General features: G+C 42.6%; 4 protein-coding genes across 4 annotated transcripts; 2 read left to right on the forward strand and 2 right to left on the reverse strand.

Annotated features, from left to right (window-relative positions):
• The first annotated feature begins 5,510 nt into the window (after positions 1-5,510).
• On the forward strand, positions 5,511-7,578 carry LOC311147706 (NADH dehydrogenase [ubiquinone] 1 beta subcomplex subunit 11, mitochondrial-like). The gene is made up of 3 exons (XM_084184460.1): positions 5,511-5,778; positions 6,043-6,173; positions 7,355-7,578. The coding sequence occupies exons 1-3, from the start codon at positions 5,599-5,601 to the stop codon at positions 7,482-7,484; spliced, it is 441 nt and encodes a 146-aa protein (XP_084040586.1). The 5' UTR covers positions 5,511-5,598; the 3' UTR covers positions 7,485-7,578.
• An 18,836-nt stretch (positions 7,579-26,414) lies between these two features.
• LOC311148298 (rho-related GTP-binding protein RhoA-C-like) lies at positions 26,415-34,439 on the forward strand. Its single transcript, XM_084185213.1, has 5 exons — positions 26,415-26,530; positions 31,837-31,992; positions 32,210-32,330; positions 32,442-32,572; positions 32,902-34,439. The coding sequence occupies exons 2-5, from the start codon at positions 31,837-31,839 to the stop codon at positions 33,073-33,075; spliced, it is 582 nt and encodes a 193-aa protein (XP_084041339.1). The 5' UTR covers positions 26,415-26,530; the 3' UTR covers positions 33,076-34,439.
• Positions 34,440-34,481: 42 nt separating this feature from the next.
• On the reverse strand, positions 34,482-38,913 carry tpk2 (thiamin pyrophosphokinase 2). Its single transcript, XM_084185212.1, has 8 exons — positions 38,698-38,913; positions 38,186-38,427; positions 38,023-38,086; positions 37,806-37,936; positions 37,580-37,698; positions 37,315-37,447; positions 37,118-37,214; positions 34,482-34,675 (listed from the first exon to the last, which is right to left on the reverse strand). Exons 1-8 carry the CDS (start codon positions 38,759-38,761, stop codon positions 34,629-34,631), a joined length of 897 nt encoding a protein of 298 aa, XP_084041338.1. The 5' UTR covers positions 38,762-38,913; the 3' UTR covers positions 34,482-34,628.
• Positions 38,914-40,980: 2,067 nt separating this feature from the next.
• On the reverse strand, positions 40,981-51,292 carry LOC311147646 (troponin C, slow skeletal and cardiac muscles-like; the record flags this gene model as incomplete). Its single annotated transcript, XM_084184375.1, has 7 exons — positions 40,981-41,012; positions 45,204-45,340; positions 45,529-45,643; positions 45,988-46,004; positions 46,153-46,237; positions 49,473-49,503; positions 51,269-51,292. 7 exons carry the CDS (start codon positions 51,290-51,292, stop codon positions 40,981-40,983), a joined length of 441 nt encoding a protein of 146 aa, XP_084040501.1.
• Positions 51,293-51,863: the final 571 nt, after the last annotated feature.

Below are 51,863 nucleotides of genomic sequence, written 5' to 3' on the forward strand. Positions count from 1 at the left end.
ATCCACAGAGAGAGAGGAGGGGGGGGGGGGGGGGGGGAGGATTCAGGAGGGAGGAAAATGTGGCAAAGAGCTTCCTAGGGTTAGAGGCAGATGCTTGGAATTTAGAGTGGTAGAAGGTGGCCTTAGCAGCAGAAACAGATGAAGAAAATGTAGAGAGGAGGGAGTGAAAAGATGCCAGGTCGGCAGGGAGTTTAGTTTTCTTCCATTTCCGCTCCGCTGCCCGGAGCTCTGTTCTGTGAGCTCGCAATGAGTCATCAAGCCACGGAGCTGGAGGGGAGGACCGAGCCGGCCGGGAGGATAGGGGACACAGAGAGTCAAAGGATGCAGAAAGGGAGGAGAGGAGGGTTGAGGAGGCAGAATCAGGAGATTGGAGGGAGAAGGATTGAGCAGAGGGAAGAGATGATAGGATGGAAGAGGAGAGAGTAGTGGGAGAGAGAGAGCGAAGGTTGCGGCGGCGCATTACCATCTGTGTAGGGGCAGAGTGAGTAGTGTGGGAGGAGAGTGAGAGAGAAAAGGAAACAAAGTAGTGGTCGGAGACATGGAGGGGAGTTGCAGTGAGATTAGTAGAGGAGCAGCATCTAGTGAAGATGAGGTCAAGCGTATTGCCTGCCTTGTGAGTAGGGGGGGACGGTGAGAGGGTGAGGTCAAAAGAGGAGAGGAGTGGAAAGAAGGAGGCAGAGAGAAATGAGTCAAATGTGGACATAGGGAGGTTGAAATCCCCCAAAACTGTGAGGGGTGAGCCATCCTCAGGGAAGGAACTTATCAAGGCGTCAAGCTCATTGATGAACTCTCCAAGGGAACCTGGAGGGCGATAGATGACAAGGATATTAAGCTTAAATGGGCTAGTGACTGTGACAGCATGGAATTCAAATGAGGAGATAGACAGATGGGTTAGGGGAAAAATTGAGAATGTCCACTTGGGAGAGATGAGGATTCCTGTACCACCACCCCTCTGACCAGATGCTCTCGGGGTATGCGAGAACACATGGTCAGACGAGGAGAGAGCAGTAGGAGTAGCAGTGTTTTCAGTGGTGATCCATGTTTCCGTCAGCGCCAGGAAGTCGAGGGACTGGAGGTTGGCATAGGCTGGGATGAAGTCAGCTTTGTTGGCAGCAGAACGGCAGTTCCAGAGGCTGCCTGCGACCTGGAACTCCACGTGGGTGGTGCGTGCAGGGACCACCAGGTTAGAGAGGCAGCAGCCACGCGGTGTGGTGCGTTTGTGTAGCCTGTGCAGAGAAGAGAGAACAGGGATAGGCAGAGGCATAGTTGACAGGCTGTAGCAAATGGCTACAAAAATGCAGAGGAGATCGGAATGAAATGGGCTAAGCATCTGGGAGCGGAGAGAGCAGGGCCTCCCTCACCAAAAACTTCTACCACAGAAACTAAAATTGTTTCACTGAACCACCCGAACAAAAACTCTCCCAACTTCCGCCTTTAGAAATCAGAATTGTTGTGAACCACAGCGGTTCAATGTTTAAAGGAATAGACTCAACCCACTTTATTCAGCTAGCCAACTATGACACCATAGCCAACTAGCAAGCTAGCATCCAATAACAATAACACACCGTTTAGCACCAACACTTGGTCACAACAAACCACCAATAATGTGATAACACACTAAACAGATCATTCGTGTCTGTGTCAAGTTCCTTTCATGACGCAGCAATGATTAGACGTTGGCTAGCTAGGACAAGTATATTGTAGTTAGCTACTACAGTACAGCTAGCTGGTCGTGTTGGGGAGCTAGCAATGGCCACTGTGTTGACTTTGTTTGAAGAACGGCTAGCTAGCTAGCTTCGTGCTACAGCCGGCACGGCCGAGGACACTGCCAAGACACAGTAACTACCCACAACAACCCACGAAGCCTAGCTATGACGCCGTAGCTAACTTGCAAGCTAGCATCCATTAACACACAATTTAGCATCAATACTTGGTTACAACAAACTGCCAAGAGTGTGTTAGCACACTAAACAGATAATTCAAGTCCGTGTCTAGTTCCTTTCATAACGCATAACGCAGCAAAAAATTAAACGTTGGCTAGGACTACATTAACATTGGAAACAGCTCTCCAGCGTTGCTAATCATTACCAGTAGCTACCCGCTAGCTAGCTAGCCTCGTGCTTCGATACTAACCTACAATTACCTACGGAAACCTACAATAACAACAATACTAACCTATAATAAATACAATACCTAACTACAGCTAACTACCTACCTACGATCTAATACATGGTTAAGCAAAAAATTAAACGTTGGCTAGGACTACATTAACATTGGAACCAGCTCTCCAGCGTTGCTAATCGTTACCAGTAGCTACCCGCTAGCTAGCTAGCCTCGTGCTTCGATACTAACCTACAATTACCTACGGAAACCTACAATAACAACAATACTAACCTATAATAAATACAATACCTAACTACAGCTAACTACCTACCTACGATCTAATACATGGTTAAGCAAAAAATTAAACGTTGGCTAGGACTACATTAACATTGGAAACAGCTCTCCAGCGTTGCTAATCGTTACCAGTAGCTACCCGCTAGCTAGCTAGCCTCGTGCTTCGATACTAACCTACAATTACCTACGGAAACCTACAATAACAACAATACTAACCTATAATAAATACAATACCTAACTACAGCTAACTACCTACCTACGATCTAATACATGGTTAAGCTTTACTCAACACCATATGAGAAGCTTACCTCCTGCTTACCTCCAGCTAGAGAAAAACACGACCTCTCCCGACCTCTCCCGACACGTGTGTGTGTATGTATGTATGTATATATATGTGTGTGTATGGATATATGTATGTATGTGTGTGTATGTATGTGTATGTGTATACCTTTTTAAAACATTTTGTCAAAAAAAAAAGGTTTTTTATCAATTAGTATATTTTAGTTTAACCACAATATTTGTTGCATTATTTGTTCTGTCGTTTCTGGAGGATTAAATTGAAATTGCAACCAACTTTCTATGGCTTGTTTTAGAAATAGTGATATTTGGGAGATTATTTCCTTTTCAAATAACTTAAAGTGAGAGGTTGTAATCTGAATAAAGGGAAAAAGGCCTTTCTTGAACATTGGGTGAGATAATCTTACTAATTTGCTAGAGAACCAGTTCGGATTTAAGTATAGCTTTTGGATGACTGAAGCCTTTAGTGATAGGTCTAATGCTTTCATATTTAATAATTTCTGTCCTCCGAATTCATATTTATTATATAAATAGGCCCGTTTAATTTTGTCTGGCTTGCCATTCCAAATAAAATTGAATATTTTTTTCTCATATAATTTAAAAAACTGTTCGCTAGGCGTAGGCAAGACCATAAGCAAATAGGTAAACTGGGATAATACTAAAGAGTTAATCAGGGTAATTTTTCCACAAATTGACAGGTATATACCTTTCCATGGTAGCAAGATCTTATAAAAATAAATAATATGCCATTTAGCAGACGCTTTTATCCAAAGCGACTTACAGTCATGCGTGCATACATTTTGTTTTGTGTATGGGGTGGTACCAGGGATCGAACCCACTACCCTGGCGTTACAAGCACCGTGCTCTACCAGCTGAGCTACAGAGGACCTAATCTATTTTTGCTAACTTTCTATTAAAATGTATTGGAGTGAGATCATTTATTTCATTTGGGATATGTATTCCGAGTATATCCACATCACCATCAGACCATTTGTTTGGTAAACTACATGGTAATGTAAAAATTGTATTTTTTAGTGATCCAATACATAATATAGTACATTTATCATAATTTGGTTGTAATCCAGAGAGGTTAGAAAATGTATCTAGATCCTCTATGAGGCTGTGGAGGAATTCAAGTTGTGGATTTAAAAGAAAACATGAATCATCAGCGTACAATGACACGTTTGTTTTTAAGCCCTGGATTTATAATCCCTTGATATTATTGTTGGATCTGATTTTAATAGCTAACATCTCGATGGCAATAATAAATAGATATGCCGATAGTGGACAACCTTGTTTCACTCCTCTTAGGGAGAGGTTGTTGCTCCGGCACCACACTGCCAGGTCACTGACCTCCTCCCTGCAGGCTGACTCATCGTCGCCGGTGATCAGGCCTACCACCGTTGTGTCGTCAGCGAACTTGATAATGGTGTTGGAGTCGTGCATGGCCATACAGTCATGGGTGAACAGGGAGTACAGGAGGGGACTAAGCACACACCTCTGTGGGGCCTCTGTGTTAAGGGTCAGCGTGGTGGAGGTGTTGTTGCCTACTCTCACAACCTGGGGTCGGCCCGTCAGGAAGTCCAAGATCCAGTTGCAGAGGGAGGTGTTCAGACCCAGAGTCCTAAGCTTGGTGACGAGCTTGGAGGGGATAATGGTGTTGAACGCTTAGCTGTAGTCAATGAACAGCATTCCCACATAGGTATTCCTCTTATCTAGGTGGGTGAGGGCAGTATGGAGAGCAATTGAAATTGCGTCGTCTTTGGATCTGTTGGGGCGGTATGCAAGTTGGAATGGGTCTAGGGTGGCTGGGATGGTGGAGTTACTGTCTGCCATAACCAGCCTCTCAAAGCACTTGAGTGCTACAGGGCGGTAATCATTGAGGCATGAAGCCTTAGAGTTCTTAGGAACAGGAATGATTGTGGTCATCTTAAAACATGTGGGGATTACAGACTGGGACAAGGAGAGGTAAAAAATGACCGTGAATATGCCTGCCAGCTGTTCTGCGTATACTCTGAGAATGCGCCCTGGAATACCGTCGGGGCCCGCAGCCTCTCGGTCAGTGATGGCCCTCACACCCGGCTCGATGTTGTTGTCAATACTGTATGCAATGTCTGTGGGTGAATTATGAAACAATTACTGTAAGCAGATGTGCAACAAAATTGTAATTTAGATTTGTTTTTGCCGTTACTTGATCTATTTTAAATGTACTGTAAGAATATGTTGCAGATTACACTTTAATTGGTGCCTATGGAAACAAATAGAAATGTAATGAACAATGTTTTCAATATCCAACCTAATCCTCCGCAATACTTTTTATCAATGCTTAAATTAATTTCCCTTGCCAAATGCAAGTAGGGTATGGGCTTGTTATTTAATGAGGGGCAATTTTGGTAATTTCTTAGGCCGGGTGAAAAACATGTATTGTATGAGTGATTGCTCTTGTAAATCGCTCTGGATAAAATAATCTGCTAAATGACACATTTAAAATGTAAATGTAATAACAGGTGGTCATTACCAGGTTATGATGAGGTCTTAACTTTGACCAGCACAAAATATAGCACATAATATAGTGGTCACAATTATGACCAACTGGTCTTATTCTGGTCAGTAAAAATACGTTGTAAAAAAAAACGTTTTCAATTTTTCAACCAGTTTGTGACCAAAATAAGATGTCATAGAAAGACGTAATACTGACGTCTTTCTAACCAGGTTTTGCCCACTGGGCTGTGTTCGTGGTAGGTGACAGCAGCAGGACAGCAGACTGCAATCCTCCCTTTTCCCACCCGTTCTGTAGGTGGCGACAATACCCTATCTTGAAATTATCTGATGCGGTCCCGCAAGTTGAAGAAGAAAATGCGAAACAATTCCGGTTCCGTGGACTTGAAGTGTTGACCTGACAAAATGCTCGCCCGGTTGTCACGGTTTAGGCCTGCCTTGACCCGTTTTCGCCCTAACCTGGCGTGCGGGACTCGGTTCGTATCTCAATCCTCGGGTGCTGCTGGTTCGGCCACAGTGTCGGATTTGCAGCCCTCGCATGCCAAAGAAGGCCATGGACAAGCAGAGGTCAGCGCGTTCGAAAAGGTGAGTTGGTCCTGAATCGAAACGGAAATACCATTCTCTAGTTCTCATCTGTTATTATTTACATTTTTCACATCCATTGTAGTTTTTGACATAACGATACACATTCCTTCAGTCAAACATAGTGGCTAGCTACATTACTATCTGCACTCAGGGATAGTACTAGCTAGAAACGTTAGCTAGCTACTGTAGCTAGCTAGGTAACACATTGTTTACAATGCAGTGTATCATGAAACCATAACAACAATCTCTCTCAAATCTCGACAGAATCGAGATTATCATGGGTTCTCTCAGGACCCTGTCGTTGACGAGTGGAACATGAGGATGGCCTTCTTCTTTGGCATCTCTATGGCTATTGTAGTTGGGGGTACCTTCATCCACTATTTGCCAGACCATGGGTATGTTTAAGCCACACTGCACATCCCTCTTTGTTACTTGCTCTGTCACTTGCTGGAGCAGGTGCACAAAGAGTTTGAAAAGCCCAGCTACAAAACATACAAAGCACATGCTCTTTCCATGATAGACTGACCAGGTGAATTCAAATGAAAGCTATGATCCCTTATTGATGTCACATGTTAAATCCACTTCAATCAGTGTAGATGAAGGGGAGGAGACAGGTTAAATAATGATTTTGAAGCCAACCAAACTACACTGATGAAGAATGTCTTGAAACATCTCTATCAAGCTTGTCAACCAGATACTACTTTAAGGCAACCAAACTATCGGAAACCAGTCTTTTTCAGTTAAAGGCAGCGACGTGAGGAGACTCATTTTGTCTTTTGTTTTTGGAAAACTATTTTGGGATAATGGTGCAAAAGGTTGTGTCATCATCCCCTTCATTTGACGAAGACGACTGATTCAATATTTTATTAATCAAATGTTTTTTTGTGTAAAAAAATAGTAATGTTTATATATCACATTACACATTTAGTAATGACAGAATGCATTTTAAACTTCACGCACAATAACACTTTTGTATGACTTAAAAAAAGTATTGTAGCGATAGGAGTGGGGGATAAAAAGGTGCTTGTACATTGATAATAGAGCTCTGCTACCCAACCCAGACGGGCCCGACATTATACATTGGGTTAGGGCCTGTTTTTTAATCAATTACTAGGGTACTGGCAGGGCTCGCGTATCACTAAATTGATCACTAACATTTTGAAGCTGAGCCATTTACTTGTGCTCTGCTATGCAGTACAGTCATATCTGACTAAGATCATAACATGGTGTCAGAAGTGCTTCAACCTCATCAAATATAAGACAGGAGAGACTATTTCACAGAAAATAAATGTTCCTTGATTTGGAAGGCGGACGAGCAATATACACCGTCGTAGTACGGATGAAGCCTGAGCTGGAATGTGAAGCTGGTTAGCTTTAGAAAACCCTGAGTAGAATGTAGCTTGCTTCGTAGGATACCCCTCTGGACTCCACAAATTCACTTATGTTGTCTCCATCTTTGAACCTCTAAACAAGCATCCAACAGACACACACACACATCTTACGTGCTTGATTTAGTTGATCATCACAAACATAATAATTGATCATTAATCTTTTTGGCCTGTCTTTTTCTCACCAGTATGAGACAGTGGGCCAGGAGGGAAGCAGAAAGGTTGATCACACAGAGAGAGGCTGCAGGTCTTCCTCTTATGGAGGAGAACTACTATGACCCAAGCAAGATTGTGCTACCAGGAGCCGGAGAAGAGTAGGATGTACTATAAGGAGCTGCACATTGATCATTTGTTTTTTCTGACTGTACATTTCTCTTCAGTATAATGTTATAAAAAATATACTACTCTACTACACCATTGCTTGATCATTCTTTTGTAGCCAGTGGTCAAACGGAATAGCCCTTAGTAGCAACTGTGACTGTATCAGTGATCATGAAATGGTACAAGAGTGTCAAACTACTGGAGTCAATACTCTGTGAGCCCCTTGTAGTTGCCCCGAGCCATGCCATCACATCTCCAATGGATGATACCACAGCTGTGAAAGTGTGACATTGTTATCATGCACCACCCCCGCAAATAATATTAGAGTAGCAGACAATCTCCAGGAAGTCTATGGCATACATCGACAACAGAGGCTGCGTTTAGACGGGCAGCCCAATTCTGATATTTTTGTTCACTTTTGACCAATCAAATGAGCTCTGAAAAATATCTGATGTGATTGGTCAAAATACCAATTAGTGGAAAAAATATCCAAATTGGGCTGCCTGTATAAACGCAACTTTTGAGTGATGGCATGGATGCACAAGTGCACACAGTAGTAGTGCTGGTGATTGACAAACTTGAATGTGGCCTAATGACCATTCTGAAAGAAGATAAGGATTTAAGTACCTACCGGTAACACCTTATCACAATGCGTGCAGGAATAGGCTTCAGTTAAAGATGAACTGAAACGCTAAAACAAACCATGACATCTCATTATGAAACATAGTTCCGCCCGATACCCAAATAGTGGCCCGGGTGCTAAATCCGGTCCCAAATAGTGGCCCGGGTGCTAAATCCGGTCCACAACATTTAATGTGGCTGGGTGAAATTTAATTTAGAGCAGGGCTGTTCAATTCCAGTCCTGGGGGGCCTTTATGTGGCATCATTTTGAGTGCGGACCCCATCACAACTTTTTGCTTATCTGAATTCATGGGTTTTGCGCACCAACCAAACTTCTGGGAGAGCACGATGGTCCCCTTTTGATCAGTCCTAGAGGGCCGAAACAACATTTCTGGTTTTGTTTCTACCTGGTAGTTAAATTGCACTCACCTGGTTTCCCAGGTCTGAATTACCATCATATTGAACCATATTATAGCCATTTCCCTTAATGATGCCATCTCTACAAATCATAAGCAAAGATTGTCTATTATATTTACAAGATATTCGAGTGGCAGCTCTAATGGAAATACATGTCCTCAAAGATGGAAGGCAGGCGGAGGAGGTGAGATCAGGAGGGACAATTCTAGCTAATGAGAGGGCAGATGTGTGTGTGAACAACAGTCCATAGAGATACGTAGAGGACTCATCTTTGTATCTGTGCCATTATAAATTGAATTTTATTTGTCACATGCTTTGTAAACAACAGATGTAGACTAACAGTGAAATGCTTACTTACAGGTCCTTTTCCAACTATGTTAAAGATTTACAAAATTGAAATAGTGACACAGGGAATAAATACACAGTGAATAACAATAACAAGTAAAAATAACACGGCTATATACAGGGAGTACCAGTACAGAGTCGATGTGCAGGGGTACGAGGTAATTGAGGTAGCTACCGTGGGGAAAAAAAGTATTTAGTCAGCCACCAATTGTGCAAGTTCTCCCACTTAAAAAGATGAGAGAGGCCTGTAATTTTCATCATAGGTACACGTCAACTATGACAGACAAAATGAGATTTAATTTTTAATGAATTTATTTGCAAATTATGGTGGAAAATAAGTGTTTGGTCAATAACAAACGTTTCTCAATACTTTGTTATATACCCTTTGTTGGCAATGACACAGGTCAAACTTTTTAAGTCTTCAAAAGGTTTTCACACACTGTTGCTGGTATTTTGGGCCATTCCTCCATGCAGATCTCCTCTAGAGCAGCGATGTTTTGGGGCTGTCGCTGGGCAACACAGACTTTCAACTCCCTCCAAAGATTTTCTATGGGGTTGAGATCTGGAGACTGGCTAGGCCACTCCAGGACCTTGAAATGCTTCTTACGAAGCCACTCCTTTGTTGCCCGGGCGGTGTGTTTGGGAACATTGTCATGCTGAAAGACCCAGCCACGTTTCATCTTCAATGCCCTTGCTGATGGAAGGAGGTTTTCACTCAAAATCTCACGATACATGGCCCCATTCATTCTTTCCTTTACACGGATCAGTCGTCCTGGTCCCTTTGCAGAAAAACAGCCCCAAAGCATGAGGTTTCCACCCCCATGCTTCACAGTAGGTATGGTGTTCTTTGGATGCAACTCAGCATTCTTTGTCCTCCAAAAACGACGAGTTGAGTTTTTATGATTTTGGATGATCCAGAAGAGGATTGGGAGAATGGCATATGGTCAGATGAAACCAAAATATAACTTTTTGGAGGACAAAGAATGCTGAGTAGGTAACAACACATCTGCCACACTGATCCTCAACACGGGGGCCCCTCAGGGGTGCGTGCTCAGTCCCCTCCTGTACTCTCTGTTCACCCATGACTGCATGGCCAGGCACGACTCCAACACCATCATTAAGTTTGCCGACGACACAACAGTGGTAGGCCTGATCACCGACAACGATGAGACAGCCTATAGGGAGGAGGTCAGAGATCTGGCCGTGTGGTGCCAGGACAACAACCTCTCCCTCAACGTGACCAAGACAAAGGAGATGATTGTGGACTACAGGAAAAAAAAGAGGACTGAGCACGCCCCCATTCTCATCGACGGGGCTGTAGTGGAACAGGTTGAGAGCTTCAAGTTCCTTGGTGTCCACATCACCAACTAACTATCATGGTCCAAACACACCAAGACAGTCGTGAAGAGGGCACGACAAAGCCTATTCCCCCTCAGGAGACTAAAAAGATTTGGCATGGGTCCTCAGATCCTCAAAAAATTCTACAGCTGCACCATCGAGAGCATCCTGACTGGTTTCATCACCGCCTGGTATGGCAACTGCTTGGCCTCTGACCGCAAGGCACTACAGAGGGTAGTGCGTACGGCCCAGTACATCACTGGGGCAAAGCTCCCTGCCATCCAGGACCTCTATACCAGGCGGTGTCAGAGGAAGGCCCTCAAAATTGTCAAAGACTCCAGCCACCCTAGTCATAGACTGTTCTCTCTGCTACCGCACGGCAAGCGGTACCGGAGTGCCAAGTCTAGGTCCAAAAGACTTATCAACAGCTTCTACCCCCAAGCCATAAGACTCCTGAACAGCTAATCATGGCTACCCGGACTATTTGCACTGCCCCCCCACCCCATCCTTTTTACGCTGCTGCTACTCTGTTAAGTATTTATGCATAGTCACTTTAACTCTACCCACATGTACATATTACCTCAACTACCTCAACTAGCCGGTGCCCCCGCACATTGACTCTGCAACGGTACCCCCCTGTATATATAGCCTCCCTACTGTCACTTTATTTTACTGTATATATAGCCTCCCTACTGTCACTTTATTTTACTTCTGCTCTTTTTTTCTCAACACTTTTTTTGTTGTTGTTTATTCTTACTTTTTTTGTTTAAAATAAATGCACTGTTGGTTAAGGGCTGTAAGTAAGCATTTCACTGCAATGTCTGCACCTGTTGTATTCGGCGCATGTGACCAATAAAATGTGATTTGATTTGATTTGATTTGGATTTGGTATCACTCCTATCAAATCCCATTGAGAGCATACGTCATTGATAGAAAACCTTGAATTGCTGCATCTCGTTGTGTTGTTTGTTGTCCTCCGGTAGGTAGCTAAATTAGCCACGGATGGAGATAGGGATTTGGACTTGTGGTGTTACTTAATTATCTTTACTGGCCAATGATTATAACGGCGATTTTAATCCAACCATTAATTCATACATTGTTGTGCCCCTGACCTGAGGATGGAAGTTCAATGTTAACTAGCTAACGTTGGCCATGAATGGAAGTTAGGCTAGTGAACAAGCATTTTAGCCAGGTAGCCTAGGACAACAAAAAAAATAAGAGTGTACTGTATGACAGAGTGATAGACCGTTTCGTCAACATGAAAGAGAAGAGGATGGCATTGGCGTTTCTCTACATGCACGAACACACACACAACGCATTTGGCTTCCCCAGTGATTTTACCCACGCACCGCTCCTGCGTCTGTGACAGCATGGGCAGTGCAATTGAGGTTATCTCCATTTTAAAGTAATACATTTTCTTCTTCATTGGCTGATTGTTCCCAACTCAGGAATACCCACCCATTTGACTACTTTAAAATGGTGGAAGTCCTCAATGTCCATGCTAAAATGGGTTTTATAAACTGGGTGGGTCGAGCCCTGAATGCTGATTGGGTAGCAGCTGTGGTATATCAGACCGTACACAACGGTTATGACAAAACATTTATTTTTACTGCTCTAATTACATTGGTTACCAGTTTATAATAGCAATAAGGCACCTCAGGGGTTTGTGGTATATGGCCAATAAACCACGGCTAAGGGCTGTATCCAGGCACTCCACATTGCATCATGCGTAAGAATAGGCCTTAGCAGTGGTATATTGGCCATATACCACACCCCCTCGGGCCTTATTACTTAAATATCCATGATGAGTCCTATATCTCTATGAAAACAGGAACAACTCCAATATAAACTTGTTTTTTTCAAAATTGCCGAAATGCCATGTGCGTCAATTTATATCAGTGCATTCGTAACAACCTAACCATTACGAAACGAATATTCGATCAAATAAGCCCCACGTAGAAAATTAGCAATTACATTTTTTGTTGACCAAATTCGACACTCATCCTCCATACAAAAATGTCTCACTTTGTGTGTTTCTTTTCGTGAACAGATTTTGGGCAGAGTAAAACATCTCACGTCGCCTCTTCCTCTCTGGCATAAGAAAGCAAGCAAGCATTAACATTTATATTACAATCCCTCAATGTTACAAGGCCAATTATTGATTTACTGCTATATACAATTTTGGGTTTGACCCACCCAACATTCTTGACTTAGTATTGCAGAAACTGCTTCTCCAATAGAAATCCCTGATCACACTTGCAGGCAATGTCATGGTGACATTGGCTAGCTAAGCTCATGCATAGAAACACATCATTGTGTCTAATGGTCGTCTCGCGCTGACCTACGCATGTGCAGGCCGTCAAATCAAAGGCATTCCTTCGATATAAAGTAGTTTTTGACGAAAATGAAAACTTGTCAGTTTGTCACTTTCACAAGGTTGGAGTAATTTAACAACTAAGGAACGATTTTTCACTTCTCTCATTGACCATGTTTACATGCGCACAGTAGGTCATATCCCGCTTAAGGTCTTATTCCGGATAAGCTGTTTACATTACCTTTGATATCCCGTTCACAAGTATCCCTGTATCCGCGAATAAACAGAATATTCCTAATTGAAGTTCATATGGGTTAAAAGGAATAGTAAATATAATATGGACACTGACTGTAGGCCTATACAGGGTTCCCCAACTGGTTGCCCGCGGGCAATTTTATTTGGCCCCCCAAGTTTTCTGACACCAAAAATGTTTTACTAAGTTTTTTTAAATGTTTTTTTTATTTATTGTTGTACATTAAGACTGTAAAAACACCAGCAAATCAGCTCCAATTAATTTTAATTTTGGAAATCTGTTCCAAAGTATTCTGACGCATAATAGAGAGATACAGTATGTGATCGTATACAAATGTATCTGTTTCGGCTACTTGCGGTTGTGTTGGAATATTTTATGTTGCCGCTTTTCTATTTACCAATTTCTGTGTTCATGCAAGTGACTGATTGAACGAATCCTCACTATCAGTGTCTGCAATTTGGCAGTATGCCCAGAACCTTGTTTAGAGAAAGGGATATCTCAGTTTCAAGGTCTCAGCTTAGAGAGAAGAAGCCTCGTGAGGTATTGGTCTGTCACATGCATGACCCAGTATTGGTCAGTCACATGAGTGAAGCAAACGTTAATTATGAATAAGCTAAATCATGCAAATATGACTTGTCAGTTTATAACTAACGGGACTGCCCCGTGAGAGCTTCTGACAGACGTTCACTATGGTGCATTAAGTTTGTTGGACCTTCTCCAGTGCGCTGACAATAAATCATGTTTCATTTAAGATTGGCTTCGAGTGTCCCTATGTTAGAATTTCCACTACAATTTGGCATCACGTTCAAGTTGATTGATTCTGCCTGTGGAGCTTTCCAGTGGGGGTCTGTGAGAAAAACTGGTGGCACATTTTATGAAGCGTGAGGGAAATTCCTGTCTGACCAACAGACGACGAGACCCGCCCAGGACAGACCCTTACTGTGAGCTGCCCAGGAGGAGACACATAATTTGCGAACAATTGAGTGACGGCAACTGATTTCAATAAGTCAATTTAAATTAATCTGTATTTAAAAAAATTATAATGATAAAAAATCTAATAAAAGCGAGTAGCGCATAAAAAGGTACCCATAGTCTTATAGAGAGAAGACTATTCACTAGTTTTATGAGAAGACTAGAGTGAGGGCGTAACGGTACCATGGAATGCCCCGCTGACAGCTGTCTGTAGGCATTTCTAAGAAACATCTACGTGGTCTGCAGCCACTACAAAATAACAGGTAGTGAATATGGGGTGTTATTTATATGTATAGCAAGTAGGGGCAAGAGAACCGTTGAAGATACATATGATGCATAGCAAGTAACGACAAGAGAATCGTTGAAGATGCACAGGAGGTAATAAGGGAGATTACAGATTGTGTTTGGAAATAGTACTAAGTGAATGTGGATGTGAAAGTTGTGTGATTGTGAGATATGACATATTAAGCTGATTGAAATTTGGATAGTAAATGGATTGAAATTATTACTATTAAGATTGGAATTTAGATAATAAGATTGACATTTGGATATTAAGCTGATAGAAATGTGGATAACAACATTGAAATATGGATAAAAAGCTGATTGAAAATTGAATAATAAGATTGAAAATGAGCTATAAATGACTGAGTGATTGAGAGCTGTTAGGGGACTAGCTCCAGTGTGAATATGGAGTGACTGTGAGCTGTGTTTTCCAGTTCTGTGTGCTGATTTATACCATTATCTACGTTATGTACAGGTAGAGGATAACATGTCTCAGAGGATGTCTCGATTAGTAACGAGGATAACATGTTTAGATTACATGTCTCGTCAATAACGAGGATAACATATCTCTGAGGGTAACGTTACTCATTTTTTGTGATTACACAAGGATAACATGTCTCATCAGTGGAGTTTGATGTATAACGTTATTATGTGTGTGGCGATATGAATGAAGAGTATTATTCCCGAATATGCTGTTAAATAGAACTACTGTAAATATCTAAACCCCTGTATGAATAGAACACTAGTCTGAAGGAGGAATTTGTGATGTAACACAAATATATAATGGGTTACTAGATAAAGTAACATAATATTGAGTATAATGGGTTATGATGATGATCTGATGAAGTAACAATAGAAAAATAATAATAAATATACAACTTGCACACCCACACGTAGACGTACGTAAGTGGTGTAAAAAGTATTCTTTAATTTTTCCCTTTTTCTCCCCAATTTCGTGGTATCCAATTGGTAGTTACAGTCTTGTCCCATCGTAAGGACACGGTAGAGGCGAAGGTCGTCCTCCGAAACACAACCCAACCGAGCCGCACTGCTTCTTGACACAGTGCCCACTTAACCCGGAAGCAAGCCACACCAATGTGTCGGAGGAAACACTGTACACCTGGCGACCGAGTCAGCGTGCACTGCGCCCGGCCCGCCACAGGAGTCGCTAGTGCGCGATGGGACAAGAACATCCCTGCCGGCCAAACCCTCCCCTACCCTGGACTAATTGTGCGCCGCCCCATGGGTCTCCCGGTCGCGGCCGGCTGCGATAGAGCCTGGACTCGAACCAGGATCTCTAGTGGCACAGCTAGCACTGCGATGCAGTGCCTTAGACCACTGCGCCACTCGGGAGGCCCTTGTGTAAAAAGTATTCTGAGAAATGTTCAGAGTGGTCCCTTTATGGATCATTTGAGGTATGATAAGGTTCAAGCATTGTACGGGACTTCACTTACCCCTAACCAATACAACTATAAATAGAACCAATTATTTTCTGCTAACTAAAAGTAAGGCTACAATTTATTGTACTCCCGATGGAGTTTTTGTTGATATCCCAAATGATGACGTTCTAAACCAATTCGTGAGTAGGCAAAATGGAGACTGCATCTGTTTCCCTGCCTATGCTGTCTCAGGTTCCAGACTTATTATGGACGGAGCGCACCATCTACTGGGGACTGAGACAGTGCCAACCCAGTTAATACATATTGATCCCTCCAAAGCATTACACATTAATCTTAAAATAATAGACATTTAATAAATATTGAAGCAGAAAGTGAATATCCAACAGAGATTGGTAATAAAAATATAGAGTAATTTTTTGAAGGTATACTCAAATGAAAACAATGCCTTCCAATATGGAGAAAGTTATGTTTGTTTTGTTTTAAACCTTGCAATAGGGGGAAAAGCAGAATGTTGTTTGAGAGTAATCTGTGTGTTTAAGCAGTAGTGATTGAGGTATTCCTATTGGGAAGGGAGTCCAAGTTGAGGGAAACAGATATGGAGACTAGTGAAAGTAACAAAGTGAATGGTAATTGGCTTTCAGATAGCAATCCAATAATGCAATATCTTAGTAATTTGAAGAAGTAAGACAGAGGGATTGAGCATTGCGACTTCAATTAGAGGCCGCTCACTCTTCAAGGCCTGGTCCACTGCTCTCGTGTTTAAGTCATCTGTTGTTTGTGATTTAAGTTAAGCTTCCTGTGGAACAATAGATAGCCGCCAGTACACACTGAACTCAAACAGGCTGTAAGAGAGACAGTGGGAAATTTGGGACAGAGGTGAATAATTGAATAAGACACGTTTTTGACAATTTATTTCTCAATTCTATAGTTTGGGTAGCACCAGGGATTTAAGTAAGAAGGTAATGTCATCTAAAACAATAATCTGTTTCCATTACGTGGAACTGTGTCCAGAATGAAGTAGATCCAATTAAATGTTTTAGTACCAAATATTGAGCTGATAAGCCAGCACCAACTTTTTGAAGGTCCTAGCAGATTTGTTAAACAGGTTTTATATTTTGACTAAGTTTATGTCCCTGGAACAGTTTGTACAGAATTGTATTTCAATGCAACAGGTCAAACTGACAATGTTTACTTTAGAAGGTGCCTATTCAGCTTGACAAGACACTATCATCTGATGTGTCTGAAGTATAATTCTGTATACAGCTGATGGAATGTCCGCTACCAAGGTTTTTTTTTCATGTTTATCAATGATTCTGTATCTCCTCCTTTGAAAGGCTTCCTACGGCAAGTGCATTGGGAGAGCAGTTAAAGGTACCCGGATCCAGATGTTAAGGGAGCTCCCAAATTAAGTAAGGCCTGGCCATTTTGATTGTTTTTACCCTATGATTTTTACTAAATACACGCCAGCACCCACACACAACCCACCTGTTAATGAATATTTGTTAGTGGTGTTAATACTGATTCATGGTGTGGGGTCTTTTTATTTGGTTTTAGTGGGTTTTTCACGGGCTATAAAGGATGCAACTTAAAGGGTACACAAATGACATTTTTGGAAGTCTCTATTGTCAGAGTTCTAGTTGCACACATGTAAATTCTCTTGATAAGAAATATACTGAAAAACCCAATGTAAACCTAATACACAAATAATGTCTGAGGTACAGGAAAACAAACACACACTTAATAGGGCTGACTGACCTTTGACCTGACTTCCTGGTGAGGCCTGATCACCTTCACTAGAAAGACTGGAGACATTCGGTAAGACTTAAATGGGCTATGTAAACACTAATAATTAGAAGAAGTTTATAATTTATCAATAGTCCTATGTGTGATTCGGACCACGAGAAGGACAGAGAGAGAGCGCTGCCCCTGAATGAGGGACACCTGTCTCTAGTCTATTTTACCATTACCTTATGGGATAAAATTATTTCCTCATGGAGTTATCAAGAGTTGTAATTCTAATTTGATTTGTTTATGTAACCATACCAAACATAACATATCATACTAAATGTGCGTCTCAGATTTACATACAGAATAATACGAAATGCTCTGAGACCAGGTTGATATCCCAGGCATCTTATCCTGGTTCCACATAACCAGGATACAAGCTTTTTCGGGTTATTGTAAATGGGATATGACGTTTATATGCGTCAACTCAAAAACAGAATACTTTAGTATCCCGAACAGCAGTAGTGCGTGGGTAAAATCACTGGGGAAGCCAAGCCAGGAAAAAAAAGCCATATTACAACCTGTGTTGTGATAATTGCTCTATAACCTGTTAGTTCATATGCCTTGCGACCGTGATGTATAGGCTTAAGGCCGAGACAATAAGACACAGTGGCAAAATAAATTCAACCAAACCTTTGTTTCATCACAAAACCGGAGAGCAACCTCTGTCCAGTGAAGTCCACAAAGCATATTGCATGTAACAAACAGTTACATGACCTACAGCATGTTCAAGCAAGTTAATGTTTCCGACATTTTCGGACTACTAAACAACTATTGATTTAGAACCACGGAGAGTAACCGCAAGTCGCAAAGAAAACAGGAGCTGCCTCCGCTATTCCAGCACCAGTTCAACATCATCAAATCACCTATGCTTAGTCTAACACAGTGACAACTGAAAGATACAAAAAAACAATTCAGTCCAATCAATGTAAGTGTGACAGGTTAAAGGACATATTCATAGCCTGTTATACACTAAAAAGTATTAGTAAGTTCATGGTATGTAAGGATCTTAAAATATCTAAGGTTAAAAAGATAATGCATCCAGTACTAGTTCATAGAGATTGATAAAATGCATAAATGTGTTAAAATCCGTCAAGTGTAAAAGGGTAAATTATTGTAAGAGGAAGGTGTAAACGTTATATTGACAACTTTATTTTGTGGTGCCTAATTTAAGGGTAAAAGTGTTAATCTGTGATCTACTAAATGCTCTTAATCTATGAGCCTGAGATCGATTGCTCTGGTCTCCACCCAACTTTCTGGGGAAATCGCGGTCTTTTTCTCATTACACAAAATTTGTCAGTGAGGAAACATAACTGCGTCACGTTCGTGATTATTTCTCCCCTTTTTCAGGGGCGTAACATTTTGGAGGCTCCGCTGAGATTGCTGCTCAGATGTCCGGCTTCCACATCCTGGTCGCTGAATTCCGAGCCAGCTAAATCCCTACATAACAACCCAGGCAGGCTGCAGTGAGGAAAGTGTTGCTGTTCGAGGGGAGCTGGAAGTTGGGGGTTAAGTACGTGTCAACTGAGGCCGTTGAGAGACCATCAGAGACAGTAAGGACCATCTAATTCAGAGTCAACTCCTGCACAGTAAAGGTTCCTCCTGTCCTGTCAACATGACAACCGCCTTGGAAGAACTACAGGAAGAGGTAGTAGGAGAATTGCAAACCCTGACTAAAGACAAGTTACTAGACGTATGTGATTTCCTTGACATATCAGGCGAACAGAGAAGAGTTGTTCAAGACAAATCCCGCATATCATTGATGACTCACATTATGATGTTCCTTGAAAGAGAGGAAGTTGCAGAGTTAGAAGATGGCGGCATGTCGGAATTATTGTTACTTAAAGACAAAATGACAGAGATGATCAGTGGCATAGATAGCAAGACAGGGCAAACTGACCATGATATTGAAACAGCCAGAACACATCACAGAATAGAGGGACTGAGAACTGTAACCCCACAACAAGGGGTGGGAACTGAGCAGAGTACTGCAGACCAAGCCAGTGATTCTCTGCGCCAGCCCCAACCCCCTGCCCATCTTCAGAGGAGCATGCAGCTCTCACCCAGTGCACAGCCCGGCTCATACTGGCGCAAAGAGTTAAACATTTCTGGTCAGATAGGTGAACCGGGCCAGAAAGATAAACTGACTTTTTCCAGCCTTGCCCATCAGATTGAGAATGGACTTAACAGAGGCTATCCTGAGGTAGAAATAGTAGACGCAGTAATCAGGGCTATTTCTCCAGGCTCACAGCTACGCAGCTACTTGGAAGGTAAACCCCAGCTAACTCTTCCCACACTTAGATGCATCCTGCGTTCTCACTTCCAAGAGAAGAGTGCAACAGAGCTTTACAAACAGCTAGCTTCAGAAGCACAGCATAGCAAGGAGACCCCTCAAAGCTTCCTGATGCGCGTCTTAGATTTGAGGCAGAAAGTACTATTTGCGTCCCAGGAGTCAGAATCAGGGCTTAAGTATGACCCTGCCCTAGTCCAGCGCATGTGTTTACACACAGTCCTTACAGGTCTCCAGAGTGACAGTATCAGGATAGACATGCAGCCTCTCCTGCTTGATAGCGAAACATCAGATGAGGTTTTGCTAGAGAAGCTTAACATTGCTTGTGCTAATGAGTTAGAAAGACGAAACAAAAAGCGTTTTAATGCCCCACAGCCTGCTACAACTGTAAGTGTAGTCCAGTTAGAAGATACGCCATCTGCAAAGTGTCCTGTGAAGGAAGCCAAAGCTAAGATACCCGCAGAACTATTAACAGAGTTAGCTGAACTTAAGACAGGTGTAGCTTCCCTAAAAGGTCTCAGTGCCGAGATTGCTCAGATTAAGGAGACATTACAGCAGCCTATGTTTCAGTCATCGCCTTATGCCCATGTCCCACTTCCAGTTAGGAGGCCAGATAGGGAACCCCAGCCACCTGTTTCCCAGCAGCAGTATTACAGCAACTACAGTCAGCCCCAAGCACCTGACCCTGCGCAGTATCAATATGCACCTAACCTGTATACCAACCGCTCTGCTCAAGCTCCAAGGAGGTGTTTTGTCTGCCAGCAGGCCAGAACAGATGCACGCTGCACACACTGCTTCCGATGTGGGAGTGGAGAACATTTTCAAGCTGGATGTAAAATCCGGGGAGTCAGACCATCCAAAGAGGCCCCTTTAAACGGGGAAGGGTTACCGCTGAGGGACAAGTGTTAACCATAGCTACCAAAAAGTCCCAGAAATGTGCAAATTGTGCCAGAGAAGAGTCATTTGAGAACCTGAAACAATGTTCATCATGTAAAGAGACACTGTACTGTTCCAAAGGATGTCAAAACCAACATTGGACTAAACATAAGGAAAAATGCACTCACCTGAAAATTGACTCTACCTGTGAAAAGCTTTCCTGTACAGCAGAAAATGCCCACTCTTTACCATCCCTAGCTCAAGGTTGCCACCCCCATAAGGTCACCTCGCTAGTCGGTAGACAGTGCCTTGTTGAGTGTCACCTGAATCGCCACCACCTCCAAGCTCTATGGGACACAGGCTCTCAGGTATCGGTCATTGATGAACGATGGAAAGCGGAATCTCTCCCAAACGCAAGGCTGAGGGATGTTTCAGAAATTCTGGACTCACCTGATGATCTAAGATTGACGGCAGCAAATGGGACTGAAATGCCGTACCTGGGATGGATTGAAACAACTTTTCGGCTAGCCTCTGAAACTGACCAAACGAAGGAACTGATCATCCCAGTGCTGGTAATGAAAGGCTGTCACCTATCTCATCCCATCATAGGTTTCAATGTTATTGAGCACATCCTGACAAGGACCGAAAAGACTAAACGGTACAGTACAGTGAAAAAAGCTTTCCCAAGCCTCAAAAGAAATAAGGTTAGGGCTTTTATACAGGCTGTTAGCGCAGAACAGACAGATGAATACGCAGTGAAAACCAAGAAAGAGAAGGTTGCTGTACCAAAACACAGTAGCATTCAGATTGAGTGCCGTGTAGCTTCCCAGCCTTTCAAAGACGACATGACAATGCTTTTCCAGCCAGACCTGAACCCGCAGTGGCCAGATGAACTTGAGTTCTTTGACACACTAGTCAGAGTTAAGAAAGGTGTCTTTCCAGTTGTCATGCTGGATGTCTCTAACCCCACTGACCACGACATTGCCCTGCTAGGACGCACCATAATCGGTACAGTACAAACCATTATGACTGTGTTACCTGCCCAAGTCTTTGAAAAAGCAGCCACAGTGAATCACACCAGTGTTCAAACCCCATGTACTGCTACTGAACAGTGGGATCCACCAGTAGGTTTAAGTCACCTAACCGAAGAACAGAGAGAGGTTGTTAGGAAAATGCTTAGAGAAGAGTGTCACTCCTTCTCCAGATCAGACAATGACATTGGCTGCATTGAACGATTGAAAATGACTATTTCTCTAAAGGACTCTGAACCAGTCAAGCGCACATACATGTCAGTGCCCAGGCCACTGTATCAGGAGATGAAGGGTTACCTTCATGACCTCATAGCCCAGGGTTGGGTTAGGAAGTCAAACTCTTCATATTCTTCACCTGTCGTGTGTGTTAGGAAGAAGGACGGGACCCTCCGGTTGTGTATAGATTACAGAGACCTGAACAGAAAGACACATCCCGACCGCCAGCCCATCCCTCGGGTCCAGGACATCATGGACAGTTTAGGTGGTAATTCCTGGTTCTCCCTTTTAGATCAGGGAAAAGCATATCACCAAGGGTTCATCTCTGAAGAAAGCAGATCACTGACAGCATTTGTGACCCCATGGGGACTCTATGAGTGGATACGTATGCCATTCGGCCTCATGAACGCTCCTGCAGCTTTTCAGCGTTGTATGGAGGAATGTTTGGAAGGGCTCCGGGACAACATCTGCATTCCTTATCTGGACGACACGCTAGTTTTCAGTAAAACTTTCGACAGCCATGTGAATGATGTGCAAAAGGTTTTGCAGCGTCTCAGAGAGTATGGCATCAAACTCAAGCCAAGTAAGTGTGATCTCTTTAAACCCCAGGTCCGTTATTTGGGCAGAATAGTGTCTGCAGACGGCAGCAAAGTTGACCCAGCCGATTTTGAAGCAGTAAGAGCATTGAAAGAGATCAGACCACAGACTGTGGGCCAGCTCAGAAAAATGCTTGGTTTACTCACTTACTACAGACAGTACATCAAAGACTTTTCTAGGAGGGCCAGCTGTCTGTATGACCTCCTGAAAGCAGATTCAGAGAAATTACCTGACCACCCACGGAAAGCAAAAACAAAGAAAGTAAGTCATGTGGTGCCCTCAAACAAGCCAATCCTGTGGACTGACCAGCATCAACAGGCACTTGAACAGCTGATTGAGTGTCTGCTTCACCCACCAGTCTTAGGTTTCCCTGACTTCACTCAGCCATTTGTTGTACACACTGATGCGTCACACCAAGGCTTGGGAGCAGTTCTTTATCAAGAGCAAGATGGGAAGCTTAGGGTCATTGCTTATGGCTCTCGAACCTTAACAGCAGCTGAGAAGAACTATCACTACCACTCTGGCAAGCTAGAATTTCTAGCTCTAAAATGGGCAATCACTGATAAGTTCCATGATTATTTGTACTATGCTCCGACCTTCACTGTATACAGTGATAACAACCCGCTCAGCTACATTCTGTCTACTGCAAAACTGAACGCAACCACTTCCAGGTGGGTTGCAGAATTGGCTGATTTCCACTTTACAATAAAGTACAGGCCAGGCAGAGAGAACGGTGATGCAGATGCTTTGTCGAGGATGCCACTGGATGTAGAGTCACTGATGAGAGAGTGTTCTGAGGAGCTTCCACCAGACACCATTGCCGCCACGATACAAGCAGTAGAGGTACAGAAAGAGCCTTTTGTGCCTTGGTCAATTTCAGCTGCATCTATGTCAGTATCAGCTGAAGGTGAGACAACTACAGCAACAATCAGCTCGATCCCAAAAGAGGGGATAAGAGAGGCACAAGAGTCTGATCCGGTCATCCGTCCTGTGCTCGATTTCAAGCTGTCTGGTTCCAAACCGCCAGTTAAAGAGCAAAAGGAATTCAGTCCAAAGACAAAATGCCTATTCAGAGAATGGGACAAATTGACAATCGACAGTGATGGTATTCTTTACAGAATCACTACAGCCCGCAAGCAGTTAGTTCTACCAGAGCAGTACAAAGGTAAAGTGATGGAAGAGTTGCACAATAACATGGGACACCAAGGTACTGACCGCACTGTATCACTAGTACGTGACCGCTTCTTATGGCCTTATATGCAATCTGACATCGAGCACTATGTGACTAAAACTTGTAGCTGTGTCAAGCAGAAAAAGCCAGGCCATGAAACAAGAGCTCCTCTGACAAACATTGTGACAACACAGCCATTTGAACTGGTATGTATAGATTTCCTCCATCTCGACAGATGCAAAGGGGGATATGAGTACATCCTCGTGATTGTTGACCATTTTACACGTTTCACTCAAGCCTACGCCACCACATCAAAGTCAGGAAAAACTGCTGCAAATCTCATCTTCAATGACTTTGCCCTGAAGTTTGGGTTCCCCTCCCGCATCCACCATGACCAAGGGGGAGAATTCGAAAATCAGTTGTTCCATCAGTTAAAGAAACTCAGTGGCATGGCCGGGTCCAGAACAACACCCTACCACCCGATGGGGAACGGTCAAGTGGAACGAATGAACAGAACATTGTTGCAAATGCTAAAGACACTAACTGAGACACAAAAGTCAAACTGGAAGGAGTCTCTAAACAAACTGGTTTATGCCTATAACTGCACCCGTTGCGAAGTGACTGGCTATTCACCATTTTATCTTCTGTTTGGGAGATCACCCAGGCTTCCAGTTGATATGTTCTTTGGATTGTGCACAGAGGCAGGTTCCAGTAACCAGCGAGACTACGTGGAGAACTGGAAACGAGGAATGGAAGAAGCATACGCCATTGCAAAAGAAAATGCTCAGAAAGCTGCTGAAAGAAGTAAGAAGTACTATGACACTAAAGTTAGGAGTTCAGTGCTACAGCCTGGCGAGCGAGTTCTGATTAAAAACCTGACACCAAGAGGAGGACCAGGCAAACTCCGTAACTATTGGGAAGATCAAATTCACACAGTAGTGAGACAAATGGGTTCAGACCTGCCGATTTATGAGTTGAGACCAGAAAAGGGTAGGGGACGCTCCAGGGTCCTGCACAGAAACCTGCTCATGTCCTGTGACTACTTACCTTTTGAGAGACAACCAGAAATGACTAAAGATGACAAAAGTAAGAAGAAGAGACATCAGCCTGGATCACAGCCTCTAGATTCTGATGAAGACAGCGGGGATGAATATGACCTTCATCATGAGCCGCTACAGGTCCCCACATTTCCTACAGTGCCTGAGAGGTATGCTGAACCAGCGAGAGAGTCGGAAAACAGGCCCCCACCAGTGAAACAAACAGTTGCGGTGCCAGTTCCTGATATGCTACCAGCACAGCCGCTTGTTGAAAATCAGCTGGAGGAGAAAACAACAGTTAAAGAACTACCTGCTGAGGAGATGAACTTGCCTGCTGAAAATGTGCCTGATGGTCGTCCACTAAGTGCCTTTCCTTCATTAACTGCTGCTGCTGAACCTGAGGAACCAGCTTACCAGCTGCCACAAAGAGAGAGACACCCTCCAAGACGTATCACCTATGATCAGCTTGGTATCCCTTCCTGCTACAGTATACAGCCACAGCCACAGTTGTTCCCTGTCTACCCTGCACCAGGACTGGTTCCATGGCTGCCATCACTACAGCGATATTACCTTCAGCCACCCTACATGTATGGACTTCAGCAAACTTGAGGCCACAGACAGAGTTGACATGTTTGACCATGGACTACTGACTGATTTCACAGACTTTCACGAGACAATTAGCAGACTATGCATAGAGATCATTAAAACTGATGGACTGTTGACAATAGTATGAGAAAAGACTGCTTATGGACTGTTTATACAGCTGGTCAACAGATATGGACTGTGAATATAACTTCTTGGTTCTATTTGAACTGTGAACTTTGACCTCTGCTCAAGGACTATCTTACAGAAGAGGATTTTCTACGTCCAGTGCTTATAGACTGTTTAAGAAGACAATGTTGGTAATGTTGGGACAACATTTATTTTGTCGGGGAGAGTGTGACAGGTTAAAGGACATATTCATAGCCTGTTATACACTAAAAAGTATTAGTAAGTTCATGGTATGTAAGGATCTTAAAATATCTAAGGTTAAAAAGATAATGCATCCAGTACTAGTTCATAGAGATTGATAAAATGCATAAATGTGTTAAAATCCGTCAAGTGTAAAAGGGTAAATTATTGTAAGAGGAAGGTGTAAACGTTATATTGACAACTTTATTTTGTGGTGCCTAATTTAAGGGTAAAAGTGTTAATCTGTGATCTACTAAATGCTCTTAATCTATGAGCCTGAGATCGATTGCTCTGGTCTCCACCCAACTTTCTGGGGAAATCGCGGTCTTTTTCTCATTACACAAAATTTGTCAGTGAGGAAACATAACTGCGTCACGTTCGTGATTATTTCTCCCCTTTTTCAGGGGCGTAACATAAGCCTCAATATGATGTAGCTGTCCATGGTTCTGATTTCTGTGTGTGTGTGTGTGCGCGTTCGTGCAAGTAAAGAAAACATGTTGACTCAGCCTACTTGTACACTAAACCCTATCATAACCCTAACCATTTTCCAACAAATAGAACAATGAGCCAGATATTTCACCGGATCTATAAATGTGAAGCATCCGGTTGGTGTTTCCACTCACTAACAAATATGGTGATGAGAGGAACCCCAATGGCAAGCAGTGGGAGAAGATGTAGCTAGATCGATTTTGGCTGACATTCTGCTAATTGTCTTATCGATTAAACAAACATTTGATCTCCATACAGTTTTGTGTTTCCAAAACTAGAATATGTATATAAATGCTAGAACGCGCCAATAGGATCTCACTAGCTTGTGCTTGGCTCTGCCCACCTCCTTGCTTGTTCTTGGGTTAGTTATAAACACCTTTGATTTTACATTTCAACTTCAATGGGGTAGGGACGTCCCAAGGATTCCGAATAGCACGGACAGGAAAATATCAACTCTTGACTTCCGTTTTAGTCCCTGAACCGGTATACATGTATCGATTTGTTGACTTAAATATCTGTCACTCATTAATTTGAGGCGTCCTATTGGCGCGAGATCATGGGCATAGGCGGATGTTATCAGCGTGGCACACTGTCGGGGGTGGGTTGAAGGGTCGGACAGGAAAAGAAAAAGAAGGCGAGGACATCTGTAACGAAAACGGTAATAAAACGAGTAGCTAAATGTAGCCTATTTTAACATCTTTATTATTGATCACCTTGAAAATAGACCATTTATAAACTAAATGTTTGAATGAGGCGTTAAACGTGTTTTCTGTAGCCAAGATGACATTAGGCCAGAGAAACATATTAGCCAGCGACGTTGATGCCGGAAACGAACGAACAATTGAAGTGAAAAGACTCGTTTCAGACAACACCAGTCAGAGCTAGACAGGCCAATGCTAGATAGCTAGCAGGTCATCATAGTCATGTATACAGTGCCATCATTACCATTGTGAAGTTAGTAACACATCCCTGGTCAGCTAGCTAGCTATTCTTCGCCCCTGTAGTAGTGGACAAGCTCTCTAAGCTAACTAACTAGGTTAACTATCTATCATAGCTTTCTAGCTAACTCGCTAGCTACCACTGACATGACAAGTGACTTGGCCGGTTTCATAACCGTCGTCCACCTATCCGCACTTGCTATACTGGGCGTTTTTAAATGAGAATCATTGTAACTAACTAACTAACGTTATTTGTTTGTCCAACTAGCTACAGTAGTTATCTAGCACTGATTTGAGTTTACGTGAAGAGGGGGAAATTAGCCATCTAGCTAATAGAGCTTGGGTGCGGCTAACCCAGTCATAGACGAACTACCTTTAGCGCCTATTGACGATAGTATCTTCTGCCAGGCCTGGGGGGAGTTTTGTTAAGATCCCCAACGCTCATTCTGAATGTTAAAACGCATCGCTTGCGGTATAGGTTTTGGAAGCTGTACTTGTGCTATCTAGCGTGCTCTGAACACCTGTGTGTAAATGGGTAGGAAGTGTAGTTCGTCAACTGGAGGCACACACAGTATAGGTCTGTGCAAAACTGCTTCACTTACTGTAAAAAAAATTAAAATGATATGAAATATAGGGGCAAATCAGCATGTTTCGAAAACCGTTTAGCAAGAGATGATTTGACGTTTCTAAACGTTAAAACAGCGTGGGCGAAGCTAACCGCTGAAAATCCTACGGAGAAGGGTTTTTGAGATAGTTAAGGTGCAGGTGTTGTTGTTGAGGACATGCGTCCATGTGGTGGCTAGCTGGATGGCAATCAAAGGGTCTTCTGCAGGTAGTCTGCCCTTGTTTAGTGATGATAGTGTCAATGTTTTTAGGTATTATGGGTCATTCCATGTGAAAATTGAATAAACATTCCCACGAATGTATTTTCCTGAAATTCAGTAGGCTTATTGAGAAATAATTAATCAAAGTTTGGTTACTATAAATGTATGGGGTTACAGGCCTTGAACACTATGGACTGGTTTCATGGACTCAGATTAACCCTAGTCCTGGACTGAAAAGCACTGTGCAATGTAGATCCTTCATTGAATGCTCTTCTTAGTCAAGGAGGACTAGGCTAAATCTGTGTGTGGGGAAACTGGCACTATGGTAATATTCCAGATGCACAGAATCTGTAGCCTAACTCTGTAATCACTGGAGCTGAGGTTGGTGACTGGCTTTCATAGGTCCTTTGGTGGGGGGTATGGGTTTGATGCATTTAGGAGGCTTAGCCCCAAATTAAGTTCATTAACAGGAGGGAACCAGGGTTTCCATTAGCCATAATAGAAAGCCGATAAATAAAATTGGCACCAGCCAATTGCCTGTGAAAAGAAAAAATTGGCGTGTGTATATTCGTTATGTATCTTATTTATCACACGTGCACAACATACCGATACAGAGCCTTTGACATGTACATATTACCTAAATTACCTTGACTAACCAGTGCCCCTGCACATTGACTATGTACCGGTACCCCCTGTTTATAGCCTCCCTACTGTTATTTTATTTTACTGCTGCTCTTTAATTATTTTGTATTTGTATTTTTTACTTATCTATTTTTTACTTAACCAACAATGCAGTTAAGAAAAAATTTGTTAAGGGCTTGTAAGTAAGCATTTCACTGGAAGGTCTACACCTGTTGTATTCGGCGCATGTGGCAAATACAATTTCAATTGATCTGTCAGACAGTGCTTTTATAAGCCCAATCATTGCGCAACAATTCTAAATGCAATAGTTTATTTCTCAACTGGTAATTGAAGCGCGCTTCCCATTCGCCATTCAAAATCATAGGCAACAGAAGCCAAGCTTCATCAGCGCGTCACACACCGCTTTGCAATGAGCTGGAGGCAGTATGCATTTTGAAAACATATAGCTACTTAATTGTTTGAAACCTGAACGTTTTACTTCATATTATGAGGCATGCTTTAAAGTATACCTTGCTTCAAAGTAGCCTAGGCAAAATCCGACCATATCCGTGGAGGAAACTATTTTATAGACTTCCATAGGCCATTGAAACCAGTAGCCTATTTCGCTCATGTTCTATTGGTTTTCAAAAAAAATTTCATTTTCCGGTAGCCAAATGTACATTTGCATGAAGCCTACTGCCTTGTGCACATTTCTGTGCTAATAATGTTAAGACATAGTAGTTTATCAACATTTTAAGCTAAACTTTCTGATCTGTTGCATCAGATTAATTGCTTTTTAATGTTTTTTCTTTTTATGTTGCCTAGGCCTACTGATTTGTAAGAATTTGGGATCTATCATCCTACAACTGTCCCAGAGTCTGTTTGGGCTATTTATTTCTCAACAAGCTGACCAATAGAATAGGTCAACTTTTTACTATGGGAGATAGTAGATTGACATGGGCTCACAGACGGCGCGTCCATAAGGCTAGGGGAAGCTTTCCCTGGGTAAATTGAATTAAATTGCCAAAATGACATAGCCTAATTAGCCTACTGTCTATACAAAAATAAATAAAACCATTCAAAATAGGCTACTAAAGCATGATTTGGCAACAGCAGATCATTAGCTTCCCCTAGCCTTAAAAAACAATAAAAGTTGTGTATTGTTTTAAATTGCATTGCCTACAATCGAAAGGAAAGGCAGCGCGCGCAGCAAATACCAAATAGATAGTTGTTGAGTTGTGACTGTCAGTGAAAAGTAGAGGCCCAGCCAGGCATATCGCAATATTTAAAAATTAAATCACGGGAACGGAAAAGGCTATTGGAGTATTTTCATTGTCTTCTCTTTACAGCAATCTGTTTTTTAGTTATCAAAATTCTCAACTTAATTGAGCAAACAGTAGGCCTATAGCCTATCTTATTGGCACCAGCTGAGAGCATCGGCCATATCCCTGGTGAGTGCGCACTGCGTATATTCACTACCATTGTTGGGTCAGTGCCACTTAAGTTTGTTTTTGGACAATAATTTCGTCCTCCAGTTTAGATGGACGTCATATTATATTTGTGTCTCCAATTCTCGTAGGCCTATTATATGGCAACGTCGTTTTTATTGATCCGTTTGTCAGTTGAGTAGGCTACCCTGTAATATGTCCTAAAAAAAATCTGCTGTCTCCAGTCATATAAAGTGTAGTAGAATTGCATGAAATGTATTTTTCCCTAGTAAAGAAATAAGAAACGTATCTGATATAGCCTATAGCCTATAGCACAGGCTCAGCCATGCATTGAACGGTATTTTTGGCGAACAGTGATTTAATTATATTATTAGCCTAAATTATGACTATCCTATCTACTCATCACATTACGAATAGTAGGCTATTTTGCTGTTCGTTACTCGTCTTGTTGGCTGAGGAAAGGTAAATGTGGACAGTTATTCTAACATCTTCAAAGTGCATGGTAAGAACACGCTCAATTTGCATGTTCTGTTAAGATTAATTACCATCATCTAAATGTGACTTCTGTCATTCTGAGCTCCATGGGTGGACACCCTAATCCAGTTACGCATCCAATGCATATGGGTCCGGTGAATTTCTCAAATGTCCGGTAAATTAAAACGCTGCCAGTCAAATGCCCAGAGCCACATTTTCATAATGAAAACCCTGGTAGGAACACTCTTTCTGCACTCGGGGTGCACGCAACAGGCACCGTAGTGGTCCCATTGAACCATGGTTCGGTTCACATTCAAAGGCCGCTGGATAAAATGCAGTCCAGTCCGACACAGGAAATGCTTTGTACAGTATTATAGATTGTAGACTGAGTGGGCAATCGACAAAATGGCTCACAGACTTACTTGGAGCCAAAATGAGTGCTGCATTCCAATTTTCTACCCTCTGCCCTAAGTGTGCACTTATTCAATAGCCTTCATGGATTTAAAAGGAGAGCACTGGTGGCTTACTACAATCCAATGCTTTTATGTGTTGGGAGGAATGCAAGAGGTAGAATTGGGACGCAACCAAGGTTAAATGTCTATTGGAAATATGGGCTGATGAAAACGTTAGGCCAACTCAGTCAGTGCCGATGAGTTCCAGAACACTGACGACATATTAATAGAGTATGCAATGTAGGTCAAGCAATGCATTTCCTTCTCCATCCACATTACCTTGTATGCATCCTCCACATGTGCCGTTTAGCTAGCTAATCATTTACAATGGGAAAATAAGTTATGTTTCTTCACCTGTCTGTATATTTATTTTTTATTTTTTACTAACTCAATAACTTGAAAGCCCTGATTTGCTAAGGTAATTTTAAGATGTCAGGCTTGAAAATCCATTGAGCCATTTTGGCACAGTGACTCACTACCCAAACCAGACGCAACTGGTTTCAAGTGGCCAAGAGATGTCATGTAATCTCCTACTGCTATCTAGTGGAAGAACTGGGAATCAGACGGAGGATATATTTAAATAAATGGATAGGTAGAGACTTCAGCTTTCTACTCATATGTACAGTATATCATTCCTGTAAGACGACGGTATAGCACGTTACAAAAGCCCTGCACTTTTAAAATGTCTGTGTACCAATGGGAATTTGCGCATGATTAGACCATCATTAGGTAAAAGATCTGATCTTTTTTTTTTGGAACAGTAATTGGTGACATTTTCTCAAACCTAGACTTTCAAATCTCTTATTCCCCAACATGGGGACAATTGGGGGGACCCCACCCCACTAAAAAAGAACCCCCGGTAAATGTCAGTTTTGTTTGGTCTGCTGTATCTCGGGCTCTGTAGTAGTAGTTACATTGTTTCTGACCCCTTTATCTGAGTCCCACAGTTCTTACCTTTCTAACAGTTTTTGTAGGACTTAGTTTTGAAAACAATTTACTTTTAGGGTAGTATACAATATTATGCGTCGTTTAGAAAATGCCACCAGAGGGGGTCAGAGTAACAGTTTAACACTGTATGAACACATTTGTTTACACATTTTAATTCGCTTGGTTGTACTATATTATCACTAAAACTCAAAATAGTTTTTCTAAGAAAATGTTGCCACTTTTGCTGGATTTGCACTTTAACTGAGAAATTTTCTTGCAGATGGCTGCGATCCGTAAGAAACTGGTGATTGTTGGTGATGGTGCTTGTGGAAAGACCTGTCTGCTCATAGTCTTCAGTAAAGACCAGTTCCCTGAGGTCTACGTACCTACAGTGTTTGAGAACTATGTGGCAGATATTGAGGTGGACAGTAAGCAGGTGAGTTTGTACTGTTAGTCACACAGTATGCTATCAAGACATAATTTAAAGCACAATTTTTATGTTGAAGTCTTATAGTTTTCACCTTTTCTCCAGAACAAGTTAGTTTTTGCCCAAACAGCAGTGTATGCACTCACTACTGTAAGTCGCTCTGAATAAGAGCGTCTGCTAAATGATTAAAATTTAACTGAATTTCTGCTCTCCATGTGGCTTCTAGGTGGAACTGGCCCTCTGGGACACAGCTGGACAGGAGGACTACGACAGACTACGGCCTCTCTCCTACCCCGACACTGATGTCATCCTCATGTGCTTTTCCATAGATAGCCCTGACAGCTTGGGTAAGACATTGGGGACTGTAATGTTAATATTTGTCATGTGTGGTAAATGCAACAAATCGTCCCGTTTCACTTGCAGCATTTTCCTAAAATGATCCCCTGTGTCTGAAACAGAGAATATCCCAGAGAAGTGGACCCCTGAAGTAAAACACTTCTGTCCAAATGTGCCCATCATTCTTGTGGGTAATAAGAAGGACCTGCGGAATGACGAGCACACACGTCGGGAGCTAGCAAAAATGAAGCAGGTACAGAATGCATCATAAAAATGTATTATTTAATTTCAGCAAATTGACTCATTGTCCTGATCCAGTCAGGATATTTCTGAAATGTAGCATTGAAACTAAACAAACCATTGACATTTGTTTTCATATGGTTGTGTTGCCTCCGCTACCTTCACTTCATGTATTGTCTGCTATTGTCTAAATCTACACAGGTTGAGGTTTTTGTTTTGTTCAGTTATCCAACATGCTAGTTACGTTTTTCTTTGGCTTGTTATGATTGGTGGTTAAGTATGTCACAGGATGCCAACCATAGCATACCTCTGAACACTTTTCCACCTCTGACACATGAACAGGAACCAGTGAAGCCAGAAGAGGCCCGGGACATGGCTAACCGCATCAACGCGTTTGGCTACTTGGAGTGCTCGGCCAAGACGAAAGACGGCGTGAGGGAGGTGTTTGAGATGGCCACCAGGGCTGCACTGCAGGCCAAGAAACGCGGAAAGAAGAATGCCTGCCTCCTGCTATAGAGAGCTGGGGAAAGACGGGAGCGGGAAGGAAGGGGGAAACAAATCGGGCCGAAGAAAACGCTGCACCCCTCTTCTAAGTCTGCCTCTGTGGAAGGGTGGGTGAGTTTCAAGGGGGGTGCGAGGGAGAAAAACATAATTAAACTAGGCCAAAGGAAATGGAGAAGATGAAGGTTAAATGTAATGAAAAAGGGAGTTTACATTTAAGGCCAAGGTGATTGCCAATCGGTTTTCAATGTAAGATTATTGTATGGTTAAGATTTTTAAAATTGGGTCTTGGACGAGTAGAAGGTAAAGAAAAAACACAATATCTCTCCGGTAAACTTGTCAGAGTGATGATCTCTGAGGGACGGGATAAGATTGGTGTTCATGATAGGGTGTTCACCACAGAGCTATTGCCCTGGTTCATAGAGCTGAGCATCGTCAGAGAAAAAGGGGGTTTCATTGCATCATGGTGCATGTTCTCCCAACTCTGTGACCTCCCTGGCTTGCAGTGTGTCTGTCTGCGCTTGTCTTTCATTTCTGTCCAGCCGTACCATAGGTGTTTATTTTCTTTGTTCTCCCTATGGATAGACTAACCCCATCCTTGCGCGGACCAGCATCTCCTTCTATGGTATCATAATCTTGCGTGGACCAGCACCTCCTATGATATCATTGGTCAAATAGTATAGTTAATTTGATAAAAGCAATTTTGATTTTAAATAGCTACATGTTTTTATTTGCCTTTGACTATACAATTCATATTAAAATGCAAACAATAATAATGATACTAACTGATTTTTGTAAGCCTGTTCATGTATTGTAATAAAAAATGATTTTAGAATTTGATTTTATCATTAGTTGGCCTCTAGTCAGATATTATACATTTGGTGCGGCCTGTCAGACACTGGTTTGAAAGGGGGTTATGACTTTGTATTAAGTGAAAGGTTTTGCAAATTTTGTATTTTCCTCTTGCAGATTGTTTTTGCCTGCATGCCAGGCTGTTATTGGGAGTGGGTTTTTAATGTTGACCTATTTCTCACTCCTTCCATGTCTTTCTAAAACTGTTGATGTCTTCCCTTTTTTTTTGTCTCTTGTACTGTATGTTTAACCTTGTGAGAGTCTACTGGCTTATCCTGTATCAGTTGTGCATATTTTGCAAAAACAAGTAACTTTAGAATGAAAGAGTTTTAAAATAACATGTAAAATGCTTAGTAATTCATTAAAGATTATGACAAGATGTCATACTATTAAACGCAAGTAACTTCTTAAAAAAATATTTTAGTCATTTGTGGGGGGGTGGTCTTTTGTATACAAATGCATCCTCACATGTCCGCAGTCCTCTTTTTAAAAGTACTCAAGAAAATAAATTGTTATAGGGAATGATTGGTTGTCGTTCTTTCATGCTTCATGCCTCTCAACACAAAATCTCAAGATGTGAATGGCATTTATTCACAATTCTCAGTTACAAAACATTACAAGAACTTCAACATTTGACAGAATAGATCAAGGCATCTAGAAAGGAGTGCATCTCCTTACCATCCCTCATGTAACTTCCATCTTTCTCACTTAAGTATTTACAAAGTGTGGTGGAGTCCGGCAACAAACTCCTGGTAATAGGGCTCTGAAAAAAAGAGATTTGTCTTGAATCTTCTGTTGTTGGTGTTTAAAGAATTGACAATTGCACTACTGTTCATAGTTTTTATGGTGTGGCTGCGGATCCGACTTTTACTGGACCTCTCTTCCCGACAGTTAAGGTATGAGAGGGCCTCATGCGGGATACTCTACATACAGTGGGGGAAAAAAGTATTTAGTCAGCCACCAATTGTGCAAGTTCTCCCACTTAAAAAGATGAGAGGCCTGTAATTTTCATCATAGGTACACGTCAACTATGACAGACAAATTGAGAGAAAAAATTTCCAGAAAATCACATTGTAGGATTTTTTATGAATTGATTTGCAAATTATGGTGGAAAATAAGTATTTGGTCACCTACAAACAAGCAAGATTTCTGGCTCTCACAGACCTGTAACAACTTCTTTAAGAGGCTCCTCTGTCCTCCACTCGTTACCTGTATTAATGGCACCTGTTTGAACTTGTTATCAGTATAAAAGACACCTGTCCACAACCTCAAACAGTCACACTCCAAACTCCACTATGGCCAAGACCAAAGAGCTGTCAAAGGACACCAGAAACAAAATTGTAGACCTGCACCAGGCTGGGAAGACTAAATCTGCAATAGGTAAGCAGCTTGGTTTAAAGAAATCAACTTTGGGAGCAATTATTAGGAAATGGAAGACATACAAGACCACTGATAATCTCCCTCGATCTGGGGCTCCACGCAAGATCTCACCCCGTGGGGTCAAAATGATCACAAGAACGGTGAGCAAAAATCCCAGAACCACACGGGGGGACCTAGTGAATGACCTGCAGAGAGCTGGGACCAAAGTAACAAAGCCTACCATCAGTAACACACTACGCCGCCAGGGACTCAAATCCTGCAGTGCCAGACGTGTCCCCCTGCTTAAGCCAGTACATGTCCAGGCCCGTCTGAAGTTTGCTAGAGTGCATTTGGATGATCCAGAAGAGGATTGGGAGAATGTCATATGGTCAGTTGAAACCAAAAAAGAACTTTTTGGTAAAAACTCAACTCGTCGTGTTTGGAGGACAACGAATGCTGAGTTGCATCCAAAGAACACCATACCTACTGTGAAGCATGGGGGTGGAAACATCATGCTTTGGGGCTGTTTTTCTGCAAAGGGACCAGGACGACTGATCCGTGTAAAGGAAAGAATGAATGGGGCTATGTATCTGAGATTTTGAGTGAAAACCTCCTTCCATCAGCAAGGGCATTGAAGATGAAACGTGGCTGGGTCTTTCAGCATGACAATGATCCCAAACACACCGCCCGGGCAACGAAGGAGTGGCTTCGTAAGAAGCATTTCAAGGTCCTGGAGTGGCCTAGCCAGTCTCCAGATCTCAACCCCATAGAAAATCTTTGGAGGGAGTTGAAAGTCTGTGTTGCCCAGCGACAGCCCCAAAACATCACTGCTCTAGAGGAGATCTGCATGGAGGAATGGGCCAAAATACCAGCAACAGTGTGTGAAAACCTTGTGAAGACTTACAGAAAACGTTTGACCTGTGTCATTGCCAACAAAGGGTATATAACAAAGTATTGAGAAACTTTTTATTGACCAAATACTTATTTTCCACCATAATTTGCAAATAAATTCATTAAAAATCCTACAATGTGATTTTCTGGAGAAAAAATATCAAATTTTGTCTGTCATAGTTGACGTGTACCTATGATGAAAATTACAGGCCTCTCATCTTTTTAAGTGGGAGAACTTGCACAATTGGTGGCTGACTAAATACTTTTTTCCCCCACTGTAGATGTTTTTTTTTTACATAGCTGCTGCTCACACTGCTGCCGCTTCCCCCTCCTGATCGGACGTCTTTGTGTGGTGTAGTCTACAAACTTTGACGTGTTGTACAACACTGTCTGTTGTAACAGTAGGCTATTGCAAACAAAAGCACGACACAAACAGGCAGTCTAAGAAGCGATTCCATGTTCTTTTTTCACGAGGGAGTACATGCAGCTATTTAGGCATATCAAACAAGGAAGACACAGGCAGTCTAAATAGCGATTTTAATATTTTTTAATTGTCCTTGCGGCAGACTGATCACTGGAATTCATTGGCATGTTGTCATTGTCAAACTGCTTACCAGCTACACACTTCAGCTGCCTATAACGTTCAAAGGTGGAACAGCTACTCTGGCAAATTTCAATCACATCCTGTGGTACTTGCGAAATAACAGTTGTAACCTGTTACGCAGATTGTTTTGCCCCAATGCAAAACTCAGGTGGGGAGTTCACCATCATTGCAAGCATCGGCAAAACAGGTGGCAGTCGTAGTGTTATTTCTTAGCTACGATATGGCAGCGTAACTATAAAGATTAGACTACATCATCACAAATATACAGTGTGGTTAAGACAGATCCCCAGCCTCTGCCTAGTTTTTATAACTATGTTATCCCATGTAATTGATTGATGTACTGATACAAACCTGTGTCAGGCTGTATGTAGGAGTGTCTGATGAGGAAGTCTAGGACCACCATGGCACAGTTGGGCTTGAAGTCGTCACTGACCAGCACTTCCTTCAACTGAAAACAACATTGTAGGCCTACTTGAATTCATTATTCGTGGGCCAGACATAAAAACTATCATGCAGTACTGGAGGTGCTCAAAAGTAGAGTGCCTGACCTTGTCCATGGAGTAGAGGTAGAAATCTTGCACCTCCCCATCCCCTATTCTAGGCTTGAACTCAGGAGGTAGCTCTAAGTCGAACACAAACTGGCTTTCTGGAAACACCCCCTCCTCATCCTCATAAGTATAGCTATGAGAGAAGACACAGGGATGATTGAAATAATGTGGATAAGATTGTAGGCCTATGTAAAAGCATGCAAAGAGACATTCTCAATGAGACACTGCAGAGAGAGCAGGCTACTCCTGTTGAGTTGTCAATCACCTCACTGTGCTCACAGGGCGGGCAGTCTCTGCTATGTCTGCTGGGATGCAGGCCTCCTCCTCACACTCCTTGATCAGGGTGTTTTTCACACTGATACCTGCTGCTAGACCCCCAGCTGCCTGAAAACATGGTGGAAGAACATTATCAAACCACAGTTTGCCATTCACTAAAAATATGTACAGGTAATATGTCATCGGCTGTATTCTCTTTTTAAATAGGTGCTGACCAGGTTGTCCAGTTTTCCAGGGTAGGTTTGCTTGGTCATGGATCGTCGTCCCACCCACATCCTGAGTTCCCCATTTTCATCCTGACAGTACCCATTAATATGGACTCCATACCGTTTCACACCAAAAAGGCCTACAAAGACAATGTTAATGGGGCATGCAATGGCAGGGGGAACACTGGGATTATTTTCTACTGTTATTGTTTAGGACACAACTTACTTGTGGCCGATCTCTCCATACACATTAGTGGAGTGTCGCAGAATCTGGGCATTACTTCATACTTCTATAGAAGAGGCACAAATATATAATTTCAAGGATTTGTAAAAAATAAAAAAAAGTAAACGTTTATTTTCAGTTTTACAGTATTTTGTAGTACTCTCACCTCATCTCTCCATCCTTTCAAGACAGTCAATAAGCCTTCCCTCCTAAGTGACTGAAGAACAGAATCTACAGCCTCTGACCTCCTCCCATAGGAGTCAAGATTTTGGCACAGAGTAATAGCGCCGCCTTGTGGTGGATTGAAGACCTCTGGAAATTTACTCAAAATGGACGCCACTTTGGAAGGCACCCACCCAACTTGCTCTCCTCCCACCTCAAACCGAAGGCATGTGGTGCGACTGGAGCCTGGGTGACGCAAACAATATTTATGGTGCGAGAGAGATGTGTTGTAGTATAGGCTAGATAATGCCGCGTTCACGTGCTAGCCGGAACTAGGAAACTCGGAAATGTCCGACTTGCTAACTAGTTGTAGTTATAAGTCAGACATTTCAGAGTTTCCTAGTTCTGACTAGCACGTGAACGCGGCATAACATCTAATAATTTCGCTATCAAACACACATAGCTAGCTACAGCTGTCATTCACTTCCAGTCATCACAAATAGTTTTAACTCTAACCTGGCGAATAAAAGTTATTCATTCGGCGAAGCACCTGGAGCATTTTTTCCGACCAAGTAGTCATGATTTCGAGCCTATGTTTCTGGCATGAGTCCAATGCTTTTATGAAGGGTAAAAAATTAAACAACAATATGTTACGTTTTATTTAGCTAGCTACACAATATTTTCACTGTGGTTATGTTGCCGACGCCATGTTTCTTTCAGCCGTATATAATCGGCATGCGCACTGCACAAATCGACCACATGATTGTTCTTCTTCTGTGGATTTTATATGGCGGTTGGCAACCAACTTTAAGGTGCATTACCGCCACCAACTGGACTGGAGTGTGGACCAGAGACAGTGAAGGTCTAAATCCTACCCAATAATCTCGTCTCCCTAAGGAAACGAAATACATAATTAAATACTACATCCCCTGAAGATTTCCCCAGCAGTTCACTTAATCCTGGCTCTTCAACCCCATTACTCCTCAAATCTAATAACAATTGCTCCCTTTCTCTCACATATTTCTGGCACTGAAATAGAACATGTTCCACTGTCTCCATCTCCTCCTGACAATGATCACACCTCCCAGTCGGATGTTTCCCCACCAATTTCAATGTACTTGTGTTTCCCAGTCTCAGCCTTGTGACAACACTTTCCTCTCTTCTTTCTTCTCTCTCGGCCTGAGGACCTCCCTGCCCCCACCTTTTCATGGATCTTATACAGGTGTCTTCCCTTACTCTCCCTGTTCCACAACTCTTGCCACTTATTTTTAACCACTGTTCTTATTAATCCCTTAGCTTCTGCTTTACTGATTGACAATTCTATCTCAACATTAAGATGTTTAAGAGCCTGCTTGGCAATAATATCCACTTCCTCATTCCCTCTACTCCCACATGAGCTGGTACCCAGAGGAACATAACAAATACTGACATCTGTTTCACCCTATGCAAGCACTGCAAAACCTCATACAATACATCCTGTCTGATCTGAGACACACATGAATTTAAGCTCATCAGTGCTGCACAGGAGTCAGATTAGATGACTACCCTGACCACATTATTTGCTAAATTTCCATTGGTTGAAACCAGCTGCTGCAGCAGACGAGTCTGACGCACACCGATATTTGGACTCACAGGGCTGTGTAAGTGTGTGTGCGCACGCATGCGTGTGTTGCCGCTTTCAAAACAACTGGGAACTCGGAAATCTCAGATTTCAGTGCGTTTAATACAACTTTGAACTCTGAAAAAAACAAGCTCCGACTTGGCATTCCAAGTTGAACAGCCTTTCAACTCGGAATTCCATGTCGGAAACTAGGGCAGCTTTCTAGAGCTCTGACTTTCCGACCTGAAGATCACTGACATCATGAGTTGACCTTGTTTTTTTCTGAGTTCCCAGTTGTCTTGAAAGCACCATTAGTGTGTGCGTGTGTGTGTTTCACACAATGATAAAGTGATGCCTGGTGTTATGGTGCTTTCAAGACAACTGGGAACTCGGAAAGAGACTAGGTCAAATCATGAAGGAAAGTCAACTTCAGGTTGGAAAGTCGGAGTTCTAGAGTTTCTGACTTGGAATTCTGAGTTGGATGACCATTCAAAACAATTTTTCCCAGTCGGAGCACGTTTTTTCACGAGTTCCCAGTTGTCTTGAACGCACTGAAGTCGGAGATTTCTGAGTTCTCAGTTGTTTTGAACGTGGCATTAACCCTTGCCAATACCTTGGACTTTCTCACTCATCTAAAGAGCCTCACCAGGCCTACATTGTGCCCTTTATACAGCATCAACCCTGCGAGCTATTCCTTCGGCCCATTACAATATAATACAATAGGCTACGATACAATGTTGATAAGCAATTCTGCTGATATCAGTTTTATTGAATTGAAGACACTTACATCCGGATTACTGAAAATCTTTCTTTATTGAAAATATACAGTATTGTGGAGTATAGTGTTTACTCCCCTTTGTTAAGATTTTGAATAGAATAATCTAGGATTATTGGGGATTAAATACATTTATATTTAAGAAATTCACTTGAAGGACATAACAAGACCCCTTGTCTTTAAGGTCCCTAAATGAAGGGGATGATAGTGCTTTGGATAAAAACTGGACCACATACAAGATGTCAACCAAGGCCGATACACATTGAGGATGGATGCATGTGTTTAGTGGTAGATGGAGCCGAGCAGAAAGTGGCTTTTATTTCAATGTTTTCCAACTTGTTCAGGCAATGGTGTGACGGAGTGTCAGAGCTAAGAGGAGGTATGAGTATTTTCCCGGTCTGAAGGTCCATGAGTTTTGAGTCCTTTACTCAACCCCCTTCATAAATTCCAGGAACTCTATGGAAGAGAATGACACACAGAGCTCATGATGGAGCAGGAATAAAATGTCTTACTGACGGCCTGGATTTGAACTGTGAAAGGTTTGGCATGAATGGATAGCCTAGATGAGTGTCAAAACAATTAAATAATAGCACATTCTGGAAGTGCCAGCCTGATCTATAGGCTCAAATTTATTTGAGCACATTTATATTTGATATGTATTATTGACCGCAGTATTAATTTCTATTCACAGAAACAATGAGAATAGAAGGGTTCAGAACCTTTGTAAGACATCACAGTACAGTTGAAAAATATATGGCAAATAGAAATCCAATATGGATGGTGTTAAGAGATAGATGGGAGGTATTGAATGGAGTTGAAGGATGGGACTAATAGCTACTAACAACAACTAATAACAACAAGATAAGTAATGTAAAGCATACTGTGTCCATAATAAGTATATAGGTTATAGGTTGAGAGCTTTTGTGAAAGAGCACAGTGAGAAAGATACGGCATATACAGTGGGGAAAAAAAGTATTTAGTCAGACACCAATTGTGCAAGTTCTCCCACTTAAAAAGATGAGAGAGGCCTGTAATTTTCATCATAGGTACACGTCAACTATGACAGACAAAATGAGAAAAGAAAATCCAGAAAATCACATTGTAGGATTTTCTATGAATTTATTTGCAAATTATGGTGGAAAATAAGTATTTGGTCATTAACAAAAGTTTCTCAATACTTTGTTATATACCCTTTGTTGGCAATGACACAGGTCAAACGTTTTCTGTAAGTCTTCACAAGGTTTTCACACACTGTTGCTGGTATTTTGGCCCATTCCTCCATGCAGATCTCCTCTAGAGCAGTGATGTTTTGGGGCTGTCGCTGGGCAACACGGACTTTCAACTCCCTCCAAAGATTTTCTATGGGGTTGAGATCTGGAGACTGGCTAGGCCACTCCAGGACCTTGAAATGCATCTTACGAAGGCACTCCTTCGTTGCCCGGGCGGTGTGTTTGGGATCATTGTCATGCTGAAAGACCCAGCCACGTTTCATCTTCAATGCCCTTGCTGATGGAAGGAGGTTTTCACTCAAAATCTCACGATACATGGCCCCATTCATTCTTTCCTTTACACGGATCAGTCGTCCTGGTCCCTTTGCAGAAAAACAGCCCCAAAGCATGATGTTTCCACCCCCATGCTTCACAGTAGGTATGGTGTTCTTTGGATGCAACTCAACATTCTTTGTCCTCCAAACACGACGAGTTGAGTTTTTACCAAAAAGTTATATTTTGGTTTCATCTGACCATATGACATTCTCCCAATCCTCTTCTGGATCATCCAAATGCACTCTAGCAAACTTCAGACGGGCCTGGACATGTACTGGCTTAAGCAGGGGGACACGTCTGGCACTGCAGGATTTGAGTCCCTGGCGGCGTAGTGTGTTACTGATGGTAGGCTTTGTTACTTTGGTCCCAGCTCTCTGCAGGTCATTCACTAGGTCCCCCCGTGTGGTTCTGGGATTTTTGCTCACCGTTCTTGTGATCATTTTGACCCCACGGGGTGAGATCTTGCGTGGAGCCCCAGATCGAGGGAGATTATCAGTGGTCTTGTATGTCTTCCATTTCCTAATAATTGCTCCCACAGTTGATTTCTTCAAACCAAGCTGCTTACCTATTGCAGATTCAGTCTTCCCAGCCTGGTGCAGGTCTACAATTTTGTTTCTGGTGTCCTTTGACAGCTCTTTGGTCTTGGCCATAGTGGAGTTTGGAGTGTGACTGTTTGAGGTTGTGGACAGGTGTCTTTTATACTGATAACAAGTTCAAACAGGTGCCATTAATACAGGTAACGAGTGGAAGACAGAGGAGCCTCTTAAAGAAGAAGTTACAGGTCTGTGAGAGCCAGAAATCTTGCTTGTTTGTAGGTGACCAAATACTTATTTTCCACCATAATTTGCAAATAAAATCATAAAAAATCCTACAATGTGATTTTCTGGATTTTTCCCCCTTAATTTGTCTGTCATAGTTGACGTGTACCTATGATGAAAATTACAGGCCTCTCTCATCTTTTTAAGTGGGAGAACTTGCACAATTGGTGGCTGACTAAATACATTTTTTCCCCACTGTAGAAGCAAACCGGATGGACATCATGAAAATTATCGGAGCGGTTCAGGGTAGAGGAAGTTCAGGAGTAAAAACAAACAAAATTGAATTATTGTAAAATTGACTGTGTCCATAAAATTAATATACTATGTATAAGCTGGAAGTAGAGGCCTATCCATTGTTGTTCACTAGTTTAGTCCAACTAGGGAAGGGGTGGTGGGGTTGGAAAGTAATAAAGGGAAATATATATTTTTTAAAGGATATGTATATATATGTATGTATATGTATTTATATGTATGTATGTGTATGTATGTATATGTATATACAGTTGAAGTCGGAAGTTTACATACACCTTAGCCAAATACATTTAAACTCAGTTTTTCACAATTCCTTACATTTAATCCTAGTAAAAATTCCCTCTCTTAGGTCAGTTAGGATCACCACTTTATTTTAAGAATGTGAAATGTCAGAATAATAGTAGAGAGAATTATTTATTTCAGCTTTTATTTCTTTCATCACATTCCCAGTGGGTCAGAAGTTTACATACACTCAATTAGTATTTGGTAGCATTGCCTTTAAATTGTTTAACTTGGGTCAAACGTTTCAGGTAGCCTTCCTCAAGCTTCCCACAATAAGTTGGGTGAATTTTGGCCCATTCCTCCTGACAGAGCTGGTGTAACTGAGTCAGGTTTGTAGGCCTCCTTGCTCGCACACGCTTTTTCAGTTCTGCCCACACATTTTCTACAGGATTGAGGTCAGGGCTTTGTGATGGCCACTCCAATACCTTGATTTTGTTGTCCTTAAGCCATTTTGCCACAACTTTGGAAGTATGCTTGGGGTCATTGTCCATTTGGAAGACCCATTTGCGACCAACCTTTAACTTCCTGACTGATGTCTTGAGATGTTGCTTCAATATATCCACATAGTTTTCCTTCCTCATGATGCCATCTATTTTGTGAAGTGCACCAGTCCCTCCTGCAGCAAAGCACCCCCACAGCATGATGCTGCCACCCCGTGCTTCTTGGTTGGGATGGTGTTCTTCGGCTTGCAAGCAACCCCCTTTTTCCTCCAAACATAACGATGGTCATTATGGCCAAACAGTTCTATTTTTGTTTCATCAGACCAGAGGACATTTCTCCAAAAAGTACGATCTTTGTCCCCATGTGCAGTTGCAAACCGTAGTCTCGCTTTTTCTTTTTATGGCGGTTTTGGAGCTGTGGCCTTTCAGGTTATGTTGATATAGGACTCGTTTTACTGTGGATGTAGATACTTTTGTACCTGTTTCCTCCAGCATCTTCACAAGGTCCTTTGCTGTTTTTCTGGGATTGATTTGCACTTTTCACACCAAAGTACGTTCATCTCTAGGAGACAGAATGCGTCTCCTTCCTGAGCGGTATGACGGCTGCGTGGTCCCATGTTGTTTATACTTGCATACTATTGTTTGCACAGATGAACGTGGTACCTTCAGGCATTTGGAAATTGCTCCCAAGGATGAACCAGACTTGTGGAGGTCTACACTTTTTTTTCTGAGGTCTTGGCTGATTTCTTTTGATTTTCCCATGATGTCAAGCAAAGAGGCACTGAGTATGAAGGTAGGCCTTGAAATACATCCACAGGTACACCTCTTATTGACTCAAATGATGTAAATTAGCCTATCAGAAGCTTCTAAAGCCATGACATCATTTTCTGGAATTTTCAAAGCTGTTTAAAGGCACAGTCAACTTAGTGTATGAAAACTTCTAACCCACTGGAATTGTGATAGAGTGAATTATAAGTGAAATAATCTGTCTGTAAACGATTTTTGGAAAAATGACTTGTGTCATGAACAAAGTAGATGTCCTAAACGACTTGCCAAAACTATAGTTTGTTAACAAGAAATTGTGTGTTGAAAAACGAGTTTTAATGAATCCAACCTAAGTGTATGTAAACTTCCGACTTCAACTGTATATATATTTGCGAGAAAAAACAACATATGGGTTGATGGAATTTACAATCTATCTGCAATATTAAAGCTAATCTACCCCCTACATTTTTTAAAATAATAATAATAATAATAATCTATTCACAGTATTTCATAACATAACTATTACTGTTGGACTTCTTGTCTTACCATCATAATCAATTTTTCCATCATTGTTTTTGTCTCCATCCTTCATGAGTTCTTCAATGTCATCCTCAGTGATGGCCTCTCCAGTCGACTCCAGAATGGTCTTCAGCTCCTCCAAATCAATGTAGCCATCTCCATTTCTGTAAGCAGCATCAATGAGTACACATATCCCTGATAACACTGTACTGTACTGTACTCTAGTTTGTCAACAATATACATTTTTTATTGACATGACTTTTTTAGTTGTCTATATGTTTGTCTTTATAGGTTCTTGTTAGAGTAAAAGCAAATGTTTTTTGGCAACCACTTTGTTTGATATTAGCCTTACTTGTCAAACACGCGGAAAAGTTCGGCCAACTCTTCCTCAGATTTTCCTTTGCTTTCCTCCTTCATGCAATGCACCATCATGACTAGGAACTCATCAAAGTCTACTGTCCCGCTCCCTGTAAACACAGACACACACACACACACACACACACACACACACACACTCACTCACTCACTCACTCACTCACTCACTCACTCACTCACTCACTCACTCACTCACTCACTCACTCACTCACTCACTCACTCACTCACTCACTCACTCACTCACTCACTCACTCACTCACTCACTCACTCACTCACTCACTCACTCACTCACTCACACACACACACACACACACACACACACACACACACACACACACACACACACACACACACACACACACACACACACACACACACACACACACACACACACACACACACACACACACACACACACACACACACACACACACACAGACACAGACACAGCAGCTGTAACATGGTGTCTTAATGTTGAAACATAGTAATGTGATAACTTCATGAGTTCCAAATGAACATTTCAGATCAGTCTGAAAACGATGTATGAACCACCCCCTCAGGCTACTTGACCTAATGATTTGGCCTGAGGTCAAATGTGTACTTCCTCATCACCTTTCCCAACTCCTTCGTGCTGATGCAGCCGTCCTCCGCATCTTGACATGCAATGTCGAAGGCTGCCTTGAACTCTGTTGGGACATAGTGGTGAGAAGCAGATTTAGTGGAGCCTATGGGTATTACTAGTGTAGAAAGCTCTCCCTCGCCCTCCATTTGGCAAATCTGACCATAATTATATCCTCCTGATCCCTGCTTACAAGCAAAAACTAAAGCAGGACGCACCAGTGATTCGGTCAATAAAAAAGTGGTCAGATGAAGCAGATGCTAAGCTACAGGACTGTTTTGCTAGCACAGACTGGAATATGTTCCGGGATTCTTCCAATGGCATTGAGGAGTACACCACATCAGTCACTGGCTTCATCAATAAGTGCATCGATTGCGTCTTCCCCACAGTGACTGTACGTACATACCCCAACCAGAAGCCATGGATTACAGGCAACATCCACACTGAGCTAAAGGGTAGAGCTGCCGCTTTCAAGAAGCGGGACTCTAACCCGAAAGCTTATAAGAAATCGAGCCTACCAGACAAGCTAAATTATTTCTATGCTCGCTTCGAGGCAAGTAACACTGAAACATGCATGAGAGCATCAGCTGTTCCGGACGACTGTGTGATCACGCTCTCCGTAGCTGATGTGAGTAAGACCTTTAAACAGGTCAACATTCACAAGGCTGCAGGGCCAGACGGACTACCAGGACGTGTATTCTGAGCATGAGCTCACCAACTGGCAAGTGTCTTCACTCTCTTCAACCTCTCCCTGTCTGAGTCTGTAATACCAACATGTTTCAAGCAGACCACCATAGTCCCTGTGCCCAAGAACACTAAGCTAACCTGCCTAAATGACTACCGACCCGTAGCACTCACATCTGTAGCCATGAAGTGCTTTGAAAGGCTGGTCATGGCTCACATCAACACTATCAACACCATTATCCCAGAAACCCTAGACCCACTGTAATTTGCACACCGCCCCAACAGATCCACAGATGATGCAATCTTTATTGCGCTCCACACTGCCCTTTCACACCTGGACAAAAGGAACACCTATGTGAGAATGCTATTCATTGAGTATAGCACAGCGTTCAAAACCATAGTGCCCTCAAAGCTCATCACTAAGCTAAGGACCCTGGTACTAAACACCTCCCTCTGCAACTGGATCCTGGACTTCCTGATGGTAAGGGTAGGTAACAACACATCCGCAATGCTGATCCTCAACACGGGGGCCCCTCAGGGGTGCATGCTCAGTCCCCTCCTGTACTCCCTGTTCACTCATGACTGCATGGCCAAGCACGACTCCAACACCATCATTAAGTTTGCCGATGACACAACAGTGGTAGGCCTGATCACCGACAACGACGAGACAGCCTATAGGGAGGAGGTCAGAGACCTAGCCGTGTGGTGCCAGGACAACAACCTCTCCCTCAACGTGATCAAGACAAAGGAGATGATTGTGGACTACAGGAAAAAGAAGAGGACCCATCACACCCCCATTCTCATCGACGGGGCTGTAATGGAGCAGGTTGAGAGCTTCAAGTTCCTTGGTGTCCACATCACCAACAAACTGACATGGTCCAAGCACACCAAGACTAAGGAGACTGAAAAGATTTGGCCTGGGCCCCCAGATCCTCAAAAAGTTATACAGCTGCACCATCAAGAGCACCCTGACCGGTTGCATCACCACCTGGTATGGCAACTGCTCTGCCTCCGACCGCAAGGCACTACAGAAGGTAGTGCGTACAGCCCAGTACATCACTGGGGTCAAGCTTCCTGCCAACCAGGATCTCTATACCAGAGGAAGGCCATAAAAATTGTCAAAGACTCCAGCCACCCTAGTCATAGACTTTTCTCTCTGCTACCGGATGGCAAACAGTGCCGGAGCGCCAAGTCTAGGTCCAAGAGGCTTCTAAACAGCTTCTACCCCCAAGCCATAAGACTCCTGAACATCTAATCAAATGGCTACCCAGAATATTTGCATTGCCTCCCCCACCACTCTTTTACGCTGCTGCTACTCTCTGTTTATTATCTATGCATAGTCACTTTAATAACTCTACCTACATGTACATATTACCTCAATTACCTTGACTAACCGGTGCCCCCGCACATTGTCTCGGTACCGGTACCCCCTGTATATAGCCTCGCTATTGTTATTTTTACTGCTGCTCTTTAATTATTTGTTACTTTTATTTCGTATTATTTTATATTGTATTTTTGTGTGTGATTTTTTTTGGTATTCTTTCTTAAAACTGCATTGTTGGTTAAAGGCTTGTAGGTAAGCATTTACATTTTACATTTACATTTTAGTCATTTAGCAGACGCTCTTATCCAGAGCGACTTACAGGAGCAATTAGGGTTAAGTGCCTTGCTCAAGGGCACATTTACGTCATTTAGCAGACGCTCTTATCCAGAGCGACTTACAAATTGGTGCATTCACCCTATAGCCAGTGGGATAACCACTTTACAATTTTTTTTTTGGGGGGGGGGGGGTAGAAGGATTACTTTATCCTATCCCAGGTATTCCTTAAAGAGGTGGGGTTTCAAATGTCTCCGGAAGGTGGTGAGTGACTCCGCTGTCCTGGCGTCGTGAGGGAGCTTGTTCCACCATTGGGGTGCCAGAGCAGCGAACAGTTTTGACTGGGCTGAGCGGGAACTATGCTTCCGCAGAGGAAGGGGAGCCAGCAGGCCAGAGGTGGATGAACGCAATGCCCTCGTTTGGGTGTAGGGACTGATCAGAGCCCGAAGGTACAGAGGTGCCGTTCCCCTCACTGCTCCATAGGCAAGCACCATGGTCTTGTAACGGATGCGAGCTTCAACTGGAAGCCAGTGGAGTGTGCGGAGGAGGGGGGTGACGTGAGAGAACTTGGGAAGGTTGAACACCAGACGGGCTGCGGCGTTCTGGATGAGTTGTAGGGGTTTAATGGCACAGGCAGGGAGGCCAGCCAACAGCGAGTTGCAGTAATCCAGACGGGAGATGACAAGTGCCTGGATTAGGACCTGTGCCGCTTCCTGTGTAAGGCAGGGTCGTACTCTCCGAATGTTGTAGAGCATGAACCTGCAGGAGCGGGTCACCGCCTTGATGTTAGCGGAGAACGACAGGGTGTTGTCCAGGGTCACGCCAAGGCTCTTCGCACTCTGGGAGGAGGACACAACGGAGTTTCACTGTAAGGTCTACACCTGTTGAATTCGGCGCATGTGACAAATACAATTTGATTTGATTTGATTTGATTTCTCCATAGATATGAATCGTGCAAAAGTAAAGAAGAAATGTCATGGGGTTGTTAGAGAGATTATTGTGTCCAAAAAGCAAGACTCACCATTTCTCTGCTCTTCTGTTAAGTTCTCAACCTGAAGGGAACAATGGGGCAAGTTACAAATGCAGTTATAGTGCTTTTGAACTCATCTTAGCCTACTTTATGTGCCTAAATTATGCAGGTTGGTTGGCCTCTTGTCATTTATTATTTGACAAACCACTCATAGTTGGACCACACTGGAGGCCATTGGTGGCCATTTCCCCATTATCTTGTCTCTCTTCACCTTTATCTGCAGTCAGCCCCTAGCCCTCGCAGTGTGTAATGCATTCCATTAGTACTCCAGCCCCTTCTCTCTCTCCTTGAACTGAAAACCTGTCGAGCACAGCCACCTACCCCTGGTGCAGTCTGACTGAAATGTCACGCTGCTTTCTTCACCTACTATTCTTGTCGTGTGGCGAGGGGGGGCTCTGGCACCGACTCCACTGATGGACATTTGTTTGAGCCGACAGCTCTCTACACTTTTCTTCCTCCTAATCGTCCTTTGTTCTATTGTTGTCAGGTAGAGAAATGCCAGAAATCCCATCTAAACACACAGCACGTCATCTGGGTCCTCAGAGAAGCTAATGATGAGCTCAAATGATCATAATGACATGACAATGTGCTTTCTGTTGTGCTAGCACAGGGATAATTTAAGTTTAATTAACTTTTTCAGAATAGCTGGGCTCATAGAACATGAATAACTTTGTGTTTAACCTTGGTGAGTCCTGGTACTTGTAAGTTGCTCATTCAAAAGATACAATGTTAAATTTCTATTGACTTTACAACTCTTGTGGTGAGATAATTTATTGATACACTGAGCTCTGCTAACAATTATGTTAGAAGGACAATATCCTTTTCTCAATTGGACAATAATGGTCAACACATTCAGAAAAGCTCTGCTGGCCCTTCTCGATTACTCTCCTCTACAAAAAGAGAGTGTTGAATGAATGTTGTGCTTTCCCATCACATGACCATGTTTAGTTGGGTCTTCACACTCAATATTACTGCATTTACTTTTGACCAATCAACGCTAAGGTGGGAACATGTCTATATGTGACTACCAATCCGTTTCCTTTTACGACCTCTTGGTTTGTCAAAGGTATTTTGGGGATACCGAAATCATCATTTACAACCCGGTAGCTCTCGTGAAATATTTCTCGAATTGAGCTTTACTGGTAAACCCATTTCTCGCTTTTCACAGCTCTTGGAAGCGGATTAGGGCTTCTTGATGTCATCAATGTCTAATTCAGTCAAACAGCTAGAGATGGCTTTCCTCAGGGCCCATTAACCTCTATTATCCTCTGGCTCGTGTCCAGAGAGTGTGTACTGGAGCATATAGCCATTGTGTGAAATGTGTTAAACATAACACCACAGTCATGACGGGCTGTTATATTCCTGTAAGTCACTTATCCAGAGTGACTTACAGGAGCAATTAGGGTTAAGTGCCTTGCTCAAGGGCACATCGACTGATTTTTCACCTAGTCGGCTAGGGGGATTCGAACCGCGATCTTTCAGTTACTGGCCCAATGCTCTTAACTGCTAGGCTACCCACTCCACAACCTGAGCCAACAAACCCCAAAGAAAAAGCATGTGATTTCATAACAGTGCCTTGTTTTTGGCTTGTCCAGCCACAGTACACCCAGGTACGCCAATGAGGGAAGTTTGAGATCATGACCCTCCTTCCTCCTTAGTATATCAGATGAAGACTCCTAGCTAACCTCAGTCAATCGATTCTAACTGTCCTCGACATAAACTATCTAGCATTCCCCTGTGTCACCTAACTACCACCCTGCAGGTTTCGTCCCTGTATCTGTACTCACCGCTGCTTTGTATACATCATCCATGGCTGCTGGCCTGCCTTTGTCTCTGTCTCAGTCACCGGAACACAACGATGCTCCCACAAATGCCTCAGACACAGGACAAAGGATAGAAGCAACAAAGCCTGCTCCAGCCTTTATTGTTAGGGGTGTGTTGTGTTAAAAAAAACTTCTGAACCCCCTCTCTGCGTCATCCCACTGTTCCCATCACGAGAGAGAGATATCTATAAATAGAAGAAGAACAGAGATGGTCCAACAAAAGGAGAGCCTAGGCAGTGGCACCTAAATTGGTGACATGTATTGTCTCCAAGCTAGATCTAGAGCGAACGTGATACCAAGTAGGAATACATTTTTTTAAGGCTGTCAAATCCGTACACTCATTTGTTTTATGCCAATGTGGTTGTTTTGGACATAACAGCAATTTCTTAGTAAAATAATGATCTTTCACAAACAAGATTTGGGGATTTGTTGGGGATTTGGTGGCCTCTCCACACTGGTCTGTGGGGAGAGAAATTAGTTATTATGTGTTGTCGGCTATGGAGATAATAGCGAACACTGTGTATGAAGTGTATACAGTACAAATAGTCTTTATGGTGTT

Source organism: Coregonus lavaretus, assembly GCF_964263955.1.
Source record: "Coregonus lavaretus genome assembly, chromosome: 20".
Classification (NCBI taxonomy): Eukaryota; Metazoa; Chordata; class Actinopteri; order Salmoniformes; family Salmonidae; genus Coregonus; species Coregonus lavaretus.

What these genes read in the sequence shown, in the direction of transcription:
- LOC311147706 (XM_084184460.1), top strand. Translation starts at nt 5,599, where the DNA reads ATGCTCGCCCGGTTGTCACGGTTTAGGCCTGCCTTGACCCGTTTTCGC. An exon ending in AGGTCAGCGCGTTCGAAAAG is followed by an intron (nt 5,779 to 6,042) that starts GTGAGTTGGTCC and finishes AAATCTCGACAG; the next exon opens with AATCGAGATTATCATGGGTT. An exon ending in CACTATTTGCCAGACCATGG is followed by an intron (nt 6,174 to 7,354) that starts GTATGTTTAAGC and finishes TTTTCTCACCAG; the next exon opens with TATGAGACAGTGGGCCAGGA.
- LOC311148298 (XM_084185213.1), top strand. Translation starts at nt 31,837, where the DNA reads ATGGCTGCGATCCGTAAGAAACTGGTGATTGTTGGTGATGGTGCTTGT. An exon ending in TTGAGGTGGACAGTAAGCAG is followed by an intron (nt 31,993 to 32,209) that starts GTGAGTTTGTAC and finishes TGTGGCTTCTAG; the next exon opens with GTGGAACTGGCCCTCTGGGA. An exon ending in AGATAGCCCTGACAGCTTGG is followed by an intron (nt 32,331 to 32,441) that starts GTAAGACATTGG and finishes TGTCTGAAACAG; the next exon opens with AGAATATCCCAGAGAAGTGG.
- tpk2 (XM_084185212.1), bottom strand. Translation starts at nt 38,761, where the DNA reads ATGACTACTTGGTCGGAAAAAATGCTCCAGGTGCTTCGCCGAATGAAT. An exon ending in GAATAACTTTTATTCGCCAG is followed by an intron (nt 38,428 to 38,697) that starts GTTAGAGTTAAA and finishes TGCGTCACCCAG; the next exon opens with GCTCCAGTCGCACCACATGC. An exon ending in TGAAAGGATGGAGAGATGAG is followed by an intron (nt 38,087 to 38,185) that starts GTGAGAGTACTA and finishes CCTCTTCTATAG; the next exon opens with AAGTATGAAGTAATGCCCAG.